Genomic DNA, 70,179 nt, shown 5'->3' on the forward strand with positions numbered 1-70,179 from the left:
AAACACAACAGTTGTTATATATACATAAGAGTTTTATTTTAACTTAGCAATTTAATAGAATTCGTGCATTGCACGGGCTAAAATCTAGTTACTAATATATACAACTCCATTCAAATCAAACACTCTAATAATTAAAAAATAAATCTAAAATAAAATTCAATCCAATATTAGAGCGTCACGTAGGAAATCTAATGGTTTTGGCTAATGAAAAATAAGATTTCAAAATTATTTATGAATTCAAAAAGTCGAGTGCCACGTAGGTAAATAATTATGTAACACGTAGATATTTTTATCAATTAATTACTAATATTACGTATATACAACTCCATCCAACTCAACTACTCTAATAATTAAAACAATAAATCTAAAATAAAATTCAATCCAAAATCAAACACTAATCTAATATAATATATATTTTTTTTCTTTTTGGTGCAATCTAATGTAATATATAAAATACATCAGTTAATACATATATGAAATTTATTTCATTGTAACAATTTAATAGAATTCGTGTATCGCACGGGTTAAAATCTATTAATCAAATATTCAAATATACTCAACTATCATCCTCATCGATAGTTATTATCAACCTATCACGCCTCATCAACCAGTCTTTCTTTCAAATTTCTAGGGTTTCGGTTCCTCAATCGATTTCTACAAAAAGCTCTAAATCCATTTTTTCTTTAAAAATGGCGACGCAAGGTGGAAGTATAGTTCAGGGAGGAATTGACCCAGCAGTATTAGACGACATTATTAGACGCCTTTTGGAGGTTCGCCTTGCTCGTCCGGGCAAACAGGTGCAATTATCGGAGACGGAGATCCGTCAGCTTTGCGTTGCTGCTCGTGAAATCTTCCTTCAGCAACCTAATCTTCTCGAACTTCAAGCACCCATCAAGATTTGCGGTATTCCCCCCCCCCCCCCCCCCTGATATTTTTGTATGGTATTTCAAGTTCTTTTAGTAATGTTAGGATTATTATGTTCCTTTTTGAGTATTTTAAATTATGATGTGAATTAGTGGATACATTTGATGTTTTTTGTGTGTGTTGTTTATGCTGAAATGATATTGTGCTGTTTATGTTCTTTGTATTTGACATTTGGGTGTATTGTTGGATTTCTTGATGGAAGAACTGCATTGGGTTTGTGGCATCCGTAAGATAAGAAGACGGGCAAGGTTCACTGAGAAAATGCGGGATGGAGGTTCATGGTGGAGGGGTTTGTTTGTGTGTTAAGATGATTAGAATTAGGAAAGGAAGTTGTTTGTTGGACAAATACGATATTTGCAGTATTTTTATGATTTTGGACGATTTCGTGTTCAAAGACTGCTCAAGTTCTTAGTCAAGGTGACTGTTCATGCTCATTGTAACACAGCGAAATGCCCAAATGTTAGATGGAAAAGTCTTTTTTTAGCTCTATTGCCTGTTTCTTATGTATCCTACGCAATGTATTTTCTCTTTCTTTAGAACATGAATATTGTAAAACAGAATTTGCGAGGCAAGTTGTAACTTTTTTTTCCGTGTTAGTTGCTTGGATTTTTTTCTCTGTACTGGAAACAATTCTGTTTGGAACTTAAAGTGATCTGGCACCTCGGATATCAGATTTCATTGGGGATGTTCCAAACTGCAATTGTTTAGGATTGCATAATGTAATGTTAGACTTTGCAAATTTGTTAAGGAATGTAATTGATGGGCAGGATTCAACTGTGTAGTGGCATTGTGGTAAGACGTAAGAGTGATTGATTAAATTATGAAATTATTAACAAATAGAGCAATGAAGTTGGACATACCAAAATCGAAGGGAGGATGTTCATTTTTAGATAGTGGGAATGTGATGAGACTTGAAAGGTTTTGTGCAGTTCATGTAAAAGAGAAGCATGTGGCAGTGTTTGGCATTGTATGCTCTATATAATGTATGATTGCTTTGAACTTCTTAACTCTATATGTGTCATTTTTCAATGTATACTTACCTTTCTCGGCCACAGACTTGGTGTGGAAGGATAACATTAGCATGTTTTAAGTGGGAAAAGGATCCTATGTAAAATGAGTTGGAGCTGTAGAAGGTTTACAAAATATTGTAGATGTAACCTTATCAGTCTAAGATTGGTTTTCCTTGATCGTTAGTGTTGGACAATACTAGAATTGGTTCCATGTTAGTGTTCTTCGAACTAGACTTGGTTAGGATGGATAAGATTCAAGCGTATGATTTGGCTTATTGTTTTGTGTTTTTGAGGTGATTGGTTGCTGGTATATCTGAAGGTGTTGTCAAGAGCATATCTGATAATATATTCTTTTACCAAATTCTATTATTTTCATGCTCCACTTATAACTTTTAGGCACACTGGTACTTCTATGTTTGGTTCTTTTCTTCGAAATACAGTTTGCGTAAATTATAAGTTGTAAATTGAAGTTGATATTTTCATAGTTCAATAGTTGATTGAACCTTGGAGTTTGTGGGTATTGTCATTGTGTCTCATGCTTGATTATCAGACGTGTTTCCACTTCAACTCCACTTTTACCTTGTGATTGGGTGAATACTTCTTTGGTTGTATTGGAATTACATTTTCGTAGGAGTTACCCATAACCTTTCCAATTTGGAGACAATAATGAGTGGTAGTGTAGTATATCTTTAAGGAGAAGCATCTGGACTCCCTTTTGGGAGTGTCATTCATGATGTCCTTTTCCGCTAAACGAGAAGCTAAAAGCTGTATTACATTCCTTTGTTTGAGATGAAACCTGGCAATGGGCTTTTAATGCTCTCACTCATTTAAGTTATTTAGGAGTAGGGAGTTATTCAAGAAATACGTGGCAAAAAAGTTTCTACTTTTATTTTTGCATTGCCTTCGTTTTGACACAGTAGAGGTGGGTGGATGGCAAGAGAGGATTTTCATTTTTTTTTATTTTTTTTTTACTGATGGTAGATCACATAGTATTCTGGAAAGGTTTTATACTTAAGTAGGCCAGCTGGTGTATTTGAGCTTATGTGCTTTAGATGCTTCTTTGCTGTCAGCTGTTAGTAATTACTTAAAAAAATAATTGATAGAGCCTGAAGTAGTATCTTGTGAACTTTTTTTTTGGTGGAGGATTGGGGGGGGGGGGGGGGTGGAGTAGGATATTAGGTAAGATTGCAGAAAAAAAATAGAATCAAAATAGTGCAACGTTATATGATCTCTGATTAATGTGGAATTAGGCTCTTGTTCTTTTGAGTTAACTTTACTGCATTTTAGATTTTCAGACTAAACTGCCATATTCTTCTGTTACAAATTAGGATATTTTGCCTTTGTTATGGCAATTTATGTGGAAGAGCGCTTCTTGTCTGGTGTACTTGAATTCATCTGGTTTTCTTTAAAAACTAGTTTCTTCGCAAAGGCCTAATTTTTGGTTTTTCAGGTGATATTCATGGGCAGTACAGCGATTTGTTAAGGCTTTTTGAGTATGGTGGTTTCCCCCCTCAAGCAAATTATCTATTTCTGGGGGACTATGTTGATCGTGGCAGACAAAGTGTTGAGACAATATGTCTTCTTCTTGCCTACAAGATAAAGTATCCCGAGAACTTTTTCCTTCTTAGAGGAAATCATGAGTGTGCTTCCATTAATCGGATATATGGATTTTATGATGAATGCAAGAGACGGTTTAATGTTAGACTTTGGAAGACCTTTACAGATTGCTTCAATTGTCTTCCTGTTTCTGCTTTAATAGATGATAAAATATTGTGTATGCATGGTGGACTTTCTCCAGACCTTCAGAACATGGACCAAATTAGAAGCTTACCTCGCCCTACCGCTGTACCTGATACCGGCCTGCTTTGTGATCTGCTCTGGGCAGATCCTGGTCATGATGATAAGGGATGGGCGATGAATGATAGAGGGGTATCTTACACTTTTGGTGACGATAAGGTGTCAGAATTCTTGACGAAGCATGATTTGGACCTGGTCTGCCGTGCACATCAGGTTATCTGCCTTTTTTTGGTACTTAGACTTTCTTTTTGGAGTTAAGATGCTCTGTTTTTCTGAAAACTTTTACTTGTTTTAGGTGGTAGAGGATGGTTATGAATTTTTTGCGGATAGGCAGCTGGTTACTATATTCTCTGCCCCTAACTACTGTGGTGAATTTGATAATGCTGGAGCAATGATGAGTGTCGATGAGAACCTGATGTGCTCGTTTCAGATTCTCAAGCCAGCAGAGAAGAAAAATAAATTTTTGATGTCGACAAAAATGTGATTTCTGCATAATTATGGAACCTTTGGTCTGAGAAGATAGGTAGGTGATTTTAAACCTCATTTTCATACTGCCTTGTTATTTTTTACTTATACTGTATATTCACTGATTATACCTGAGATTTACAAATTTATATTAGTGGATTTCCTTTATTTCTCTTTTGCCTTGCTACTATTCCAAAATTTTGGGTGCTAATCTGTTGGCCATACCGTAGCTTATTGTCTATGTGTTGATTTCCTTTGTGCTTGTTGCCAAAATACCAAGTGCTAAGTGCTTGGTGAAATTGATTGATTGATCACGAAGAAAAGTACCAAGTGCATATTAAACGGATTTAAAGTTCTGATGGTTGAGAGTTCAGACTATAGTTAAAACTGAGATCTTAATATCTTGGTGGAAAGTAATTAGGAATCATAATCTTTAAATAGGTACAAAGAAGACGTTAGTGGTGAGAATCATGAATTCAGGATTATGTGCTAGAGGAAAAAGAGATTTTAAGCTAGTTCCATGTTAGTGTTGGTGTTTCTTTATTCTCATAGGTGTGGGTGCATAGCCTAGTACCACGGTTGTTTCTGCATAATAGTATTCTAATATCTATTTTTCTTAGCCTTTTCTTAGGAGCTGAGATTTAATGCTTGAGAAGTGAACACTTTGTTCCTAACATATAGCCAATTCTCCCTCTCTTTATGATAAAGCTGTTTTATAAAGGGTTTTCCTCTGCTTGATCTTTGAATCTAGTAGCAAGTATAACTTGTCACATTTATCGTACAGTTGAGAAAACTAATTATTATTGAAGTTCTTTGTCCTGTCCTTGTATGTTCTTCCAATTTTATAGTTGGAGAAGAGAAGAATAAATCTGGCTTGTTATTATCATCGGTATAATTTTATAGTCATGGTAATAAATTATTGATCTTTATTTTCATGATTGAATTTGGCTTGTTATTATCATCGGTATAATTTTTTAATCGGGTGCAACAGGCAAGTGAGGCAACAGCTACTGAGCTAGTATATTTATGTTTCCAAATTCTATCACTTTGCTAATTGTCTTCCTCTGCCTTTTAGTTGATGGGAGAAATTACATGAAGACTGAAGTAATAGACTTGGTGGTTATCAAGTAGAAGCAAGCTGCAAATTGGCAGTTTGATATCGCTGTGCAACGAGTTTAGTTAGAGAAGTATGCAGTGGATTTTATTCTTGTTTGCAATGTCATAGTGGTTAGGTCTTGTTCTGAAATTTCAAAATATATCAGTATTGGTTGTTTGAGACTGACTTAAACAGCCGCTATGATTTTGTATACACTAATGGAATTGTAGAAAAATCTATGTATAAGCTTCCTTTGCAATTGAGCATCTGCCACATCTACTTGGATACAATCTGGAGTACTTTATACATTCCAACTCCATTAATTTGGACCGAAGACAACATTCAGACTCCCAGAAATACAGTACCAAAAAAAATGTGTGAGATTGTGTACGAGTTGCACTTTGTATCTTTAATAGATTTCAATGAAACATCAAAATTACACCAACGGAAATAATAGAACATAAACAAGAGCATAACAAAACAAATGGAAAACCAGCTAAGTGCGAACCCTTAATGCTAACCTAAAACCCCCAGAAATGGTTTGGTTGGATGTACTCAGTTTCAAACAAAATGACTTTGCATCAAGCAATTTGTGGGAAAACTGGGCATCAAATGGAAGTCTTCTCTTGCTACCTCTATCTTTACCCGTCTACAATAATCAAGTGTGACAATTTATGAAGATTGGCCAAGGACTATAAAGTATATGAGCTCGCTCCGCAGTATCTTTGATGGCTTTTTCATAAAACACCTGACTCCAGTCGATACAAATGCAAGGAAAGTCAAGTCATCAGGTGTTTTATTTCCTTATCAATCTCAAAACGTCCCCAATCAAATGCAGGGAACCCGTTACAAGGACCTGAAATAATTTAACAAACTCATAGTAGTTAAAAGTTGTGATCGAGCAAGTAATTTAGAAGACTGCTACAAAAGAAGAAAAAGTTGCTTGCTTTACCTGAACACGGACTGACTGATTTTGCCGGGCGTTGTCTCTGAGCCATTTAATGGCCAAGGGAAGTGTTGGAAAGACTTTACTATTTGTGCTACTGATAATACCCTTCTCTGTTTCATCCTGTGCTTCATCAGGACTGAGGCCTGAGTCCTTCGTGTACCCACCTAAAGTTGAAAAGATTCACATACATAAACACTCATCAAACTTTTTTTGGTTTGCATGATTTCTGATTTGAGGGGTGAATGAGTGAGTGATCATACCTTTATCCGCATTAACAAGACTTTCCCATACTCTCTGGAGTGTTAACTGCCACGATAAATCAACTCGTGTTGACGGTTGTGGCACGTTACTAATGACCTTGTTGTACACTGATACATTTGGGACGAACAGCGCCTGTTTAAATTGCACTCCTGCTCATCATAACAAAATTTCATGGTTCAACCACAGGAAATATCTTTCAACACCAAAAGTTGCTTGGCAAACATTCTAAACGTAAATAACGCGATAATTAAAAGGCATTCAGCTAATTAGTACAACATCTTGAATTCACAATAAAATATCACAATACTTCCTAACAAATCACTGGAGAAAACATTTAACATATTTAGGGAGGTCACCTTCATCAACTCAGAACGATGTAAAGAGCGTAAATGATAATTCCAGTACTTTCCCCTGTTTCTTCTAGGATTATCCAATCAGGTAGTATAGCACGCAAAATTAACTCTCAGCAGTCAGCATGTTAGAACATGGATCGTGCAGTTTCGCATACCACACAAGCTAGGTAATATACATAAGCAACTAAATTGATAAAAGACTTGCTCAAACTATTACCATGACTTGCGCAAGCTTTCACTAAACGCGGTAGAAGCAACTGGGGATCCCTTACAGACATACAATTAAAGAGCAGTATCTGCATGTTCATCAATAGCAAATTAGTTTTTCAATATTTCACTTGGCATGCATAAAATATCAAAAGTATCAATTACTTTGTATGTTTTTGAATTTCATGTTTACTTCTTTTCTTTGATTTGACTTCTTCGTTTTTTTAGATTAAGATGAATACTACCTCCGTTCCACAATACATGCAACATTTCTTTTTGCACGTATTCCAACACGTTTCTATGGACATTAATATCTCTAAATTCGTATAAGTAAAAATTATAAAAAAGTTGATATTTGAAATCCTCGCATTGATACAAATTTAACAAAACTCATTTGACTATGTTTTTTCATATATAATGGCGAAAGAAAGTGTATCAAAGTTGATTGATGAATAGTGTCCAAATGGGAAATGATACATGTATTGCGAAACGGAGGTAGTACATAATACTAGATTTGTGTATATTGTGGCCTTGTTGGGGGTGGGTGGGGGGGTCATAGAATTAGCAACCTGAACTACATCATCTCTTGCAGGTTCAGCAATAACTTCTGGATGGCTTTAATCATAGCAAAACAAGTTTATGTCCAACTTCCATTTTTCATTTTCATCTAAACTGCACAACTAAAGAATGTGAACATACACCCATTACCTGAGTTGAGCTTTTCCTTGTAGTTGAATTGTGAAAGCCACGTGCCATTTCAAAAGACATGCTTGAATTATCAGAAGGTTGATGCTCCGCATAGCTCACTAGCTTCTCATCCTCTTTGATAACATGGGAAAACCATCTACCACAAACTTCCATGCTCTCCGGACTATGGGCTCCATCCATATAGAATACCAAATCTTCAGGACCTTCAGAGCTGATATATTGATCAGGGACAATTTGGGCTCTTCCCTGTAGACTAGCGGTTGTCAGCCCTTTGATGAACTGCTCGGGCAAGGAGCTCTGATCCACAAACACACACACAATTTTAAGAATGACCAAGTTTTAAAGGAGGAAACAACCAGTAGTATATCCATGATTAAAAAAGACATACAGTGTTTATATGGTAGGGAACATCAACGTGTCCAGTCCTTTGAAGCCAAGTAGAGCACAAGGCCACAGCAAGACCAGCATTTACAAATTGATGCTCACCATCTAGACCAAGGTGCGCGCCATTTAGCATGTTAGGGTCTAATGGTGATGCTACTTGAAGATTTACCTGCAATAAGTTTTTGCTGATCAATCACCCACATTTTCTAAACAACCAAAACATCTCCTGCCTTATAATTGACACTTGACAAGCACAAGATGCAGTAACTTGCTTCAAAGATAAATGGTATAATGAACTCATTAAGAAATTACAAAAGATTCCAGTAAATATGCAGTTTATATGAACCTCCACTGATATGTAGTAATTGTTTTCATCACCAAGAGATAAAATAAAAAGTTGATTGTTCTGTAGTGACACCAACTTCTTAAAATGACTTCACCAAGTTTAATAACACCAAATGGTGATTCACAAACGCATAGTCTTCCCTATCCCTAAACGGAAGAAACAAAAAGAATAGGATTTGCAGACTGCTTTCCACAAAGGTAGTAGTAAAGTACCAATTTCTCAGAAGGTGTTTCAAATTGCATTTTGTGCATTCTGACAACATGTCAAGCCTTATGGGATACTCAAAATTGACCAAAAACAAACAAAAGAATGAAATTTCCACCAACATTAAGTCAAAGTCTAACTCACATTCAATTTCGAAGCATTCTCTTCAAGTACAGGCATTGCTTCCTCAGGCTGTGGCACAGTAAAAGCAGGAATACCTTGCTGCAACAAAGCTCAAAGTTACAAAAGAAAAGCCTTGGTTTTCCTCCTCCCGCCAGATAAATAAAGAGACTTAGAAAATATCGTCTCAAATCAAATAGCCTAAAACTGAAACAAACATGTCTAGTTTCAGATAGAGAAGAAACATATGGTTCATATAGAACACCTTGAAAATGCCAGCCTTTTCTCCAGCAATCAGCCCTAGAGTGTTTCCTACAACAAAGATACAAGAAAGACTTTATATGAAAAGGAAAAAATTTAAAATGACGAACAATGATAACAAGGATGATAACTAGTGACCATGGTTGATAAATTCTCGATCCGGGTCTTAGATATGATCTTAATGTTTGTAGGATCTTACGATCCTACCTGGATAAAACTTTGTAGTGGTAGGATCTTAATACGATCTAACGATCCAATCCAACATACAATGGTATTTTAAGATTAGAAAATTATTTTTTACAATTTCTATTACTAAATAATTTACATTCACATATCATTATAAGTATTAGCTTTATGTGAGCAAGAAAACCTTTAAGTATTAATATTATGTGAAATACATAATTTTATACTGCATTGTATCAACATAAATACTATTTCCATTATTTAGTACGATCTTGCTATTCTACGATCCAATCCTACCCCATCATTGATCCAAGGTAGGATTGAGATCCTGAAAACCTTGCTAGACAGCTATACCATGCAAATTCATTAAAACAACAGCAGGTAAATGCTGATCCCCACGACAGCAAGGTGTTGGTAGATTGTGATGCACGAGTTCTTAATTTCCCAGCACTTTCATTTCCTACCTCGAACCACCACCACCACTTCTTCTGTAACCATATCATCTCTGTAATGCTATGACTCTCCAAGAAACCCAGGTTTTCCCACAAAATTCAACCAATTCTCCCATTTCTTGAACAAACTTCAACTACCTTCAAATTTCTATACAAATAACCAGAATTCGTCTTCAAGAAGACCAAAATTTCGCCTCGGCTTCGCAATCATCATTTCCTCCTCCTTTACCATCCCATTACTACCTCTAACTCTTCTCATCGTTTAATCCCATGAATTTCGTTGATCTATCCTAAAATACGGTGTTATGATTGAGTCATGTTAACTCCCAAGGATGTCAGGATCTCAATCATACCTAGGATCGGTGATGGGGTAGAATCGGATAGTAGAATCGTAAGATCCTACTAAATAGTGGAAATAGTATTTATGTCGATCCAATTCAATAGAAAATAACATAGTATTTATGTCGATCCAATGCAATAGAAAATAATATATTTTACGTACTGGAAGGTTTTTCTTGCTTACATAAAGCTTATAATGATATGTGAATATGAATTATTTAGTAATAGAAACCGTAAAAAGCTCACATAAAGCTAATACTTACAATGATATGTGAATATGAATTATTTAGTAATAGAAATTGTAAAAATTATTTTTTTAATCTTAAAATACCACTGTATGTTGGATTAGATCGATGGATCGTATTAAGATCCTACCACTACAAAATTTTATCCAGGTAGGATTGTAAGATCTTACCTAAGATCCGGACAGGTGACACATTCACGCACTTTTAGATAGTTGAATCACAGGATTGTAAGCTCCAGATCGGGAGTTTAACAACAGTGTTAACCCCTCTAATTTTCCCAATAATTGATTTGTTGCTTTGGGAGGATTTTTTTTTTTTTTTTGCAAATTGCTTTGGGAGGAAAGTGAAGAAGGGGGTAGAGAAGGATTCAGTGGCAGAAAAAGAGAAACAAATATTAGGAGAAAGAAAATTGGGAGGAAACAGAGATCCTGAATGAAAGTGAAAGGACAGAGAAGGAGAGGAGGATGAAGCAGGGAAAAGGAATAAGATTATGAAAAAGAATAGTGGACCAATAACCTAATAAATGGGGGAAATATGCCACATCAGATAGGCTAACCTATATTGCTGGTCACTGGTCGTAATGGACTGTTTAAAGAAGATATCCCTAAAAGGTTGTATTATTCCTAGTTAACTTGGGACTGTTTTCAGCAGACCGTCCAAAGGTTGTACTAACTCAAAGTGGGACTATTTTCAGCAGACCGTCCAAAGGTTGTATTATTAGAATCAATTTTTCCTTAAGAAAATTCCCCATTCAAAAAAATCCAAATTCACCTAAGATCTACAGCATAATTTATCCCAGTTGAACCAGAAAGACTCAAATTTCACTAATAACAGATCATGTAGCTAAGGTACGAATGGCCAACAGTGGTACAGTTTTATTTTCTCATTTATAGAGAACTATTACCAGCAGAAGATAGATTGTTAAGTTAAGCAAATTATCTGCCTTTAAATTAAACAAAGTATTGACAAGTGTAGTCAACAAGGGGAACACTCAAAAGCATTCTGGCTAGATGCCTCAAGTGATTAACCAGTAAGAATCACGCCCAAGAAGAGAAATATTGAGAATAGATCACACTAGAGGAGGAGGGGGGGGGAAGAAACACTAACAGCTGCTATAAAATTTTACCCTTCAGCATGAGCAGTTTGGGACAATTTTAATACAGTAAGTTTCATCTAGAGTATTAATTGTTTTAAAAAAGGGAAATTTTAACACTGACCTAGAATTTCCATGTGATCATACCCGAGTGAAGATATACCGCAAACAATTGGTGCCTGTACCTGAAAAATTAGAGCACATGTGATCAAAATCGGTGGTAGTCTGCCACACCAACATACTACATGCGATAAATGGAACATAAAACGCACCACATTTGTTGCATCAAACTTTCCTCCCAATCCTACCTCCATGATAGCTACATCGACCTGCAAAATTCAGCTTGTAATTTAAGCAATGTTCAGTTTATCATCTACCAAAAAATCAAAATCAAGATAGCATTGCCAGAAGAAGCAATTAAAAGAGATAAAGATTAGATGTCATGACCAACCTGCTCTGCAGAAAATATCTTGAATGCAAGTAGCGCTAAGAAACGAAAATATGTAGGCATTGGTATGTCATCGGTGGTTTTTTCCTGTAAAAAGAAACTGCATCAAGAGTGAAGAGATAACACACCATCATGACTCCAACGCATCCAAAAACACTCCCGTCCTCAGAGAGACCAGGAGAGTCTGACCTAAATGGCCTTACCTCCAAATGAACCATGATCCTATATGCAATGACTATATGTTTTTTCACAATAAATATTATGCAAGTAAGAAGTTCAATGAGGTATTTTAATTTTGCTATTATTATCCAATAGTCAAAGAGTTGTGTATATGTGCCTATAATGGCCATTACCACACAAGAATGGAAGATCATGTTCATAAGAACATTGTAAGGCAGTCAAAAAATCAAGATCTTACCCTTTGCACACAACCAAGCATTTTGTACAAGGAACTATGCAACATATGTAATGATGAATATCAGGAGGACTGGAGGACTAAGAAAACTACCGACAGCAACCCCCATCCCCCGGGAAAAAAAATTCTTTATACATTTTCACTAGAGTAACTATACATAAACAGTGAAGTCCTGATATTCTAAAGGAGCGACTTAGAAACAGGAATTTCTCAGATAAGTTGTTCTTTAGCATATGATGATATTTAGTTCTAGCACACAGTGAAAATAAATTTGTTAACCTCGGGGAACGATAGTTCTACAAATATCTCTCCAAAAGCATTGATTGTTGTAGAACAATTTGTAAAAGGAAGCATATTTCACTCATGACATCTGTCCATAGGCTAAATATGAGCTCCTCATATCAACATCGTTATGACTTGTGGTTTCTCAGAGAAAATACTTTTGCATTTTCAATATTAGGTTGCACATCAACCTGAATTTTGATCACCCTGAACTTCCTATCTACAAATCATTACCTCATCTCCATTTCAGACATCTTCCATGGGTATTTTTATGTGAAAATCAAAACATTTACATGTCCTAAAGCTGATGTCTGGTTCCCCAAAATAAGAAACATACAAGGCAAAGACAGAAGCCTAAAATTACGAAAGCAAAAAGAGGCACATGAGAAGATAAGGTGATACAAGTTGAGTTACACACAAATAAAATTATATATTCTCACCTAATTATAAATGGGATTGCGGCAAGTTTGCCTAATTACCATTAGTAACAGAGCTTATGCCTACGTGTGACACGTTAATAAGTACTAAGAAATTTAAACAAGCAGAGGTTACTAATTTAAAGTAATAAAAGAAGAAGATAAATGAATACGAAACTAATGACCATTTTACATACAGAAAAAGGAGGAACCATGTAAGAGGAGGCACGATGAATTCCATAGAAGAATAGAAAGATACCTTTAGCCTATCATAACACCACCAGAAGTACGCCAAAAACTTTTCTTGACATATATCGGCACTGCAAAAGAGATAAATGCCTCATTAGTGAATTAAGTACTGCTTAAATTACAAGTAAAAATAACACCCCAGGGCCCAGGTCCCCAGTACCCAGCCCCACCCCCCTAAAACCCTCCTTTTAATGAGTAAGATGATAGAACTGTTCTTTCACAAGAAAATTAAGAGGAAAATATGAGTAGAAAAGGAGATGGTGTCAATTTTAACAAAGAATCATGCATTTCACAATCCATATTATGACAGTGGTCGTTCCCTAGATTTCCAGTAACACGTGCCTAAAAAGAAGCCAATAGACCACCCGTGCCAGTAACCACACTATACACAATTCTGGTTGTGAAATAGCTGAGATGATATACTAATTCTCTCAGAGAAAATACACCAAATATTGGCTGAAAGAGCATAGCACCACATTTTTCCTAATCCAAGTATCCAACCCAGACCAACATATTATCCATCAAATGACTGATCACTGAAACAAGGATAACCAAAAGTTAACCTTCTACCTCATTGTTACCTATTCCATTTTTGTAGCCAAAAGGCCAAGAATAAACAAATGTGAACTTGTCTCATTACTTCGCTTCAAATTCAGGCACATAAGACATGGGCCCCAAGGAAAGAGTCTTCTGGTCCATTACCTCCAACAAATGTGGAGCCTTATCGAGGTGATACTCAGTATTAAGAATTTCAACCTCAAGGGAGCCTTAGACTTCTAAGGAAGTCATATCGGGACAGGGGCATAGAATCGGTGTAAGAAGATTTACAGGAATAATCTGGCCTCCACTTGTACATTTATTTTACGTCAACCACCAAAGTCAGCATGATAGGGATTCCCTTGCCTCAAACTTACATCCATAGCTAGCCCCACAAAATGATCACCACAACCTTCTCTCCAAACTAAGTTATTAATGACATGCCAAGCCTATAAATTAAATCCTGTTCACCTTCATAGTTAAAACCTTTTCCACTACCTCTGTAACTACTAAGGTCGTATCAAATAGAAGTTAACCCACCATAGACACAAGCTAAGAAAAGAACAACCAAGACTTGTCAGAACCCACGTGAGTTCTTAAACACTATAAAAAGACTGAAATGAACAACAAAAATCTCTCACCTTCTTCATACTTATACAGTGTCATTTAGGCAATTAATCAACTTAGAAGTTAATCTCTCAATATCTCACTTTCCAGGCCCTCAAAATCCCTAAAAGCCTCGTATACAGTTGCACTCCACACTCATGAACCCTCATGAAAAATAAGGATGATAATTAACAGCTGACACAAACTAAGGCATGTTTAACTGACCAGTGACTGAATGAGAATATCACTAACTCAAAAAAAAATATACACATGGAATTAAAAAATAATTATTATAATAAGCCACGACAGATATAATAAAACTCGAAACATAAAAGTTTTTGCATGCAAAATAAAAGCTGGATTTTGTAATAGAAGGCAACGGTTGTCCTCATGCTTTTCATGTCGGTATGTCACAGGGTAACATTAAAATGTACAGGATGACTCAATTATAAACATTGTTACAAACTTAAAATTAATGTGATTACAATAAAGAACCTTCATGTTATAACTCACCCATCTAATAGAAATCTTTCCCGGACGTCCATTAAGTGTGGAGATGTAAATAGCCCCGTGTGGAAGCCACAATTGCGTAATATGGACTCTGTAAAAACACATGTCGAACCCTGTGCAAACAGACAGTCAAAAGAAACATCATATAATATCCATAACACCGCTAATTCATAGTTTCTCCTCTAATGGTAGTTCATAAGAGTGCCGAATTCGTATGTGTGGCTTCACCATCACTTGACACTGGACAATGCACTAATAGAATATATTGCCCTTTCTGAACATTGTCTATTCGTTAAGAAGGTGACCTGTAACACAATTTCAATGTGTGCATGGGTATTGAGTGTACACAGTAAGATCACTAATCCTACAGCTGACTAAAATGCAGACCGCATCAAGACAATTGTTATACCATTCAATAGCCTCAACGAATCACAAATGCAATATTACTAAAGAAATACTCCCTCCGTTTCAAATTAGTTACAATGTTTTCGTATGGCACGGACATAATAATTCAACACTGAAGGAAATATTATACCTTTCCTTTTGTGCCAGCCACATGAATAACCTTCAACTTAGAAATTGGTTCTTCCAACTCCAATATCTGCAAAAATCCACCCAAAACCAATACACCTAATTATCTAATAGTCCAAACAATCAATTAATTTGAGACAGAATGAAACAGAAAATAATGCATAATAACATAAGTATAACCTTGACGTAGTCGAAAAGCAAATCAAAGCGATCTCCACTATTGCTCTTCTCGGCACGAGTTCTGGTGGTTATCAATGAAGACAGCGCACTCATTGCCTCCTCATACGGCGACGGCTTAGGATTCGCCAATCCATCACCACCCTCTACAAATTAAATTAAAATTCATTGAATTTGTACAAATTGAATCAAATATTGCATTTCGGAAGAAACCCAGATGGTTTATTGTATCCCTATACTCCAATGCATTATTAAATAAAATAATACGGAAATACATCCTAAGACTGCATTTGGAAGAAACCCGGATGAAATTTACTCAATTCTATACTCCAATGTACATTTTCTGCAGAAATATTATCACCCGGAATTTACAAGAATTGATATGAAAAGTACATCATTTTATTAAAAAAATTGTTACCTGCTGACATGATGAATGAATGAAGCTTAGGCAAGAGGGGGGAGGGAAGTGAGACGGGAAAGAGTGAATGGAGGTTGGTGAAGAGAGAGAAAGGAAGATAGTCCGTAGATAAAGAAGTGAGCACCAGGAGTGGCTGCCGCAAGCCTACCCAAGTTTCGTTCTTTCTCTCTTTCACCGCAGATTTGTTTTCATTAAACGACAAAACTTTTGGTGCTTTGAATTGTTGAAAAGTGTCCCTTTATTCCATTGAAGGTGGGCGCAATATTATCTGACATCTTCAATTTTGCTCCAACGAGATCTTAATCTGGAGTTTGTAGCTCCATTTTAGGGTAATTCACTAATTTTATGTTGGGTCTATTAATCATAGGTAGAGATGGTCAATATGGCGGGTTGGGTGGGATTGGATAGGGGATAAAATTGACACACGATCCGCCTTAGTTAAACTAGGGTGGGTCGAATCGTGGGTTGTGTGGGGAAAAATGGACACAATACATGATGGGTCGAGGTGGTTGTGTGGGTCCGATGGGTTTAGTGGGTTACGATAGATGTGATTCCGATGGGGTCAAATGGGTTTGGTGGGATTAGGAACTGATGTGGGTCACGTGGGTTTAAACGATTACTTAAGTGTTAAAAAATTACAAATTTTGTATGAACTTAAATTAAGTAATTTTTATGTTAATCACATACTCACATAAATGTGATTAATGTATATTTACACAATAAAATTAGAATTACCAATCACATACTCACATAAATGTGATTAATGTATATTTACACAATAAAATTAGAATTACCAATCACATACTCACATAAATATGATTAATGTATATTTACACAATAAAATTAGAATTACCAATTGCTTGTTGGTTCAGTGGTGATTGAGGTTGAACTTAGTAGGGAGAACCCCGTGTTTGATCCCCGCAACAACAATTGGTAGGGGAATGGAACCTATCCACTCAGAACTCGCCCCAAATCCGGATTAGCCCTAAAGGCGAATCGGGTGTTACACAAAAAAAAATAGAATTTATTAACATTTCAAACATATAAAATTGTTTAAATTATGATGGCTTTGGTGGGTTGGGCTTGTGTGTCGGGTTGGGTGGGTCCGTGTGTTGGGTTGGGTGTGTCGGGTGTGCCGTGGTAGGTTGTGTCGGGTCTGATGGGGAGGGTCGAAATGGGTTGTGTTGAAAAAATTCGACCCACAACACATCAAAAAATATACTGGTTGGGCTGGTAGTGTCATGGGTCATAAATGAGTCCGACCCACGTGACCCACTATGGGTTGTCAGGATGGGCTGGGTCAAATCCGTACCACTGGCCATCTCTAATCATAGGGTACGGCAAACGTTTTGGAGGTGATAGGGGGAATAATAAGGGAATCTCTCACCTGTAAAAAGCTCTTAGCTAGTGAAGTTTGTTTTGTTAGATAATGCCTTGAATCGGTCAAGCCCCTTACTGCAACGCCCCAGCACGGGTGTAATACCTCGTATTTTTATAATATTTATAAATATATTTTATTATATTTATAAAGCATTTTACGATTTTTGAAAATTAATTCGCATTTAAATAATATTTAAATGTATTTTAATTAATTAGAATATTTATTATTTTAATTAATTACGAAACGAATTTAATTCTTGAGTCGGAAAATTAAATGGGTTGCAAGTGATTTCAAAGGTTTCGGGTTTTAAATGAAAAGTACAATTCGTTTTATTAAACGAGCCCAATCAAAAGAATTTAATTCAAGTCATATGCCAGCTCAATCATTTAATTCCCTAAGCCCAGTTCTATTTTTCCTAAGCCTAGCCCATTGAGAATAGGGAGCCTATAAATAGGACTCCTCATCATTAAATGAACCCCTAAAATTTCATAAAGCCTCTTTTGCTTTGCTTGCCCCTCACTCCAACTCCTCTCTCTCTCTTTGCTCAGCGCCCGCACGCCCTCAAGGCTTCGTGCTGCACCCGCACACCGCACGGCCTCGTGCCCTCGTGCCCGCCTCTCGCCCACACTCTCTCTCGCCTCTCCTCTCTTGCCCGCAGCCGCAGCGCGCACTCGTTCCCTACGTTGCTGTTGTGCCCTGTTGTTGCTCGTGTGCTCGCGCACACCCTTGCTCGTCCCCTTGCTCGTGTGCTCAGCGCACACCCCTGCTCGCCCCTCTCACTCGCACGCTGCGCCAGCCCCGCACGCGCTGCCATGTCGCTGCCCCTTTGTTCGTCGCCCTTGCTGTGCGCGCACACACACGGACGTGTGTGTGTGTGTTGTTCGTGTTCGTTATTCAATTCTTTTTCGCTCAATCACTCTAATTCGTGGTTGTTCCGTGCTATAGGCCGGATTGGTATAATTCTCTTCTTCCTTATCTATTCTATTTCAATTCCGCATTTTAAATTATAATATTAATATTGTTTTGGATGATTAAAATGCTGGGAATCGGTTATGAACACCGTGCTTTGAGGATTTGCGTGTTGTGATTCATTAGGCTTGTTTTAATTATTAAATTATGAATTTTCAGATTCGTTTATTTAATAAAGAATTGATTTTTATGATGATAAATTGGTTTTAATGGGATTTTCAAGTTAGGGTTTTAATCTAGACCTAATGAGTCAATTGATTAGCATAATTAGGTGATGATTTTAATTATGATAATCAATTATATTTCCAGATTTGAATAAAGGCTTAAAGTGTTGATTTTATTGATTTTAAAGGCGGAAAAAGTATGTTTTCGTACTAGGGATTGGTTTTGCAAATTGAGACGTTTATATTATTGAAAAACGATTGAATTCTAAAGTTTAAGTAAGGTTTTAGATTTTATAAAGTTTCTGGAAATTTAATGAACATGGAAATAATTTAAGTTTCATTATTTTGATGATAGGAGGTGATTTCTATGTGAGTGCTCGTTATTGCAAAGTGGCCCCTACACTTAGGTATTCAAGGTACGTACAAGTCTAGGGAGACCACACTTTTGTCAATGACATTACATGATTGTTGATGATGTGAATTATATTATGTGGATTCATATATGCTTTGGTGAACGATCATGTGGATTAATATTATTGGAGTTATTGAATTGTTGAACAAGCATGTTGAGATTATTATGAGTATGGATTTCATTGTCAATCATGTTGTTCAATATTTATGCACGTATGGTTTGTTTCACATGCAAGGGATGGATCATTTATTTGTATGCTATTGTACGGGATGTCTAGCATACTTTGAGCCAATTATTCGTACTTCGTTGTACTATTTATTTTACCACATGTGAAGGGTTAGCTCACGTAAGCCACCGCACATGTAGGGTTCAGTTGGGAATATTTTGTATGAAATGAAATAGGATTTGTCGTGCAAGGGCACAACCCTCATGTTAATGAGCATGATGTGGAATCTCACTTTGGTGAGGAGGAACATGGTAGTAATTTCACAAGAGTCGTGTTTGGTTGATTACAAGTCCTAAAGCATTAAAATAAGATTGTTTTGGTTGTCGTTTATTAATTGTATATGTGTACATTGTTGAGTCTTGAGTTCACCTTTAATAAAATATTAATAAACGTAAAGTGCAACCAGAACAAGCTTCAAAACTCTTGGAACGTATATACCTTGAGTATGAACAATAGGGGAGTCTTGCCGGAAAGCTCGTACTGTAATACCTCGTATTTTTCTGTATTTATAAATATATTTTATTATATTTATAAAGCATTTTATAATTTTTAGAATTTATTTCGCATTTAAATATTATTTAAATGCATTTTTAATTAATTAGAATATTTATTATTTTAATTAATTACAAAACGAATTTATTATTTTGGGAAATTAATTGGATTTCAAAAGTAAAAAGATTTTAAATAAATCTAGCCCAATTCAAGTTCAAGTCCAAACAAATTAAAGCAAGCTCAGCTTATGTTTTATGAAGCTCGTAAGGGAATCCTAAAGCCTAACCCATCTTTGAGTTTCCTAAGCCTATAAATATAGGTGTTCACCCTCAAAATCGCTCCCTATTATTCATTAAACCTAAAAGTAAAACCCTAACCTAAATTCCTCTTTCTTTCGTCGAACTTATGTTTGGCCGTTTTTCACCTATTTCCGTTCGTTTTCAGAAAATGGTTTCTTTTATGAGCATTCTAAATTACTGCTGCAGTATTTCACTTTTCTCTTTCTCTCCTTGCACGTCGCCCCTCACCCGAGCACTCAGCATGAGCGATGTTGCTCGTTGCTGCACCCCGTTCCTTCGAGCACCATCCCTAGCACTCCCTTGCTGCGTTGCTCGTGCTTTGTCCCTCACACTCCCTCTCTCGCCATCGTCGTTGCAACCTACCCGCACAGCCACACCTTGCGTGTTGTGGTTGATGTTGTTGCCGTGTGTTGTTGCTGTGTTGTGGTGCCCTCGCACACTCGCCTCTCTCCTTCCTCTCGTGCCTGCTGCGCCGAGCCCTCACCACCCACGTTGCTTGCTTGTTCGTTGTCCGCACACGCAACACACCCTTCGTGTGTGTTGTGTGTTTGTTTGTGTTCCGTTAATTCTTTTTTTGCCCAATCACATTCAATTCGTGATTGTACCGTGCTATAGGCCGGATTGGTATAATTCTCTTCTTCCTTACCTATTCTATTTCAATTCCGTATTTTAAATTATATTAATATTATTGGTTTTGTTTAATTAAAATGCTGGGATCGGTTATGAACACCGAATTTTGAGGATTTGTATGTTTGAATTATTGAAGAATGTTTTGGATTGAAATATTATAATTTTCAGATTTGAAATATATATTAAAGCTTCAATTTTTATTAGTTTTAATGGTTTAATTACAAACTATGATTAGAGTTTTAATCTAAGCCTTATGGGTGATTGATTAGCATAATTAGATGATGAATTTAATTATGATAATCAATTATATTTTTCAGAATATTATAGAGACTTAAAACGTCGATTTTTAATGGTTTTATGCATGAAAATAAATTAATTTCATGCTAGGGTTTTAAACGATTGATTGAGACTATTATTTTATTTATGAACGTTTAAGTTCTAATTAATTCAAGTGTTTTAAAACTAAACAAAGTTGCTGGAAATTTAGTAAGCATGGATAATAATTAAGTTTCTCCATTGTGTTTATAGGAGTTGATTTCTAGTAAGTGGTGATTCGCACAGTGGTCCCCGTACTTAGGTATTCCAGGTAGGGATGGCAATGGGTAGGGTCTGGGTAGGGTCTAGTAATACCCGGACCCGGACCCTAACTTTTTGACATATACCCATACCCTACCCTTACCCTATAGGGTCTAAAATTATAAGACCCTTACCCGGACCCTATGGGTCCGACAGGGTATGGGTAGGGTCTAGGGTCTTATGCGGGTCCGCGTAAAACTATAACTTTTATTTCCTTTTTTGTATTCAATTATATGTAATATGCAAAAATAATACAAGAACAACGATTAATAAGGCATTTAAAAACAAATAAATAGCTAGTCTTCAAAAATTATCCTTGTCTTTCCTTAAACACAATACATTTTAAAGTACGAAGCTCATAAATTACAAAATCCCACATTCTTAACTACACAACATTAATTTTAATAAATAGGTATCCATTCAGTACTTTAGTAGTATTTATCGTCAATATCATCATATACTTCATCATCAAGATCTAACAAAAAAAGTGAAGTACATAAAAATAACAAAATTTAAGCGGGTCTAAATATAGGGTATGGGTAGGGTATGGGTCTTAAGGGTCCGCGGGTAGGGTATGGGTAGGGTACGGGTCTGAAAAATTAAGACCCTTACCCTACCCTAAAAAAAACAGCATATGCCCATACCCTACCCTTACCCTATAGGGTCTAAAAAATAAAGATCCATACCCTAATTTTAGGGTAGGGTCTGACAGGGTCCGGGTAGGGTCCTGGACCCGCTGCCTTCCCTAATTCCAGGTACGTACAAGTCTAGGGCGACCACATTATTTGTCAAGGGACATTACATGATTGTTATTGATGTGAATTATATTATGTGAACTTGGTGAATTCATATTTGGTTTTGTGAACGATCATGTGGATATTTATTATTGGAATTATTGATTCGTTGGTTGAACAAGCATGTTGGGACTATTGTGAGTATGGATTTCATTGTCAATCATGTTGTTCAATATTTATGCATGTATGGTTTGTTTCACATGCAAGGGATGGATTATTTATTTGTATGCTATTGTACGGGATGTCTAGCATACTTTTGAGCCAATTATTCGTGCCTCGTTGCACTATTTATTTTACCACATGTGAAGGGTTCGCTCACGTAAGCCACCGCACATGTAGGGTTCGGTTGGGAATATTTTGTATGAAATGAATTAGGATTTGTCGTGCAAGGGCACAACCCTCATGTTAATAGGCATGATGTGGAATCTCACCTTTTTGTGAGAAGGAACTTGGTAGTAATTTCACTACGTCTGAATTTATTGATCACAAGTCCTAAAGGATTAAAATGAGACTGTTTTGGTTGTTGTTTATTAAATGTATGTTTGTTTGAGTCTCGAGTTCGCCTTAATAAAATATTAATAAACGTAAAGTGCAACCAGAACAAGCTTCAAAACTCTTGGAACGTATATACCTTGAGTATGAACAATGGGGGGAGACTTGCCGGAAAGCTTGATCTCCTACTAATGATACAAGACGTTGTTATGGCCCGACACTCGGTATGGTCCGATATTATTATTTATTATTTGGTGTTTGGTGGGCTCCCAACACCCTTCCTTTATGGAATATTCTTTTGGCCCGTTCGAAGCTTATTCTAATTAAATTGTGAGTCAAGAGTCGAGTCAAGAGTCGAGTCTTGTATTCATGATTCGTTTGTTATTTATTAAATGGCTTTTGCATGTTGATTAGTACTTTAGCGAGTGATGCATGTCTATAGTTTTATTTCACTCTAAGTACTCAGCTTTTGATGACTACGTGCTTTGTGTCTTTTGGTCATGGCCTTCGCCTTAATGACCCTATGATGATCCACTTGCACTTGCATTGTTGGGGAGTAGATTAATTTAGCAGGTTGGTAGATCAAAGTACGATCGAAATCATGTAGCTTGGGATGGTTGAAAGAGTTGCATTCTTTTGTGCTTTGAAACTATTTCAAATTATACTTTAATTATGTTTTGGAGTTTATGGATTTTTAATACTTTGGTTTTGGGCCGTTATGGTTCCAACTTGTAGGAGGCCTCAATAAATATTATTTATAATGGTTTGAAAGTTAGTTAACATTAAATTCCGCTGCGTAATTCTGGTAATAGCCTTAACCGTTATCACGGTGGCGGTAATACTTTAGTAATTCCTTTATTTTAAGTTGCAAAATGGTTTTATAAAAGCAAGGAATTATTAGGGTGTTACACGTACTCCTACTAATGATACAAGACGTTGTTTCATTTATATTATGCGCAGGAATTCCGTCGGTATGGCCCTACACTCGGTATGGCCCGACACTCGGTATGGCCCGGATTTATTATTTATAATTTGGTGTATGGTTGGCTCCCATCACCTTTTCCTTTATGGAACTTTCTTTTGGCCCGTTCGAAGCTTATTCTAATTACATTGTGAGTCAAGAGTCGAGTCAAGAGTCGAGTCTTGTATTCATGATTGGTTGTTATTTATTACATGGCTTTTGCATGATGGTTAGTACTTAGTGAGTGATGCATGTTTTGATTTCATTCACTCTATTCTTGTAAGTACTCAGCTTTTGCTGACTACGTGCTTTGTGTGTTTTGGTCATGACCTTTGCCTTAATGACCCTATGATGATCTATCATTTGCACTTGCATTGATGGGGAGTAGAATAATATAGCAGGTTGGTTGATCGGAATCATGTGGCTTGGGATGATCGAGAGAGTTGCATACTTGCATGTTTTCGTATTTTGAACTATTTAATTATACTTTAATTATGTTTGAAATGTTTGAACTATTTATACTTTGATTTTTGGGCCGTTGTGGTTCCAAATTATAGGAGGCCTCAATATTTCATTAATTATGTTTTTAAAAGTTAGTTGACATTAATTTCCGCTGCGTAATTCTGGTAATAGCCTTAACCGTTATCACGGTGGCGGTAATGCTTTAGTAATTCCTTTATTTTAAGTTGGAAAATGATTTTATAAAAGCAAGGAATTATTAGGGTGTTACAACGGGGATCTCGGTATCTGTTATTCTGGACTAGGGTTATCTGTTTTGGGCCTATTTTCTGGGCTTTTCCGCATCTGTCTAGAGAGTACTATATAAACTCTCCAGGTCATAACCTAGTTATATTCTGTAATCTGTAATCCTCAAGATCAATAAAACTTTCCCCCCCTCTGCTTGTGGACGTAGCTAACCCATTGTTAGTGAACCACGTTAAAGTCTCTGCCTTTTTTGTTACGTTATTTATTCTTTCTTTACATCTGTTATAACATGTTTTATGACCAATTTGAGGTTATGAGGCCAAATCTTTATTATTAGTCAAATCTTGTTTGGTTTTTATTTAGAGATGAATTGATATTCATTTATTAAAGATATACGGAGTATTGCGTACTATATTACTTGCAAGCGCACAAGAAGTTTTTTTGGGGGGAAAAAAAATTGTTTTGAGGTGCGTGATTTTCAAATAGGAAAGGAGAGAGTTGGTAATTGGAGTTGTATTTGAGAGAGAGCATTAAGGCAATAATGTAGTATCGTTTGGCGTTTTGTTTCATAATAACAAATTATGACATATAAACTTACATTATCGCATTCGTTGTTGTGTGGTTTATTGGGTGGTTAAGCATATATATGATGACGACGATGATGATGATTGATGAGAGATTGTGGAAGCATATCGTTTTAATTTAGATTGATTTAGGCCTATGCTTTCTTATCAATAGTTTAACTTGCCTTGATTTTGTTGTTTGAAAGATGATGGTGTTGTTGTGAAGACTAATCAACTTATTTTTAGGCACAGAGAGAGACAAGAGAGTTACAAAACGCAAAGTATGTAGATGAGATTTGATTACAGGTTTTGAATATCACATTCGTAACCTTTAATCCACTAAACTGGTATTAGCTAACATCCACAATATTGAGAAGAATATGTGACGGTTTAGATATGTTATTACTAGTCTTATATGCACGTGATGCGTGCGAATATAAGAAATATATTTGTGTTATTACATTTAAACCTGAATTAACATGTAAAAAAATATAATATAAATGTGATGCATGCGAATATAAGAAACATATAAGTTAGATAGACACTACAAAATTATGGATTATTAGAGGCGGAATTTGAGACGGAAACTATAAGCATCTCAAACTTGAGACGGATTACTAAAATTTCGTCTCTAAATTAAAATAGAGATGGGATTGTATATAGAGTTTCAAAATTTTCGTCTCAAATTTGTAATGGACTTGCCAAAATTCCCTCTCAAATTTTTTTGAGACGCCCTCTATAGAGACGCCCCATTTCGGTCTCAAATCCGTCACCAATCATCATTTTGAGACGGATTTGGTCTATATAGAGACGAAATCCCTCGTCTCTATGAAATGATTTTTTTGTAGTGAGAGCCGAACACATATAATCAGATTGATTAAAATGGTAAGAATTTATTTAAGGGACTAGATTGATTAAAATGATTCTTTGGGCTTTTGAGCTTTTCCTATTGGGTAGGTTGCCATTATATTCTCTATTTTATAAGTGTGAATGATATTTTAGTAATCCAAGTAGAACACCAAAAGTGAATTTACTAAAATAACATCACCTCTTCACTTATATAATAGAGATATTGGTAGGTACTTCCTTCGTCCATTTTTGTTTGCCCCATTTAACTTTTTCACGTCTTCGAGACGCGACTTAAAATGTTATTATGTTCAATTCTACGCGAATAAAAATTCAAAAAAGTTGATGTTCTAGAAATATACATTTAACCAAATATAACAAGACTCGCATTACTATATTATTTCTTATAAGTTATTGAGAATTTATGGTCAAACTTTTTATGCAATGGGACAAACATTAAAGGACAGAGAAAATAACGGGTAAGACACTATAATTTTTGCCTTCGAAGTAATTAAGCTTCAAGTGCCCCCATCCAATGATGACTTTCATAGTTTCATGTATTTCGCTTTAAAATTTTAGGCAAATTTATCAAAATACGCCTCTAAAAACTAGGGAGTTACATAATTGATATTTTTATTTTAAACTTGATCATGCTGATAATCATTCCATTTACCAATTTGGGCAGTTGCTATAAAATACAAATTCAGCCAAATAACACAACTTAAACAAATGCAACTACAATTACCAATTGCACCAATACATCACCACATACCAGATTCTTCCCTCCATTATTTTTCTACTGAATATTCCAACCACGACAAATCAAAGATTATTCCACCAAATTAATCAATTAAAAATTCATTTAAAAAAAGATTATTTGGTAAATTTTACTAATAATCATCATGATTACATCATGCGGCTGCTGTTAACTCACATTATATCTCCCACTTTGAATATCTAATGGCATGTCTTCTAGCCCACAATTGATACATCACCATATTAAACGCATCGTACGGCTGTGGCGATGACTCATTCCATGCAAAATGGTGTGCCGCCGCTACACCCAATCTTTTCATCCTATCATACCCGCCATCCTCGCACGTGCGGATCAACGCCCGCTTTAACTTATTTGGCCCCATATTTGACCCTACAAACACGGCGATTTCAGACCATTTGATCACGTCCATTAACGGTAGATCTTGTATCGGACGGTCTGTAATCACTACGGGAACACAACCGTGTGACAATGCCACACTCAATCCCCCCACCCCTTCAACATCATAAACAAACAAACAAAACTTGCTACTTTGTACTCTTTCTAAAAACACTCCCTCATCGTACGGCTCAGATTCGATTAAAAACTCACCATCATTCCTTAGCCCATTGATCAACTCTACACCTGATCCTACTTCGGCAAACCTCCAATACCCGAGGAAGCGCGTGGATAAACCCTCACTTTGTGGATGAGCGCGTGACAGGACTGAGGAGGGAGGGAGGGTGATGTCCTTGTGTGGGATAAACTCACGCGCGGGTACGGGAAAACATGCGATCTGAACAGCATTTTTCTTCAACTCGGCAACGTTACGACTAGAAGTTGGACCGACACCTTGGCTAGAGAAGTAGAAATGGTCAGCCCCAAGGGAACGATTCCAGTACGGATAGGTAGTTCGGACGAGTTTGACGTGACGGTCAAGGGAGCGCGTGGACATTGGTGGGAAAGGAAGGAAGAAGAGAGTGGCTTGGTTTGGGTTGTGAGTGAGGAAGTTAGAGGTGAGAAGAGAGTTATGGAGGAGAGTGAAAGGAGTGGAGTTGTATTGTTGGTGCAATTGGTTAGGTAGTGGATAAATGAAGATTTTAAGGTTAGTGATCATTTTTTCGTAATCCGAAAAAATGGTGGTTTTGGAGAAGTAGACGGCGGAGTTGGCGGTGGTGAACGGTGGTCGAAGGAGGACAAGGAGGAGGAGGAGAGGGGAGAGTAGTAGTGATGGAATGGCCATTGTTTTTGGATGATCAAGATGGAGTGGAAGAAAATGAGAGAGGTAGTTGGAGGATTATATAAGTAGGAAAGTGATGTATTGTTGAGTGTACAACGAAAATGATCATTCATGGCATGGTGTTTGACTTATATAGTCATGTACTACGTAAATTTAAGATGAAATGCATGTTGCATGTTTGTGTAACACGCGCGTCCAGTAGGTCAAGCTTATGACTCAATCATGGAAAGTATTATTTTCTTTCATTCATTAATATCTCATCCGTATTTTTCTAGGAGTCACATTTATCATTTTCGGCCGTATTATATAATGAGTCATACTTCAATCTTTAGTAATTTTTCTACCTCACCTTCTACTTATTTAATATATCTAATTTTCTCCAGGGACAAGCACTACAAAACTCTCTTTGTCACAATAGATTAAAATGCTTTTTCCATCATTATTCTTGTTCTATTTGTTTATTATTCCCTCCCAACTTGTTTTATTATTTTTATTAGATTTAATTTTCCGTCCTTAATATGTGTGTCGGTTAACATATGACTCTTAATAATTACCGAGGGAGTAGCGTGATCGACTTCAATAGGTCATGTGCGCATTTGATGTATAAATAAATTTATTGTATAAAATGATAATTTTTACTCTGTTTTTGGCAACTTTTAAAATTTAATTAATTCTTTATATAATTAAGTAATTTTTGACGGAACCAATTGCATGTTGGTTCAGTGTTGATTGGGGTTGAACTTGGTAGAGAGAACTCATGTTCGATCCCCCCCAACAACAATTGGGGTGGGACTGGAACCTATCCACCCAGAACTCGCCCCGAATCCGGATTAGCCCTAATGGTGAATTGGGTGCTAACACCAAAAACAAAAGTAATTTTTGATGGAGAAACTTTTTAAAGGGTTATATTGTTACCTTTATACTCCCTCTATCCCATAATACTCGTCTCATTTCTATAAATGACATACTTTTATTAATATTATATTATTTCTCTCACGTAATCATGCATGTACTCACATATATTCTTACCTCCTAAAAAGAATACTAAAAAATTCAACACTCCCCCACCCCACCCCTTTATTTGACACATTTTTCACTAACTATATTAAAAAAAACACTTCGCTGTCAACTACTACGTACCACCTAATAAATTATTAGGTCAATAAATTGTCTAACTTAAAGCTATGTGTCGGTCAAATTGGGGCGTGTACTCCCTCCGTCCCTTAATACTCGCATCGTTTTGACTGGACACGCATGCAGATGCACAACTTTGACCACCAATATCTTTAACTACATATTATAAAAACTTATAAAATTTTAATATTTTGAAAATATATATTAAGATGAAGCCAATAATATATTATATACTAATATTAGTTTTCATATACTAGAAATAAAATAGGGTCAAAGTGAATTATGTGAATAGTGCAAAAAGTCAAAACGGTGCGAGTATTAAGGAACAGAGGGAGTATTAAGGAATGAAGGGAGTATATCATTAATGATTTTAAAGGGATACGTAGTAATTTTTATTAAAGAGAAATTTTTTATCACTAATACAAAAAGATAATTTAAATATTTTGAGTTAACTTTATATCCGCCTTTCATATTTATTGTACATTATCTTTAAATAAGAGATTCTAGATCCACTTATGTTTGTACGAACTCATCTTGGCCTATTGGCCTGAATGAATTCCATTTTGGGGAAGAGATTGATTCCCTTAACCTGTTGATTTAGGTTGGGTTAATTATATTAGAGAAGTTTTGGTCTGGTCGGATTATACTTTAAATTCACATCTTCACTATATAAACATCGTTTATATAAGGGAGAAAAAATAGAATAATTTAACTCGAATAATTAGAGATTTTTCACACGCATTTGACAAATCAGGAGCTACCTACCGTCTTCATTCTTCTAACTGTGTTATTATGGACTAGATTTTAGCCCGTGCGATGCACGGATTCTATTAAATTGTTATGTGTAAATAAAAATTCTATGTATATACCAATTTTATATATTAGATTAGATTAGTTTTTTATTTTGCATTGAATTTCATTTTAGATTTTTTTTTATAACTATGAGAATGTTTGTTTTTGGATGAAATTGTATATGCGTAATATTAAAAATTAATTAATAAAAATATTAACGTGGCACTTAATTATTTATCTACGTGGCACTCTACTTTTTTTCAATTCAAAATTAATTTTGATATCTTATTTTTGGATTAATGTTTGATTTTAAATTGAATCTTATTTATTTTATTTTAGATTAGTGTTTGATTTTGGATGAATTTTATTTTAGATTTATTTTTTAATTATTAGAGTGTTTGATTTTAGATGGAGTTCTATATATTAGTAATTAAGTAATTAAAATATCTATGTGGCACCTAATTAATTATCTACGTGTCAATTGATTTTTTTAATTCAAAAATGAATTAGAAATCTTATTTTACATTGGCCGAAAACATTAGTAATCCTACGTGGCGCTCTAATAATTCAGCAAATATGCCTCCTATATATATAATATTATATTAGATTAGCTTTTAATTTTGCATTGAATTTCATTTTAGATTTTTTTAATTATGACAGTGTTTGTTTTTGGATGAAATTGTATATGCGTAATATAAATAATTAGTTAATAAAAATATCTACGTGGCACTTAATTATTTATCTACATGGCACTCGACTTTTTTAATTCAAAATTAAGTTTGAACTCTTATTTTTCATTGGCCGAAACCATTAGATTTCCCATGTGACGCTCTAATATTGGACTAATGTTTGATTTTAAATTGAATTTTATTTATTTTATTTTAGATTAGTATTTGATTTTGGATGAATTTTATTTTAGATTTATTTTTTAATTATATTATTAGAGTGTTTGATTTTAGATGGAGTTGTATATATTAGTAATTAATTAATTAAAATATCTACGTGGCACCTACTTATTATCTACGTGGCAATCGATTTTTTAAATTCAAAAATAAATTAGAAATCTTATTTTTCATTGGCAGAAACCATTAGTAATCCTAGGTGGCGCTCTAATATTTCAGCAAATATGCCTCCTTTATATATATAATATATATATATTAGATTTGTGGTCCTCTTGCTAACATCCATTTTCCATCGTTTTAGTTTATGTAGAACCTGTGACATTGTGCCACGTGTGATGTGTCTTTCCTTAAAATATATTGCAATGACAATCAAGAATAATTAGTTTAATAAGTTTATAGTTTAACTATAAAATAAAATAGGAAATAACAAGAAGTCTGGGTGGTGTAGTTGGTTATCACGTTAGTCTCACACACTAAAGGTCCCCGGTTCGAACCCGGGCTCAGACATTTTTTGTAATCCAAACGTATTGTTTTTTTTGCTTTTAATTATTTTTATATGAGTATAGAGTATTGCTTTCGTTCATTGAAGTTTCTGTTCAAAGCACACAAGTTCAGAGTTCTTGAAGGCAACCACTTTTTAGATTATTGTTCAATATGAAATGTTTTGTTCTTTGAGGCAAACACTTTTTAGATTTGTTCAATATGAAATATCTTGTTCTTGGAGGCAACCACTTTTTAGATTTTTTTTTTTTTTAGAGGGGACTTTTTAGATTATATTGTTCAATACGAAATGTCTTGAGGTAATGCGCGCTAGCTGTGTAAGAACTAATTGCCCAACTAATAAGTAACAACTAGTCATGCAAGAACTACTTACTCGATGAACTAACAACTAGCAACTAGCAAATAGCAATGCAACAACTAATTAAGCAACTAATAACTACTCCCTCCGTTCCATAATGTTCCTCACTTTTCCATTATGCGCGGTCTCCAATGCACTACTTTGACCGTTAATAATTTTAATTACGTAATAGTACAAATTATAAAAAAATTGATATTTAGAAAATTTATATTGAAACAAATCCAATGATATCCCACAAGTTAACATTTATACTCTTAATCATACTATTAAATACGGTCAAAGTTTTTAAACTTTGACCATATAAATAGTAAACATGAGGAACATTATGGAACAGAGGGAGTACCTCGGTATTATTTATTACAAAGTATTGAGTAATTTCTTGTATTAGAGTATTCGAGTTTATTTTTGAGTTGCTTGATCTGATTTATTAATATACATGGCCTATTTGTTTTAAAATAATTACAACAGTTTGACTAACACATTGTATATGCATAATTAGTTTTACCGTTATTATATGTAATTACGTAGTGTAATTATAAAAGCTGGATAATATTAAACATTCAAACAATATACTAGTATAAGACTAATTGACTATACGTACTTTACATTATCATATTTACTTTTAGGAATAACTACTTTTAACAATCCAACCTTTAAGCGATTTTTCAAAATTAATCCAACATTTTGATTATTATTATTTATTAATCTAACCTTTATACCCCTTTAACTTTTATTGCTCCTTACAAGTTACCAAACAGGTTCAGCCGGTCATAATTGATGACGTGGCATGTAGCTGTTGCAATTTTGCGTGTGGGTCCCATTTCTCATGTGATTCTTTAAAAACCCCTCCCTTATTCCTATTCTTTTCTTTCTCCGCACTTCCTTTCACCCATCACCCCCCTTCGTCATCTTCCTTTACCATTCGCCATTGGAGACTTGCCTTCATAGGTTTTCTGAAACAATGGTCGTGACATTAGGCTGCAACTGATATGGTGGGGCAGACATCACCAAGAAAATGGCGTTGCTGATTTATTGGATGATTCATATGAGTTTCAGGAGGGGTATTGTTATCTGAAGTGCCAACATATATGGGTTTCTTCGTCATATGCTCAATACTATTTGAAGTTCAAACAATCATAATGGGGTTCTTCCTTAGGTTCTTTATTGCTGACCCGTAATGTTCATCAACAACCATAGGATTCAACTGAAAGACATATAAATAAAAAAATTGGTGAGGAGAAACCCTATCTTATTGATGTCATCCACTAGAGGATTGGAAGGGGATGTTCTCTCCTCAGTCCCATGCGTTCTCCCTCCGACATCTCATTCGAGATGGGATGACTTATCAGTGAATCTATAAATCCCTCCCCCAACAATTGATGGCATATTAGCGAATTTTGAGAGTCAAAATAGGAGAATTTCTAACTTTTTTGCTTCATATTTTTAAGAATTTGAAAGGGTTTTGAGAGGTTTTTTTTTTATTATTGCTGAACTTGAACTCCAATTGCATGTAGGTTGAGTGTGAAAATGGATGTCGCATTCAATTAGCTATATATATAAACCACATTGAGGAGAGAGAAAATAATTGCTACAGTACGTGTTAATTTCTTTATTATAAAAAAAATTGTCTTCCTTTTTATTTGTTTTTCTTGTTCTTTTCATCCCTTTTTTTTGTTCTTTTGATTGATAAGTAAAAAGAAAATGATGTTCGGTTGAATAACATTATTGTTCTTTTTCATGTTTGTGTATGTTCTTTCTTATTTAATTTATAAAAACGTTGTTGTTATTAATTTTAATTTTAATTTTTAATATTGTTGTTTACTTTAATTGTATTTTTAATTAATATTATAATCGGTACTTTCTTTTTTATTTTGATTTTTTAACTAACTGCCACGTTCTTTTTTTTAATAAAATAACTTATGTATTTTCTTTTAAAGATATTGAGGAGAGAGAAATTAACTGCCACGTTCATTTCTTTATGTTGAAAACTTCTGTTTTTGCGGTTTTTTACCTTTTATTATGTTTTTGTTGTTCTTTTCTTCGCTTTTATTTTGTTTTTGATCTATAAGGAAAAAGAAACTGATGTTCTTTTCAAGTAATATAGAATTTTTGTTTTTGTTCTTTTTTAATTATTTTTGCTCTACTTACCTTTTCTATTATTTTTATTCATTTATATTATAGCTAGATACTTTATTTATTTTGTTGTTTTACTGTTGCATTGATCATGTTCTTTTAAAGAACTTGTTGTTTAAATGTTCTTTTCTTCTTTGTACCTTTTCTTAGGTTTTTAATATTAGTGTTCTTTTTAGGTTTTGTTTAACGTTCTTTTCGTTTTTTTCATTATGTTATTTTGCTATAGCTTTTGAGGTTCTTTTTCGTTTTTTCATTTATTTTCCTTTTTTTCGTTTTGTGTTAAATTGTTTGCGTTTTGGTGCAAGTGCACCTTCCTCTAGGTGCACGCGCCTGCACCATCCACGCGCGCGTTGATTGTTGTCTAGTTGATCATAAATAAAATAAAAAAACAGAAAAAAGTACAATCGAAAAATAAATAAAATATCTATTTCTTTTTGTTTGAGGGATATAGTTTGTCAAATACACATTCCTTTCTTCGACAACTACAACGAAAGAAAGCAGAAAAAGGGGTCTTTGTCAGCCATAATTGTTCCAAAGCTCGAATCTCGATCAAAATTCCGCGAATAATTTTTTGATCGAAAATTCTGTCACTAATCTTAGGGGTAGAAGTTCGAGCATGGATGAACAGTACACTCATCTTCCAACAAGCCAATTGCTTGGCTCAGTACCAGTACGTTATTTCCTCCCTCAATTATCCTTCCATTTTTTCCCCCTAATTCTCATTTTCATGTTAATTGTGTTGTTCGATTCAATTCGATTTTGATTTCACTGCATTTGATACAATGTAGCTCAATTAATCAAAATTTCTGGTGTAAATGTAACAATTGAAATTTGTGTCGAGTAATTGATGAATTATGTCGACTTCTCCGCCTTTTTTATGTGTATTTTCATCGAACAATTAAACATTAATGCGAGGTTTGATCATCAGTTTGGAAGATTTTGGTGTTCTTTGGGATGTTGACTAGCTCACGGGCTTAATTGATGAAATTCATGTATGTAGATTGATTTGGGTTAAGTTTTAACTGTTGCTTCTTTTAATAGGGTTTTATAACACATGTCTAGGGTTAATAATGATTAAATGTGTCGTTAAACTGAATTATGAATATCATGACAGGCTGTTGTAGCTGAAGAGAACAAGGGTAATGCGAATACTGGTATGGCAATTTAAGACCTGCTCTTGTTGATTTTATGACTTTGTTTGGGTATGTTAATACTATGCTAAATTGACTTAATATGTGTAGGTCCGCAAGCGAATTTGCAATTCTTTCCTCCACATCAAGGTGTAGACAAGGGACCGGGATATCAGAATCTCGCAAGTTCTAGTGGTATGCCATATTACTATATTAGTTACTTTTCTACTTTTGTAGGATAATGCAGAAGTGTTTGTTGGGATTGATGGAATGTGTTAGAAGCATGTAATCAGGTTCTTCAGTTCAAATTCAGTAATTAAAGAAATGATTTAAGTTTTGATTGTTGCGTTTAGCAATTACATGTCAAGGATTTGATAAGATTAAATCAATCTTGTCGAGTGTCGTCGATACTAATTTCGAGCAATATAAGTACTATTTTCCGTAGTACCCTTATATGAACTTCTGTAGGGAGTATTTGTTTCTTTCCTTTTACCTTGTATCTTTATTGGTTCTCCCAAAATGTTAGCAAGAGTTACATTTGCATAATTGCATAGTTTGCAACCTAGATAACACGCCAACGATGTAGCTGCTCTCTTCTTTGACATATGTGTGTCGTTGTGGATAAAGGCTCTGCTATTTAAAATTCAAATTCACAACTTTTCAGCAGGATGAGTAGTAAATATCTGCTTCCTAATCCTCCCAATCAAAGCATCCCCGCATACAGATTACAGAGTACAAATAAAGGAAATGTGAAATTGTAGGAAAGATAAACTGTAAGTATTTTAAGTACTGTGTAGGAGTGTAGGACACAGAAAGGTGAACATAGAAAATCTATATTAGGATAGAGGGACTAGGAATAAGCTAACTAGAAAATTGGTCAGACCTCATTATTGAGGATACCATGGATGGCGATACCAGAATCTTTACTGTTTTAATTGAATAATTGGTCTGCTACATAGATGACCTCTTTACTTGTGTTGGATATCATGTGCGCAATTCCTAAATGCGAAGAGTATTTTTTGGTTTATTGGAAGCATTTCTTTAGTGCTGTTCATTGGGGGGGGGGGGGGGGATGAGAAGTATTTAGTTATTTTATTTAGAGTTGTTGATTTCAAGGATCAAATGGAGTAAATCACCCTTATAGTGGGCGGCTATAACCAATTGGAGAAGGGATTATTTTTTAGGACTTTCCTCCACGAATATTTGGAGATCTATCCCACAAGTGACTTTGGGAAAAAAGAAAAGTGTGTGTGATGCTAAGACCTGTGTTGTATACTTGTGTCTTACTTCTATGAGTAACTGCACAAATACTATAGTTGTAATAATTGAGGATCACACTTTGCTCTTGTAAGGTGGAACGGAAGGTAATAGTCTTAATACAGTGTGTTGCTTTTATGTAGAGTATACCGCTTCCCAGAATCTGATCTCTTCCTTAGACAATCTCACTAGTGAATTGTTGTCTATGAATTGCGACATAATCAATTTGTAGTTGTGGAAGTGTATTGTAACATAGAAGGTTGATGTTATGCTCCAGGTTTTGGCATATTAATTATATTGCAGAGTATACCGCTTCGCAGTGTCTGATCTCTTCCTTAGACAACCTCACTTGTCAATAATGATGACTATGGATTACAATTTAATGATTTGGGGTTGTGGAAGTATACCGTAACATAGAAGTTTGATGTTATGCTATTAGTTTGGTTGTTTTCTTGAGTTCACAACATAACTAGTATTTTCCAGCTTCATGACAAAATTTTATGTTAGCATGTTCAACCAAATGAAATCTATGTTGCTGATGGTGCCTGATGCACTTAAGCTCTATTCTCCTCCGTTATTTCCTCTTATTTAGGAGAAAGAAGTCCAAATAAGTTAAGAGGAGTTACAAATAAGTTAGTTTCAGGGCCAATGAGTTCTAGAAAGTTAAGTTTGGGTCCACTAAGGGCAATTTACATCTATGCTATAATAGGTTCAGATAATTCAATTTAAGTTGAGATGAGTCTAGATAAGGGAGATTCAGGTGAAGAGAACGCGCCCTTAGTATCTAATACTTCGTAACTAATAAGTTCATCAAGAATATATCAACAGACACCTAACGACAAAGTCTGAATTAGTAAGTTATCATAAACAGCTATATAGCTGCAAAGTCCCATTCATCTTTTTGATACATTTGAATATCTAAAACAGTGAGTTTTAGTCTAATGACATGCACTGACCTCCCTTGCATGTTTTGCAGAAGGAGGTGGGCCACCACCGACAAATAACTGGCAGGGAGTGTTTAATGTCTACTCATACACACAATATTTCAATGTGGATACAGACATTGTTATCAATAGATTGCTGAGTTCATTAGATCCTCGAAGTGGTGATTTCTTCAGCAAGATTGATGCAAACCCTGATCTGTGAGTATGAACTTCAATTTATTTCCCGTCTTTATCCCCCTGCATACAGATTGAGCTACTTTGGTTACTGTGTTTTTCCCTCATTTGATCTGTAATTTTCTGCCTACTGTTGCTTTCCCTCTGGATCTTATTGGACAGCAATATTGTTTGAGCATTTTATTGCCTTGGAAATATAATTTTTAAAAAATCAGGTACATTTGGAAAATGGGAAGATCTTTTCTCTTTGGGTCATTATAGATTTATGAGCATGGTTTAAGTAAATTTTCTGAATGGTACATGAATTGAATGGTGTGAAAATTGCTGAACTAGATGGTGCTGGCGAATGAGAAGTCAATTATTACCATGCTGGGCAAATGTGGATACATCTCTTGGTTGATTACACGATGGAAGGACCATTAATTGAAAGACCAGTCAACTTGATTAGTAATGTGTCAAGTGTCACCACCGATGTATCTTACATGTGACTGGTGTGGTGCACTAAAACAACATAAAAGATAAGCAATTGTCCTATTAACATCTAGATGTGATGGATTGGAATGAAGTTCTGTTATACTTGCATCCAGAGTTTCACTGGCATTCTTATAATATGATGGTGTCAGCAAATGTATATAATGATGAAAATCTTAGGCCAGTTGGTGCATCGAGTAATCTGAGTGGGGTGTTCAATTTCCAATGTAGTGGAGTTCTTCGAGGATCCTGGGCAAGGGAGTGATTTTAGGAATCTAATCTTCTTAACCTGTTACATTTGAAAGATCTATTCTGCTTTGGGGTTTTTTGAGCCGTAAACACTTTTCAGTTAGAGTTATGTGTGTTTACATGAATTGAGTGATCTGGGATAGAGTTATCTGACTGCTGATCAGGTCATTGAGTATCGGTTTCCTAGCAAGCCTTGAGAGTTGGGAACTTGGGATCCAGATAAAAAATCTCACACATGGCTTCTCCAACACAATCTCGCTAAATTATTCATATTATAATTGATAAACCAGACTACCAAAAGAACAAGATAGGGCATCAACAAGGCAAGAACCTTCCACAAAGCATGAATATTGCACCAGATATAAGCAACTTTGCACTCTCAAATTTGTTCATAAAGGTAGAAGTCTAAGGCATGCGGTGATGGAGCTTTTGGCCCTTCGTAGTTCCGGATGGCCTCCTTGATTCTGGTGAAATTGCAACCCAGCTGTTAATAAAAGATGGCAGTTTCACAAACAATATGTTTAATCTTCAAGTAGGTGTCTTCCAGTCACAAAAGATGTAGCGAGCAGATGTATGGCAGCATCACTACAATATTAGGATCCTGAACTTGAATTACCATCAACCTTAAACCCAATATCTGAATCCAAACTTTACGTTATGTAACCTTGGTCCCTCAAAGTAAATCAGGTGCTGTCGTCAGGAAAATTGTACTCCTAATATATTAATAGATTAGGCTATTAGCTATTTGTAAATAATAAAATGTATTGCTTCTATAGGAATGATTGTGAATGTTTGGTAGTGCATATTTCATAGCCTTTACTGAACCCTTATAATTGATGGGTGTTCCACATAAAAATGATTTATCACATTTTCCTATGGCTTTCGGTATCGTCTTGGTTGACATGGACATTACTAATCTTTTTCCCACCTTTATTTTGAATTACCATCAGTGTGGGAGAGATCGGTAAATTCCATCCAGTTTTTCCTTTCAAGGTCTTATATTTATTTTTCTGACATCGCGGTTGCTCATGTTAATCTTCTCAGCTACGGGCTTATTTGGGTCTCCACCACTTTGGTCTTTGTAATTGCGGCTCTTGGAAATTTATCCACCTACTTGATAGGAAGTTCTTCCTGGAATTTCGATGTCAGCTTTATGAGTTTGGCTGCCAGTACAGTGTATGGCTATGCAATTGTGGTGCCATTGGGATTCTATTTCTTATTTCAGTATCTGGGATCACCTGCCAGCGTTGTACGCTTCTGGTGCATGTGGGGTTATTCACTCTTCATCTTCGTTCTAAGCTGTGTAAGTGCTCATATTAGTATATTACTGCCTTCATTGTTTAGATTTGTTTTGCTGTCCCTTTTAAAAAGCATAACATGGCGGTTCTGAGTGGCCCTCTTCTTCTACATCGTGAAATTTCCTTGCCTATATTGAATTCTATTCTTCTTAGACAGTTTATAGTTTTATACCGTATTATTGCTAGGCGTGTGAAGCCATTTTGCCCTTTTGTTTGCATTGATTTGCCTGTTGGTCAATATTCCTTCTGTCCAACAACAAATCTCTTCCTATCTAGCTAATTTTGTCCCATTTTGTGGGCCTCTTTAGTCTATAAATGCAAACCCACCGAAAATCGTTCTCTATTCCACTCTGCACACTCATAGTTGGTTAAATATCAGTTAGTAATTACAATCCCAAACATTTGTGTGAAGTTAGTTATACACTTCATCGAGGGACGGAGGGATTGGAGATTTGGAGTACTATCATAGAAGTCACCATCAATCTACAAAATGGAACACTTATCATCTCACTGTGCCGGATGCCTTCATTGTCGTTGTATTTGAACTTCAGAATTAATTGCATTGCAAACAGAATTTAATTGACTGCAAACGGGATCTTCATTCAGAATACAGGAACGTTTTAGGACACTTTTATACCCAATAGGCTTGAAGGCTGAACGATACTAAGTTATGATTTGTCACCTTAGCACATATGATCTAATTTAGTTATTTTTTTCCTGTAAGAAATACATGTAGCCTCACCTATGAAACCCTAGCTGCCTAGCACTAGCAGTGATATGAAATATTCGTACCATTGGATTTGATAACAATTCCAGATGAAACTGGGAGCTAAGTTGCTTATTGTATCTCAACAGTTAAGTTCGTGATGTTTTAACAATTTGTGTTGCAAATGTGCAGTTCTTGTTGGTAATACCTCTGGAGTTCCTCAGATGGGTGATCATACTCCTAGCGAGCAGTGTTTCAGCCTGCTTCGTTGCCTCAAACCTCAGGACTTATGTCGAAGGGAATGATCTCATGGTGGTTTTGGTAGCTGCATTTATGTTGCAATTTGCTTTGGGACTCTTCATCAAGGTCTGGTTTTTCACATAGAACTCCCTCTTGGTAATTCTACAACTAATCTTTCCAAGATTGAATTTTTGAAGATGGGTTTTGCTTGTGAACAAACAATTCTGACCACACGGTGACTATAGAGTTATAATTCTCCTCTATTATTAAAAAAATAAAATAATAAGAATCAACGATTTTGCTACTACTGTTGTTGTTGTTGTTGTTGTTGTTGTTGTTGTTGCTGCTGCTGCTGCTGCTGCTGCTGTTATATTAGTGTAAGTAATTGGTAGCAGATTAGGAATTGTTTTCATTGTGGGTGGTTCTTTAGTCTTTTCTCATGGATTCTACAAATTTAGTGTAAATAGAGAACGGCTCACGTCGGTATATCGCATTTTCACATGACTTGATGCTTTGTACAAAATTTTCCTTGCTGCTTCGATTATTTTCCTTTTTATCTGTCCTTTTTTTCCTCCTTTATAAGATTTTTATGTCATTGTATTATGATGTTGTCTAGCATTATTAAGCAGATTCAATGATTGCTCTTCACTCTGACTCGAGAACAAAATACGCAATTTTTTTAATATTAGGTAGATTAAACACAAGGAAAAAGTTAAAACCACTCTTCTTTTAATTATTACTCCACAGTCCACAAGTAAAAATTGTCCTGTATTCTTTTCAGAAAAAACCACCTAAACTTAACGAATGCATACGTGAATTAGATGTATAAAATTGCTCACTAATATCAAGGTTGTACGTTGCCTAACAGAAATTACCAATATCAAGGTTGTACGTTGCCTAACAGAAATTACCAATATCAAGGTTGTACGTCGCCTAACAGAAATGTGTATACGTAGACAGTCACAGTAGTACAAATGAACTCTATTCGAATTCTTTTTTACTCCAAATAAAAATGTCTAGAAAAGCTTAAACAAATGTTGTTGTTGTCTTTTCAAATCCAAATCGTACCCATACTTGTATGAGTTGTATCAGTTTGGTTTGCAGGCAGACTAGCCTAAACGGCTAAAACTCCTCCAACAATAAAAATATAAAAAAATAAAAAATCTCAACAATCATAACCTCCCCGAATCATGAAAGAAAAGAAATAGTAAATCGCCGGTATAACTGACCATCATGGGTACTATTATTATTAAAATAAATTCCTACTTTTGAAAGATTAGTAGCTTTAACAAATCAGCAGAATAAATTATACTCCTAATCAAGTCCTAATTGTACTTTTTAACCAAAATCCATCATTATTTTATACTTAGTGTCTGACTTCAGGAGAGGAAGTACTATTTGAGGACGCGAAACCCAAGACGTTTTCTTTTGATACGAATCAACCACCACATGAACTAATGAAAAGCAGATACTCAATCCGTTCTTAAATAATTGTCATTTTAATTTACTTCTACGAAGTATTTCTAAACAACTATCACTTTTAGAATATCAATAATAACTTCAACATTGATAATTCAAATAATTACACGATAATACTAATCCAAGAAATGCACATGAAAAAGAAAGTTAGATTGTTTCCAAGAGAAATTTAGGAAAACATTTACTAGAGAGAAACTTCAACATTTATGATGTATTGGTATCAAATGTCTTTCATATATGATTTTAGTTATCACACAAAGAAAATATCTCTACCAATGATGTCTTGACCTAGTGGTTAAGATTGAAAGTCTGTGTATGACAGGTCTCAGGTTCAAATCTTCGCCTCATTAGTAATATATATTGCCAATATGGCTCATTCGCAGCAACAACAACAACAACACAACAAATTATCATTTTCCTCTTCCTAAATTATTGTGCAAACGTCAAAGCGATAATTACTTAGTGACAAAAACGTAGTAATTAACATATTAAGCCTAGGTGGCTAATCTAACAGCTAATGGGTTAATTAAGTGTATAAACACTTTAAAAAAGGACAAGAGTCGTGCTATTTTCACTTACCTTAACATCATAGCCAACATTTAAGATTTGTATTAGAGAGAACACAAATTCTTATTTACAAGAGTTGTACAATAATTATTGCACACCGGAATAAAAGTTAACTCAAAATGCTTAAAAGTTATGCTTATATAGGTAAAACTTATTTATTTTTTAGTGATAAATTTTTTCATTTTAGTAAAACTTATTTTTTCAAAATCACTAATAATGTATAAAATTAATTATTTAATTATTTAAAATGTTTATCTATCAACTTTTTGTTACTAATATAAAAGTTAATCAAAACTAAGTTAAAGTTATAAAAAAAATGGGTTAAAGTTATCTTGGTGTACAATAAATTTATTGTACACCTTGTGCGCGCAAGACCTTTTGTAGAGAGAAACGAAAGAAAGCGATCTAAGGACAAGTCTAGGACTTTATCTAGTTTCTTGTACTATTTCATTAATGAATACTTGTATTTCTAATTTCTTTTCTCGGGAGTGACGTATTTCGTATAAGTGAAAAAGAATATAGTAGGAGTGCAAAAAAAAATTTGGTTATCAAAATAGCAAGGACACTTCGAGATAGAAGTTTGTATACGGTTTATTCCATTTAAAACCTTCATCCATGCATTATTTATGTGTACATAGTCATAAACAAGTGTCGTTCATTTACCTATTTTGATGTTGTATTCGCACTAATGTAGTTTTTCCTATTTTCACACAATTTTGACTTCTAAGTTGAAATTACAGCAAACCTATAGAATTATATCGTTATATGTAAGAGCAAAAGTTTAGTTTTGCCATCATTCTTTTTTCTTTTTCTTTTTTGGCTTAATTGGTATCATTTCTTTGTATTAGTTGTCTGCATGAGCAAAAGTTTAGTTTAGCCATCATTCTTTTTTTTTTTTTTTGGCTTAATTGGTATCATTTGTTTGTATTAGTTGTCTGCATTTTGTCCATAAAGACGATGAAATCTTTTAGTGGTTAACATAGTAAAACAATAAATTAAAAAATGATTTTTTTTTTAAAAAAAAATCATTTGTTTTGGCCAATACAGTTTATGGCTAATAAGGTGCTCTAACAAACAATATTCCTTTTGGTTTAATATCCACTCTTTCGACCACTTCAACACCTAATCATCAATGTATTTTATTTTATAGTATTATAAGAAAATCGACTAGGAGTACGGAAAGGTTAAAAGCCGATAGTATAAATTTGTACAATACCAAATTACCCCTCAGAAAGACACAATAAATGTAAAATTGTGATCAAAATTTAACACTTCAAGTAGAAATAAGATTATAAGGATTAATGGTGCGTTCTCTTCACCTTTTAAAAAAAAAAAATCAGATCCAATAAGTTTAGATAAGTTACAATCTAATCCTATTAGATCGATAAGTTCCAATTAAATCTTATAAGTTTTCATCACTTGCAATCAGATTTGAAAGGGTCCAATAAGATCAATTAATTTCAAATAGTTCCAATAAAATTAGTTAAATTAAATAAGTTCCAATTTTATATAGTAAATAAAATGCACCCTAATAATTTGGAGTTTATGTCCCATTCACCCTATAATTTATCCATCCATATGGATAGATGATCCATGAGTATGGGCAAGGGGCAAGAAAGAGTAAAAACTTATGATAAAATTCTAGGAATTGACAAGGTAGCTACTAGTGAGTTTGTCATATTATACTATAGTAGGTTAAGTATTAAGAATGAATCCCAACCATGGTTTTGGCATACAACCCCACCATGTTATGAACCAAGTAAAGCCTCAACACTTGCATGGTCATTGTGGCTTGTTAAAATAAACAAAGGACACCATACTTTAGATTTTTATGGAGGAGAAGATACACTTGCTTCATTTTTACTCGTATATGCTAGGACCCGTCCTTGCAACTCAAACCGAAACCGTCTCTCTTCTTATTTATTTATTTATTTATTTATTTATTTATTTATGTGCTCACTCTTTTTCCCAAGTCACGGGGTTGTAATATCTAATTACAAAATTACACGTCTACTCTTATGAAATTAAAATATATGAACAAACAAACAAAATAATAAATATGTTGTTCGTATATGAATACATAGCCGACTAGGAGCAAATAACTTTTCTAAAGAGGTGTGTTTTGTGTGATTTTGAGGTTTACTTGAAATAAGGTATTTGGAATCTCTATCCCTATCCGAAATAAAGTATTCTGATCCTCGTGGTTTGATTTATTCTGATTTTTTTGGTCTAATGTGATATGATTTCTTAATGCGATTAAACTTTGAATTATAATTTTTACAACGTATTGAGGGATATTAAGCAAACAAAAATAAGAAGATTTGATTTATCTGATTTGAATTGATATAATATTGATAACAATAAGTAATAAGTTTGTGAAATAAGGTGAGAGGAACAAGATTTACGTATGTTACAACCGATGTACGGAGTACCTATTCATCTATACTAATATATTAAAAGGCGTTGCGGAAAAAGTTTATATGCCACGTAGAACTCTCATGTTTACGCCACATCATCGACTCACCAAGTTTATTGATGTTATTAACAACCAAAAATCAATACAACGAGGTTTGAACACAAGTTCTCAAGTTTGGAGTATAACTCGATCTCATTACCATCTTAACCAACCACTAATTGTTGTTTATCCATGCACATTAATTTATAAATACATGTTAACATGAAGTCTAAAATAACTACATCTTTATGTTACCTTTTATTTCTTATGGATTATATTAGAATAATAAAAATAATTCTAACATTAGGAAAACCATGAATTAAACATGATATCATAAGTCTCATAAGCATCAACTATAAAAATACCATGCATGTATCTTATTAATTGAAGCACTTATTCCATTAGAAAAATAAATTCAAAGAATTGTAAGATGATCTAATTGAAAAATTACTTGGCATGATAAATTACGGAATGTACATGTGTAGTTGATGAACTTAATAAATATTTTCATTCACTATTATAGACTACATGTATTTTAGTCAAATATTGAGTTGAAAAAGAATTTCGAATTATAATTATTCAAAGTAGCAACCGGAGCATCGCCCGGGCCACACACTAGTTGTTGTATAAAAGACGTACTTGTAAATTGAAGATTGAAATTTAGTAACATGATATGCCGTTTCATATTGCTTTCATGTAGAGACTCTCTACATGGATATGCAAGTTTGACAAAGAAAGAAGGGGGCTTAACTTGACCTCTTACACTGCCATATTTTACTTTAGGCTACTAAATAAAAATGGGTAGTGACGTACTACATTAACTAACAACGTATTTTTTCTCTTTTACAATCTTATAAATTTGAGTGTATAGTTTATTTATTACCTTCCATTCCAACCATAAAATTAGAGATCCGAAACAAATACGTTATAGACACTTTTAAAGTGTCCTTCTCACAAAGAGTATTTAAATACTTTGTACATGCATGATATACCGTTTAAATTTCTTTCATGTTGAGACATAGCCATACACATTTAACAAAGAAACAACCTCTTATATTGCCAGATTTTACTCAAGACTACTAAATTCTTTTAGAAATCACTAGTCGATCTACACTAGCAAACAACGTGCATCTTCTATTTCTAGATCTCGTATACTCCGTACTATAATAAATCTTGCGGATATAAGATCGTTTGTAACTTTGAAACATTCCCCTACTTTTTTACCCAATTTACAAAGTATTAATTAAGTTCCAATAAGTTTTAACATTAATAATAATATTATTATATTATCCATTTTTATTTTTATTATTATTATTATTATTGTTATTATTATTATTATTATCATATTATTATTTATTATTTATTATTTATTATTTATTGTTTATTATTTAAAATGAGATTTATGTTCTTTTTATACATTGTGTTTGTTCTTTTAGTATAATTTATTATTTTAATTAAAAGTGTGTTATAATTTAAAAAATAAAACTTTAACGAGATTAATATTATTTTAAAACGTATATTTGTTATTTTTAAACTTAATTATGTTAATAATTCAGTTACACATAGATTTATTATTTTAAAACGTATATTTGTTATTTTTAAACTTAATTATGTTAATAATTCAGTTACACATAGATTTATTATTATTATTATTATTATTATTATTATTATTATTATTATTATTATTATTACTATTACTATTACTTGTATAAAAAAGAACTCTTTATATATTTAAAAGAACATCCTATGGAAAAGAAATTATATGGATTGAGACAGAAAAAATCAACTTATGAAAAAGAACATTACAATTTGAAAAGAACGGTATATGAAAGCACAAGGAAGTGTACCTTAAACACTCAATCAAAACTCATTAACAACATTAATATCTTAAAATCTTCAAAAACTGATCTCAATCAGAAAAAATGTTGAAAAGTATCATGCGCTCTTGCGATTCTCTTGATGTTGATCATATTTTTTTCGAAAATTACATAAATCAAAGTAGAATTTGGCTTAATTCACTCATTTTCAACTAAGGAGAAACAAGTCAAAAGGAATTTTAAAGAGAGAATAAGGAGAAAATGTTTTTTTTTACTCTTTCACTAACTGTCACACTCTTTCTCTCTCAAAAAACATCTCTTTTGTTGAGAGAATATAAATCTTCTCCATTTTCTCTCTCTAAAATGTGTTTCTAAAATTCTAAAATGACTAATGATCATGATTCATAAGTACAAATATTATATATATAGTTGTTGAAAAATGAAAAATGATAAAATATGAATTATAATGAAAGAAGAATTGAGAAGGAGAAATGAAAAATTCTTAAGCAGTGCATGATGAGAACTGTGCCCATGTTTTTATTTTGTTCTTTTAACAGAATATTGTAAAAAAGAACAAATGAAAAGACTAAACGAACAAATAAAGAGACTAAAAGAACAAGTCTTACCTTGTTCCACAACAACATATGATTCTGAATCATCATTAGCATCATTTTGTTATGAATTATCAAGCACATTATTCATAATATCTGAAAAAATATACAGAAGATAAAAATCCAGAAGAATATATACTCGCAAGAACAACAACGTATCAAATAAAAACACGAAAAACATAGCTGAAAAGAACAAAGCCTTTAATGTTCTTTTTTCAAGGGAATTGTTCTTTTTCGGGATTTAATGAAACACGTGCATTTTGTGTATTTTTATGTCGTTTTAATCCCGGTGCACCTAGATCTATGTACACACGCCTGCACCATCAAATTTGCCCTCAACTTCCATCGAAAATAGTTATATGACATACAAACATACAGTATTAGAATACGCACACTCATGCACATAGTATACATTATTCAAGGACCACATTATTATCTTCTACTACGTAATAAATATAAGCTTGTGGTATGATAGTCTTTAAAGTAATAAAAAAAGCTTCTAGATTTTTCGTTCCATAAATATTTTAGTATTTCTTTCACGGTCATTTCATAAATATTAATGTATCAATTTCTTTTTATTTTCTTTCATAATGCTGTTTACTTGTCCAATGCAAATTGAACCTTTTGTAATTGATTAAACCTTATTGATGTATATACACACACAAGAAAAAAAAAACAATTAGAACTACTCCGTATGTGTTTTGGTAATATGTTAAATGAAAATTAAAGAACACACTTGTAGAGTATTTCATTTCTACAAATAAACCTACAAAAATCAATATAATCGACTATATGAGCTAATGAACATATTATAATTGTACGGGGTGTCCTACCGGCACCATTTGTTACCGGCAGAACTCCCCGTAGGTAAACTTCAACCTGCAGGTAATCTGGTCATCTTAGGTAAACAGCACCTACCGACAATATTTGCAAAACCCCTACCGGCGGCCTCATGAGGACAACCAACCAAGGGTCACTATCAACAGGTCGCTATCTAACTACAAGGGACCCACCTGATCGTACCTTTGGATTGGTCTATATAAGGAGCACCTCATTTATTGCTAAGAGGTAGACAAACACTAAAACACACTTCTTTCTTACTCTCTGATTAGCTCTTAATCACTTCTTAATCCCTCAGTAATCTTACTTAAGCATCGGAGGGGGGATCCTCGAACCACCCCCGAGGCTAGTTAATCCATTCTGTTGTGCAGATATCAGCCGACACTCTCAACAGGAATCAAGTATCGATCCCACAGTCAGATGTTCTCATTCCACACCCGGAACAATTGGCGCTAGAAGGAGGGGACCTCATCCCTTGTAACGGTAGAACAGTCAGTATGGATCTCTCACAGAAAGACGGTAAAAAATCAAAGAAAAGTCAAGAAAAAGCATCAACTCCACAACCGGCGGGAACCTCCAAATTCCAACCCTCACTTGTAAACCCAGCCCATCCATTACAAGCACAATCAAATTTAAACCCAGCAACAAAAAACACCCCGTACAACTAGCCCCCTTTACCAGTTACAGGCTCTTTACCAGGGCGGCGGCCACTAGTGCTAGCTGGTTGTTTCAGTGCCATCCTATCAGCCTGACCAAAAGAAACACCGAAGTTGCCAGTATTAGTTCCATACTGCCCGTGGCCACTACCGGCAGAATCCAAAAATTCCCGATAAGAGCGAATGTAATATCGCACTGAAATGGGGAAAACATCTAAAACAGACTCAATAACCGGAAGAGGGGGCTCATGAGTCCGCATTTCCCTTATCATTCGAGCCCGCAGTTGATGTAGGGCAAAGCAGCGCTCCCTCTCAGCCTGACTTAAACCCTCGTCGTATATCTCACGAACGGCGGTCCGTCTTAAACCAGATTGAGAGGACGGCCTTTCTTGGGCCCAACTACAATTACTCTCACGAGGAACACTCCAACCAGAATACCCAGACGGCTGAGATGAAGGATTGCCCCCACCCAAAGTTTTGGTCATTTTTAAAAAAAAGAAAATATAGAAGAAGAAAAACTAAAAGGGGGGCGGCGGATAGTATATAGTCGAACACAGCAAAAGGGCAAAAAACTAAGCAAACATAGAGGAACAGAATGGAAGAGGGGGTACCTATGAATTTTCCGAAGTTTGAAACACAATGAGTCACGTGAAAGAGAAAAACAAGAAAAAATCTGCAAAAGACACAAAAAACGAAAAAAATCAACCACAGAAACAACAAAAGGGAAAGAATACCCGATTCTCAGTAACAAAAAGAAAGGAGGCTAAGAACCTGGCAAAAGAACAAACCACCACAAATAGCAAAGAGGGTTGACAAGGCAGCGACGAAGTCTCACACAAAAACCTCAAGTGAAGGGAGAGAAAATGGAATACAAAAAGAGCAGAAATAGCGAAGTGGTGAGGAAATTCTGGGTTTTTAAAGCTATGGTGGGATATGCGAAGGGTCATGCCCCTTAAGTCAAGCAGTTGAGTAGACAGTTGCAGTCGAAATCAACGGCCAAGAGTAAGCGCAAGAAATAAGACCCGGGATGAATGCCACGTGGAAGAACGTGGCTATCAATCTCCCGCCACCTGTAAAGAGGAAATTCAAAAAAGGGGGCTAGTCGTCCAATTATTTTATCAAGGGGGCTAGTCATCCAAATCTTTCTCAAAGGGGGCTAGTCGTCCAATTATTTTATCAAGGGGGTTAGTCATCCAAATCTTTCTCAAAGGGGGCTAGTCGTCCAATTATTTTATCAAGGGGGCTAGTCATCCAAATCTTTCTCAAAGGGGGCTAGTCGTCCAATTATTTTATCAAGGGGGCTAATCGTCCAAATATGTTTCAAAGGGGGCTAGTCGTCCAAATCTTTGTCAAGGGGGGCTAGCCGTCCAAATATTTCTCAAGGGGGCTAGTCGTCCAAATTCTTTCTTCAGAGCGAAGGCAGTCGGCAAACTGTTCGCGGTCTTTCCTCAAAAACACTCGCAACACAATCAACGCCCGCACTTCACTCTGAGGGGGCTAGTTGTACCACCAGACATCAAAATAGTACTTATTTTTTCCAATTTATTCAGAGCAAGCGCAACAATTGTCATATATACGCTTACTCTGAGGGGGCTAGTTGTACGGGGTGTCCTACCGGCACCACTTGGTACCGGCAGAACTCCCCGTAGGTAAACTTCAACCTGCAGGTAATCTGGTCATCTTAGGTAAACAGCACCTACCGACAATATTTGCAAAACCCCTACCGGCGGCCTCATGAGGACAACCAACCAAGGGTCACTATCAACAGGTCGCTATCTAACTACAAGGGACCCACCTGATCGTACCTTTGGATTGGTCTATATAAGGAGCACCTCATTTATTGCTAAGAGGTAGACAAACACTAAAACACACTTCTTTTTTACTCTCTGATTAGCTCTTAATCACTTCTTAATCCCTCAGTAATCTTACTTAAGCATCGGAGGGGGATCCTCGAACCACCCCCGAGGCTAGTTAATCCATTCTGTTGTGCAGATATCAATCGGCACTCTCAACAGGAATCAAGTATCCCACAGTCAGCTGTTCTCATTCCACACCCGGAACAATAATTAGTAATTATTTAAGAGAAATGAGGGATTAGATTGAAATTAGTAATTATTTGTACAAAGTGCATTAGTCCCTTTTGACCTTTTTTTCATCATTTTCAACTTTATATTTAAACTTAAATATCTCCAAATACATAGGTTAAAATAATATAAAAATTTAATGTTGTTAAATTACACATTGATATGATCAAAACAAGCTAGATCTCACATGAATGTATTTCGAAATACGTATTGGAAAAAATTAGAAGATTTTCTCCCATTGTAAATAGTGTCAAGATTCCAAAATGGACTAATAATCAAGAAGGGAGGGAGTATGTGTTTTGTACGTGCAATGTACAACATACACCATGTTTAATTAATAATTGACCAATTTAAACTAATTATGTTTTATACACATTTAAAATTTACTATGTCGCTATTTTTGAGTTGTATCTCATATTTTGTCAACCACACATAACAAATACAAATAAATTTTATTTTAATAAAAACATTTCAATTAAAAATTATTGTTTGCGAGTAATTAATAATACTCCATAAAAATTTAGTAATATCCGTATATTACACGAATCCGAATCTAATATGTACCTTAAATAATACTCCCTCCGTCCCTTAATACTCGACCTGTTTTGACTTTTTGCACTATTCACATAATTTACTCTGACCCTATTTTATTTCTAGTATATGAAAACAAATGTTAGTATATAATATATTGTTGGCTTCATCTTAATATATATTTTTAAAATATAATATTTTTATAAGTTTTTATAATATGTAGTTAAAAGAATTGGTGGTCAAAGTTATGCATTGATAAATGTGTCCGGTTAAAACAGGTCGAATATTAAGGGAACGGAGGGAGTATCTAAGGAGGTTGCTCAAACATTTTCCATATAACAAAAAATAACTAGCCACCAAAATCTATACCTGTAACAGTGTAACCTGATTCTAAAAAGGGACCCACTCATGTGTCCGTGAAAATAATACCCGTATTACACGGATCCTACCCCAAACTTTGTCATTTCCCTAATAACTCTACTCACATACTTTCACCCCCACACTTCCTACCTTACACCATCCTCTTAGATCATGCCACATCACCATTTACAACCAATAATATCAACAAAATATGATATCACCAATTACATTTTACCACTTACCATTTGATTAGTTCCACACTTTTCAAGGAGAGAGAAAAATACCTGACCCTTTATTTATTTATTTTTATTTAACTTTATAAAATAAAAAATGAGAGTTTTTTTTTTTTCGATTTGTATAAATTACGGGTTTAAAGTGCCCTACAACTTCGAAGTTCTATCAACACATTTCTCTCTCTCCACTCTATAAGCTGAGTTTGTTTTACCGAGTCGCCGAGTAACCTCGCTCTGCTGCTGACTCGTCCGAGTTCGACCCCGACTCGCTTTCTCTCTCTCCCCCCTACCTCTCGACATGGACGCTTCCAGAGTATTTGTCAAGGATGTTAAGCGCGTCGTCGTCAAGGTATATATATTTTCCACTCAATTTCATTTCATTTGCGTCGGGATATTTTTTTTGTATTCAATTGATTCAATTTCATGCTGATATCAGTGTTGATTGAAGATTCTGATTTATTTGTGAGAATTGAATTTGTCGATGTTTGTCACACTGTGTTGATTCAGTGAGATGTTTTTGGAAAATTATCGATTTTAATATGAATTGTACATAGATTTATTACATTGTTGTAGGCAGGAGAATGCTATTTTGGGCTAATTTAACGAATTGTGTACCTCGAAAAACGTTCTTTGTCCTCAAATTTTGGGAAATTTTAGAAAATGGAGTTTTCTGTTATTTGAGGTTTGCCGAGTAATATCTCCTTATCAAGATTTTGCGACTGTAAATTCAACAACTACACGATATGAATTTAACATTTAACAATATCGAAATGGCCAATTTGATATACGCCTACAATCCTACATGCATGTATAAAATCAAGTAAATTAACTTGGATTTTTCAGTACTTTTGTTACTCTTGAATATTCGAAGGCGAGAGAAATTAAGTATGGTATTGTTTTCCTAGTTTTAGTGGTGTAACCTGACAAAGGGCAGTAATTGTGATACGATGTGATGTGAGCTTGATGGAACTGAGTTTTTTTTTTTTTTTTTTTTTTTTTTTGACTTTGAAAAGTGCATTTATTTTTGTTAAGTGATGTGTGGTGGAAATAAAGGTAGCAACTTTCTGCGATCTCTCGTTTACGAGTCTCGGAAACCTTGTGCAGGGTATCACTGTTGGGCCCCACATGCATTTTCCTGCATTTTTTTTTCTTTTTCACATGTTCATAGGCAATGGTAAAAGTAATAATGGAGGGAGGGAGGAAAATAAAGGGGGGAGGAAGGAAATAGAATTGCTTGAAGTTAACACAGTGTTGAAAGCCATAGTACTTCATACTTCGTGATCAATTCGTTCCATTTTAATAGGCCATATTTGGTTATAGTTATAGAGATCACGAATTCTCTCGAAAAATTATCCTTGATAATTAGAGTATGCAATTAATGAATATGATAATACGGATCAAATCTTTAACTTATTAGATATGAAAAGTTGCCTAACAGTAATATGGTGTATAAAATTGGGAATGAGAGAGTAAGTTTTGAGAGTTTTTTTGTCAGTTGTATTGTTGTTAGGTGACTCTAATTTGTTTAGTGAACATCAATTTATTTGTTCGATAAACAATGGAAAAGAGAGAAGTGGCAGCTAACCTGAAGTACCCTAAGAAAGTAACATGAAGATCATAGAGCTGAAATCCCAGAATTAGCTACTAGTCTAACTACGGAGTACTTCTTATTTAACTAGGTGGATTGGCGTGCTTCAAGGATCAGTAAATATGATGGTGCTTAGATTCATAACTCGCAAGTATTGATGGTCTTTTTCTGCCATACTTGTTGTAGAAGGATTTGAATTTAGCCACACAATCAGAAGGGGGAGAGATATTCTTGCTTAGATTCTATTGTACTTCTTCTGTTAAGTGATGTGACATGTTCTGCGCCCTTCCCTTCTGATATAAAATATTTGAAGTTTGAAAGCCATGCCCTTCTAAAATTCATTTTTCTCCTAAATTTTAAATCTTTGGTTTTGTTCTTTGATACCAATAGGTTGGAACTGCCGTTGTCACGAGAAGTGATGGGAGAATGGCACTTGGAAGACTAGGTGCACTTTGTGAACAGGTGAAGTAGCTGTCATCTCTTTCCAAGTTTTACCTTGGTTGAGCATATATGGGTTCTTTACCTGTATTGTATCTGGTGAAACTTAACCTTTGTCCCAACACTTTTTATTCATGCAGATCAAGGAGTTAAACATTGATGGATTTGAAGTTATTTTGGTGAGTTCAGGTGCTGTTAGTGCTGGTCGTCAGAGGCTTAGATTCAGGAAATTGGTTAACAGCAGGTTTGAGATTTTCTTTCTCTGTAAAGCTTGTCATTGCCTAAAAAGTTAAGCTGTGTCGGATGTAAACTGTAAAGTATTATACTATTTGTTATGCTACAGAAGAAATAATAAATGCATAAAAGAGAAAAAAAAGGGGAAGTTTTCATTCCAGGACCTTCAATCAGTATTAAACGCTAGTTAGCTTCGCGAGTCATTCCTGGAAACTTTTGGCCTTTTCACGGGCTATTCTTGATCTTAGTACTTGGGAGATCTGCTAAAAGAATCTTGGTCCATCAAGAATTCTGGCGAGAGTTGTGATTGTAGATAGATACGCTTAGAGAAGCTACTGTTGTGGGCAAATACTCTTGCATTATTTACGTTGTTTGATGTTAGCTTTGTATTACACAAACTAGCAATTTATTTTTAAACTTTCGGTTGCTTTTTTCTCATGTTAAAAGCTATGTAAAAGGAACTATCACTTGGTAATCTTAAGGTATATTTCAATATTACAGTTTTGCTGATCTCCAAAAACCGCAAGCTGAACTTGATGGGAAAGCATGTGCTGCTGTTGGGCAGAATGGTCTCATGGCTCTCTATGACACATTATTTAGTCAGGTCAATATTTACGCAACTAAATGTCTACTCATGATAAGAAGCTGCCTCTCTTTGGTTGAGGCTTGTTAGCATATGTTGATTACGTAGTGAATGTTTTTTCAGTTGGATCTGACTGCTGCCCAACTTCTAGTTACGGACAACGATTTTAGGGATCCAAATTTTAGATCACAACTTTCTGAAACTGTGAATCAGTTACTGGATTCAAAAGTGGTACCTGTACTAAATGAAAATGATGCAGTAAGTACCAGGAATGCTCCTTATGAGGTATGTGCTGTTTATAAACTTAATTTTCATTGATGGTTTTCTTTTCCCCTTTTGTAACCAGGGTTCTACATTAAACAAGGTAAAAGCCGTGACCAGGATAGCTCAAAACAAGTAATATCATTTGAATACTCACTTTGAAGCTGTTTTTATCATTTTCAAACATTGCTGAAGGGGAAAAGCCAAAAAAAAAAGGGATCTACTTTGAGAAATTTGTTTTTCCATATTTCTGGGTCATTGATGAAACTCTCAAGGCATACCACATATCTGATAGTTGATTATCTATATACTCTAAGCTTTCACTGAGGATGCAGTGTAGTTTAATAACATATCTTAATAATAGATGTGGAAGTAAATTTTCTTGTTTACGACTAATGGTTTCGTTTGCAGTTTTTCATTATTCTAATTGTAAGCACTTTGAGCAGGATTCATCTGGTATATTCTGGGATAACGATAGTTTAGCGGCTTTACTCGCGTTGGAACTAAAGGCAGATCTTCTTGTTTTGTTGAGTGATGTGGACGGTCTTTATAGTGGCCCACCAAGTGATCCACAATCAAAGCTTATCCATACATATGTTAAAGAGAAGCATCAGTCAGAAGTTACTTTTGGAGACAAGTCTAGATTGGGAAGAGGAGGTATGACGGCCAAAGTAAAAGCAGCTGTTCATGCTGCACAGGCTGGTATTCCTGTAATCATAGCTAGGTAAGGCTCTATATGTTTTGTTTGTTTTATAGCTTCTTTTAATTAACGGTCCTTTTCCCCTTAACTAAAGATTATATCTGAATGATAGCATTAATATTTTCCAATAAACTACAAGTGCTATCCCCCTGGTTCTGCTTATAATCGGTAGGGGCATCAGTCACCCTAGTAATCATCTGTATGACCTTATCCTGAAATACACTGTCTAAACCTGCTATTTCACAGGGGAGGAAGGGGGGGGGGGGGGGGGGGAGCAGAGCAACTGAATTGTTTGATTTAGCAATCCGAAAGTTTAATATTTTATCATACTAAGTATGCTGAAAATAAACAGTAAATCTGTTTTAATTAGCAAGTAGAGATGATAAATTGTATGCTGTCAATGCCACCAAATTTGTATGTAGTATCTGTTTTCCACGGAGGCAGATAACAGGAAGAAATGATATTATAGCATATTTATTCTCCCTATAAGAGCATGATTTGTATGTAATTGAGGGTTCCAGATCAACCACAAAAGATATTGTTAAGTTTCTTGGTAAACCTATTTTCTTGATTATCTTACACAATTCCCTTTTCCTGATTGTTATTTGTAACTTTGAAAGTGGCAAGGCAACAGACAATATTATCAAAGTTATCAAAGGCCAGCGTGTTGGCACTCTATTTCACCAGGATGCACATTTATGGTCTTCAGTTAAAGAAACTGGTTCACGTGAGATGGCTGTTGCTGCCAGAGAGTGTTCAAGGAGGCTTCAGGTATTCCTTATTATTGTACTTCGTATATTGTTGTGATTTTCATGTACTTCGTATTATTTTATGCAAATGAAGGCTTCTGTTAGGATTCAAGCTTTTTTACAAGAAAACCAACTTTGAAAAGTGTGTTTTTGCTACTTAAGTTAATTTAATATTTTATATCAACAGGCACTGTCAGCTCAAGAAAGAAAAAAGATCTTGCTAGACATAGCTGACGCCTTGGAAGACAATGAACAACTGATTAAGATTGAAAATGATGCTGATGTTGCTGTTGCTCAAATGGCTGGATATGACAAATCCTTGGTGGCCCGGTTAGCCTTGAAGACTGGCAAGGCAAGACATTGCTTTATATTTTGAATCTTGTTGGCCAAGTTTGGTTTTATAATGTCTGTTTATTCACTGACTTCCCTTAATCACGTGTGACTTTTTTCACTTTTGTTTTCTGGTGGTTTTTTCTTAATGTGCGTTTTTCTTATGCAGATTTCTAGTCTTGCCAAATCGATTCGTGTCCTTGCTGATATGGAGGAACCTATCGGTCGGATTTTAAAGAAAACTGAGGTATGCGGTTTTGTTTTACTTCGAATGCGTCTTTGTTTTATGCTGTAATGTCTATTTTCTTTAAAGAGGACAAAGAAAAAGACTATATTGTACAAAGTATTATTTAGTTTAGTGTTTAGAGGAACCACTATCTGATATTTAGTTGTCTAGTGTGTTTTATTATTATTTCTCCGATCCAAAAAATTTCATTTTAGTATTTTTTTTTTGTTTTGATCCAGAAAGTATTGTTTTACGTTTTGCAAAAAATTGACTGCCTTCCTGCTTTACCCTCAGGGAAAATATTTGTTTGTGGGGTTGAGGTTGAAGACATGTCTTAATACTATTGCTATAAGAAGTCTTAAGCAACCTGGACTTTATGCTGTCATGTTGTGCTTTCAATTTTAAAATGCAGCAAAATTAGCTGATGTCTTAATTTTCCCATGACTTTTGTCCTTTCAGATTGCAGATGGACTCGTCTTGGAGAAGACTTCATGCCCTTTGGGTGTTCTTCTGATTGTTTTCGAGTCTCGTCCTGATGCTTTAGTTCAGGTTTGTATTTTCGATTGGTGTTATTAGCATACAGCCTTGTGTTATCTGCTTAAATTAGTATTGCACTGACTTTGTAGCTTTGTATCCTTTTTCTGTATAGTCTTTAAGAGCGTATAGCCTTTTGGTTTTAGTCCTTATCTTGTTTAGCTTGGGGCTTATCATACGACAATGAGATAGAGATAATAATAGTGGTAGTCGCTTGGAGATGCCATTTTGCAGTGTGGAATCAAACAAAGGCCAATAAATTATGGAATGCACCACGGCAGAAGTTACACTATATTAGCCATATGTGATAGACCATTATGTAACATACTTTTCAAAAGTTACACTTGCAAAATCATAAATAGACCAATGCCTTTCTATATTAGCCATTATAATCCATTGCCAAAGCCATAACACCTCACACATGACCCATATTTTAATCTCTAACAATTATGTAGTAGTGTAGAGGACTAGAGCCTCAAGATTCTTTGTGAAATAACAAGATAAGGTGATTTTTTTACCATGCTCCTGAAAACCTGTTTTATAATCTCTTGAACTATAACTTCCAGTTTTTTTTTGAGGGAAAACTATAACCTCCAGTTGAATTATTTGGTTTGTAAATTTGCACAATGATGGCCGTGGCTCTCAACATTTGCTAGCAAGATCTTGTCCCACAACTACGTGACAATCAATTTGATTGTGACCTTTTCAATGGGTTGCAGTCATTGAATCTGGTGTACGGAAATTCGGGCTTTCTTGAAGCTCTAAAAGATATGGACAATGCCTGGCAATCTTTTTCTCTGATGCATCTGTATAGACATCTGATGAAACATTTCCTTGTAACTGATTTATGACTGGTTTAGCCAATTGGATGTTAGTCTTGCTTGAGAACTCTCATGTTTTCAGCAGGTTGTGTAATAAGCGTTACTCAAGCTTAGTCGGGCATGGGTAGGCAGTGGAGTACAAGTATCCGACTTGACCATGTTAGAAAGTTGCATATTTTGGTCCAAACTTCAAATTGAAGTGTCAGCCTATGATAGAGTGTCGAATGTACGAATAATGTGATATAGCTGAATGAGAGAGTTGAAGTGTTCAAGTAACATAGAATTCCTGCTGTATGATTTGCTTTATATGCCATGAGAAAGAAAATGTCAGAATTAGAGGGCGATTATTATATTTTATAATTCTTATATGAGTTAAAATTTTCCAACACTACTACAAAGATATTTATTTGAATTTCCAGGGTCATTAAAAGTTGTATTCTGGTATAGATTGAGGCTTAGTTAATAGAATTGCTTGTTTGCGTAAATCATTGAAAATGAATGATTTGGGTACCCCGTTCACTTAGTTGGTGCAGAACAATGGTGGAATATTGAGGCTTCCATTGTGTTCGTCAAGAATATCTCCATTATTTAATTGACCATTACTTAAGACTTTCGGTGGTAACTGGTAAGTTGGTATTTGTACTCGTAGCTTTAACATGTAATCCTGAAATCAAATTCAGAATGTGTATAGAAGCTACTGAAGAAGTGTACCATTAAAAAAACAAGGTTTTAAAAGGATTGCTTGATGTTCTTGTTGTATTAAGAGTGTGTCTTGATATTTCTGAGAATTATTGATGACTGCACCAGATACATTACAATGGGTTGAAATTTTTGACTCGTGAGCTTCATTCAGTAGTATTGTAGCAAGGACATGTGGTGCTAGAGTAATATGTTACTAATTTGTTGGTTTCCTCTCTCGACCTTTTTTTGTTTATTCCATAGAGTTATACTCCTATACTTGCTTTTGAGAATGGACTTAGGATCCTCATGGCAGCTTCCTCGTAACTTGAGTACAATGCATTGCTAGATTGGTCAAACAACAGGTATATGATTTTAGGCCAGGAAAAGTTGTACTTGGGGTTGTTGTTTCCTTAAGTTTGTCAATTCTTAGGCAGATAATGGTGGAAAACGTTCCTCAAAGGCAGAGTTTCTACAACAGAAACTTTTTACCCTATTGTTTAGATGAAATTATTTGGATTAGGTTTATGGGTTTAGATTTAATTTCTAATTACACTTATTGTAATGACTTTAGATGGCACTCAGTGTAATGTTAGAATGTAATGTTTTGAGTGTTGAAATATGAATCAGTGCTAATTAATGGCTACAACTCCTGATTGGTGAGGGCCTTTAAGGGTAAGGTTATATATGTGGCCTTTCCAAGACATTGTCCCTGCAAATAAATCCACGTGCTTAATGGTAGTTTTTAGATGTTGTGAATGCTGATGTAATGACATGATAAGAAACATGCAACTATAAGATCTCTCTCCCTATCATCCTCTGATTTGAAAGTCATATGCGACATTTTTCTCAATGCGATATTTTGGCATACTGTATCCTTTCTCTCCTTTTCAAAGAGTGCAAAATTAAACTTGGGTTCACGTCAGATCGAAGCCTAAGGGACCAATATGAATTTTATTGAAATGTAATAGTATTTGCTTAGATCTCAGATGGCTCTTATTCACTAACTCCCTCCGCCGATTGCAGATAGCATCATTGGCCGTTCGGAGTGGAAATGGACTTCTTTTAAAGGGTGGAAAGGAAGCAAAGAGATCAAATGCTATCTTACACAAGGTTCTCTACTCTTCCTTCTTGCGTACATTTTAAGATTGTTTTTGTAAATGCTGAAATTTTACAAGAAAAAAAAAAGAAACATATGATTTTTTGCACAACTGCCATACCAGTGTATCCCACTGTAGGTTATTTTTTTTCTTCTTATTGAACATTTTTTCTTATTCTAGGTCATTACTTCTGCTCTACCAGCCACTGTTGGTGAGAAACTAATTGGTCTGGTCACCACGAGAGAGGAGATTCCTGATTTGCTCAAGGTTATATTTTTAATTATTTTCCCTCAACTTATGATACTGGTAGTCTGTGATAAACTGTACTAAAGCTTTTACTGATGCTGCAGCTTGATGATGTCATTGATCTTGTCATACCAAGAGGCAGCAATAAACTTGTTTCTCAGATTAAAGAGTCAACAAAAATTCCTGTCCTTGGACATGCAGGTATGGTTTAACCTTGACCGGGGTACATGTTCATTGCTTACCTCTTAGGAGGATGACACCATATTGTGTATTGATCAAGCTTCATGGTTTCTTTCTTAGATGGAATTTGTCATGTGTATGTTGACAAATCTGCTAATATGGATATGGCGAAGCAGATTGTTTTGGATGCAAAGATGGACTACCCAGCTGCATGCAATGCTATGGTAAATCACCAGTTCTATTAGTTTCCCTTCATCTTGTACTGACTTATGTTCCTCAAATTAAATGCCGTGATTCTGTTTTGCTTGTTGTGATGTATTTATGTGTATTATCTTCTAGGAAACGCTGCTTGTACATAAAGATCTGCTACAGAATGGAGGCTTGGATGCGCTTGTTACTGAACTTAGATCTGAAGGTATGCGTTATCACTTCACACTTGTCAGTCATTCTTTTTGCTTTTTACAAGAGTCAGAACTTACGCACTTGTGCTGCAGGTGTTGACTTGTTTGGTGGACCAAGAGCCAGTGCCTTGCAAGAGCTTAATATTCCAGCAACTAAAACATTCCATAAGGAGTACAACACACCTGCTTGTACAGTGGAAGTAGTGGATAATGTCCATGCTGCCGTTGAACATATTAATCAACATGGAAGGTAATTTTTCAATTGTGATTATCATCTCTTTCTTGTACATGTATGACAATTCAGTCTTTAGAATTTTGGGCGTGATTTTCTCTTTTGCATTCTGGGATTGCAGTGCACATACTGATTGCATCGTAGCAGAAGACGAGAAAGTTGCTGAAGTATTCTTGAAGCAAGTAGATAGGTGAGGATATTATATTGTGCATGGCGGAGTAATTTATTAGTATGTCTAAGCATCTTTGTCTAATCATCAGAACAACCCTAAATTTGATTTTAAGTAAACTCGGAGCATTGGATATGCTACCTATCTACTTGTCTTTTGCTTTCTGGCCCACTCGGCCACTCAGGCTTGAACATTGATTGTCAAGATGTTTTTATGATGATGTTTTATGTTAATATGCAGTGCTGCTGTACTTCACAATGCAAGTACGAGATTTTGTGACGGGTTTCGTTTTGGGCTGGGTGCTGAGGTATATTTTTGGAAAATTCATTGAATTGATACAACTTCTTTGGTATTATTTGAAACCTAACTCATCCCACAATTTTGTGAACACTAACAGGTCGGGATAAGTACAAGTAGGATTCATGCCCGAGGTCCAGTTGGAGTGGAGGGGCTATTAACTACGAGATGGTATGTTCATGCTAATATTAAAGTACTATATTCTCAGTTACAGATAGTTGTTCATGAAGTTAACTTGGTTTTGGTGATATGGATGTGATACAGCATGCCATCTAGCTTGATTAGGTTGCCATATCTAATTTGCTTTGTCATTTTTGCCCTGCTGCCATTCCCATCTGTATTCGTTAAGAAACAGTGATGATTGTTGTAGGGCGTCAAAATCTTCTGTCCTACATTTTTCGAGGGTATTAATAGTGTATTCTGTGAAAGGAGCAATAGCATATTAGCAATTTAGCATGCAAGAACCTTCATTTCTGGTCTTGTTCCTTAAATGGTTACCTAATTTGAAATGTTACTGCTGTTCATCGCAGGATTCTCAAGGGAAATGGGCAAATCGTTGACGGTGACAAAGCCGTGGTATATACGCACAAAGACCTTCCAATTGCGTCATTAACTCTTTAAATTTTAGTTTAACACCTATTATTGTTACCATCGATCTCTTCCTTGGACCCCCAATAGTAGTGCAGTTTGTGTGGGGGAAAAGGATCTGCATTTTTCTTGTCCTCTCTCCCGCTGCCTTTTGGGAAGTCTTATGTATGTCCGTAGTTTTTACTTCTGACCCTTCCCCGTCTATTGTAGAGGCTATTTATTAGAATAAACGATTACCTAATTTCAACAAGGTTTTCAGTTATATACACATTATTGTAGTTTCAGTTAAGCAAGTTGGTAATTTTCTACATCCAAAACTGAACAAGTTCAAATTCATGTAGCATATCAAATTCAGAAACTCAGGTCTTTGGGATCATGATCTGGGAATGAAAGCAGTAAAAGAAAACAAATTTTATCGTTTATTCTCAGAGAAACTTTAAGGTACTTTCACTTATTCTTGGATATAAACACCACAAACTTCATTGGTCATGAAAACCGAAAAGAATAGCAGCAGAAGAAAACAAAGGCTACAGGAAGTTAGGGAGCAAAGCTATTAAGAGGGCAGCGTTCCTACTAATATTGCTTGAACTTCTGAGAAATGAAGCAAATTGTCCAAAAAATATACGTTTAATAACTCTGCTTCTTATATTATGCATATCAAAACTACAAGCAGCAAAACAATCTTATAAATGTCACTAAGATCTTGTTTATGGAACAGAATTCCTGCCATTAAAAGGCCAGTAGCCTATGCCTCGACAAATTTCTTGACGTCCTTGAGCCACCTTACGTACTCCTTGTTATCCTTCTCAATCATGTACTCGTGCAAGAAGTTAGTTGTGCTTGGCTTGACACCTCGAATCTCCAGATACTTGTGGAAGGCCTTTTGTAGATTTTCATCCAAATCACTATAAAATAGTAAGGAAAGTTTAACAGAGTAAATGCACTAGTCAGAAAAATAGAACATGAATGAATGCTCAATGTTTTCAAAATCACTGAATATAGAACAATGAATAAAGATACTTACAGGAAATCAGGACCCTCATACGCAAGTTCGTCTTCAGCTTCCGAATTTTTAAGCGAGAGACTGTTGATTGAGATTTCATCTGGATAAGCAGTGCAATCAAATTCCAACGACAGACCGTCTTTCTTGGAAACAACTACAAGAAGTGGTACACTTGATTGGGAACTTGTCTCCCCCTCTTTACCATCCTCGTCTGCATCGTCGTCCTCATTGTCTTCCTCATCTTCCTCACCAGTTATAAGGCTGGGCATGGATACTTCCACTACAATGTTTTCACCCTCGTATTCTCTTGTCAAGGTCACAGTTTGTTCTCCAACATTGTCCTTAATTTCAAAAGGGAAGCCTTTGGGAACCTCTACAGTCTGCAAATACAGGAAATGTTCAAACAACAGCCACATAAAATCCAGCTATCCACGAAAATTGCAAGAGACACATTATATATGAGTACCTTCATCAATTTGAAAATTTTATTAAAAGCCAGTCAACAATTTCAAGCATTTTCCAATAATCAATTTCCAATAAAACAGCATATCATGCAAAAGCAAAGAGATGAAAGTTCAACATACACCAAAAGCCAATGCGGCTTTAGGGGCGGATGAAATGATGGAGTACTTCCTTTCAAGTGCAAAACCAGCATACAAGATTTATCACACAAGGTAACACCTAGAGAACAGTATCATCATGATTAAATTAAAACCAGGAAGCAAATAAAGCAACACATATGTTACATGTTTGAGGTTCCTGAAAAATCAATAAAAATCATAAGTGCAAAACATTTTCAGCAACTTGTTTTAGAAATTTCCTATTTCCTTTTCCCCTTCATCCGAGATCAGCCATGGTATAAATGTGTCATCCATCTATATTCACAATTTATCAACTCTAGATTTTAGGTATAAATGTGGCATCCATCTACATTCACAATTTATCAGCTCTAGATTTTAGGGTGAACAATATGTTATAAGAAAAACTTTCACATCAGCATTTCAATAATTTCTGACTACAATTTCCTGCTGACATTTCAATCTACAGCATTTGTTAATTTATTGAAGACCAACAACATAGAATAATAGCATAAACGAAGCACAAAATCACACAAATTGAAACAATAACAACAAAACATAGCAAAACAACTCCTTACACCCAAAAATTAAGTAAATCTTCTGGACAATTTACCCAATTTTTAATGTAACAAGCAGAAGCAAAAAAAAGATAAATTGAAGCAATTAAACCAAATCAAAAGAAACCCTAATAAAAAAACTTAACGAAATCCTCAGTTTAACAAACTCAAAAGAAACCCTGTTAATTAGATCAGGAGAAATAGGAGAAAGAGGACCTGATCGTTATCCTCAGACTCCTCGACGACATCGATTTCGCTTTGAAGGACTTCAAGAAGCTTGGTGCTGGACGACGGAGATTTGGTGGCAACTTCGGAGGAGAAGTTGCGGGTGGAAGAGCATGCGGCAGAGCGGACAAACTGGGGAGAGAGAGACGCGCGTTTGATGACGGAGGCTATGGCGGCGGAAGATTGGAAGTTTCTCTGCAATCCGATGAGACGAGAAGCGAGTGGGGCCGCCTTTCGTGCGGATCTTTGGAAAATTGCAGAGAACGCCATTGATGAATTCGGAGAGAGATGGAGGAATCTGGTTTTAGGGTTTAAGGAAAATGATGAGTGATTGTATTTTGCTGAAATGAAGAGGTTTAGGGTTTAAGAAGCTCGGTGGATAAAGGGTAATATAGTCATTTCAGTATTTCAGAGGCGGTCATTCAGTCATTCAGGGGGCTAGATTAAAATGAAATGCTCTATATGTTCAACTAGATTAGGTCCCGTGCATATTTGAAAATTTTAATTGAATTATTTATCCAATCTATTGCGTAATTAATAATCTCGAATGTACTCATTTTATCATATTTTAACTTACTACGTATTATATATTTTATATGTTTAATATAATGATCTAACTAAAATATTTGATATATTTAATATGCTAATTTGGCCAAAACATTGAGTAAGAATATTTTCTATTACTGATATGACAGTTTGACTAAAATATTACCAAAATTTTAATAATGGCATAATCCATAATCCTATATTTTGTTTTCATATATAAACAATTATACAAAAGGAGAGAAAAAAAAAAAAAAAAGTAAATATGTCTTCTTAAGAAGAAGTTTTTGGCGGGAAAATTTTTCACCAGGAAGTGACATGTATCATTCCTGGTGTCTCTTTTAGTATATAGTAATAGATACAAATTCATTTTATCAACTCATATGCATATTTTACACTCAACTCTTAATAAAGTAAATTTTAGCTCTGGACAATAAAAAAAAAGTACGACGAGAGTATTACACTTAACATTTAACACTTAACACTAAAGGGTTTGTATCCCTCAAAAAAAAAAAAAACTGAGGGTCTGTTTGGCAATTGTATCTTTGTATTTTTTTTTTTTAAAATTATTATTATTGAATTTTGGCTTTTTAATGTGGTCAAACAACCAGAAAATTTGTTTGGTAATTGATTATTTGGTTGGCTGAAAATTCAGTTTATCCGTCAAAAATGAAAAGCTAATGTTACTAGCATTTAAGGGTTGACATGCACAATACTGCCAGGTTACGATTTCAATTTTGGTCACAGAGAATGAAAGAGGCCTGGATATGTACGGGAGACTGCCCTTCCAAGCTTCTTTTTTCAAGAGTCAGGAAACGACAAGTTTCTAATTCTATTCTCAAGTTACGAAATAATTTAGGGCAGATGAAAGAAGGCCAAGATGAAGTGGAAGATATTCTTGTTTCAAATTTAAGATCAGTTTATTTGGCTAATATCCCTCTCCTTGTGGATTCAGAGATCGAAAATGTTCTTCGAGAAATGGCTCTTCCTCATCTATCAGAGTTGGAAATTGAATATCTCCTTAGGCCTTTCTCGGATTTTGAAATCAAGACAGCCATGTTTGCAATAAAAGGTTCTACTTTTCCTGGTTCTGATGGAATTTATGTGAATTTCTATAAACAACATTAGAAAGTTGTAGGGAATTCGGTAATAGATGGTATCCAACAATTTTTATCCATTGGTTTCTTACTGAAACAATGGAATCAAACCTTATGGTTATGTTTCCTAAGGTTTTTTCTCCAGAAGAAGCTTCCCATCAGCGTCCGATGAGTTTGCGCAACACTATTTACAAGTGTGCTTCTATATAAGTGTTTAGTAATCGTCTCAAAGTGGTGTTTCCTTCATTGATTGATGAATCATATCTCAACCTGCGTTTATTCTTGGAAGGTATATGTCGGACAATGTCCTTCTTAGTCATGAGTTATTAACTTTCATAAATTGTAACACCCCGACAATTCTCTCTTTTCTAAAATAATCTTTTAATATAAAACGTAGAGAATTATCAAGGCATTATCGCCCGTGTGAAAACGTAACGGCTTATTCAGAATTTTGCAGCGGAAAACATAAAACTAACTTTTAGGTTCATAAATAATCGATTACATATTAAGTCCAAAACCAATTAACGGAAATAAGGAAATACGAATAGTACGACAAATTTCAAATCCAAATTAACAAACCAAATCATTTAACAAAACAAATCTAACTACAAGCTCTCTAATCCCGATCCCAATGATGCATCATCTTCAAACCTGTAGATGGGCAACGCTTATTGATCCTTAGAGACTGCTCACCAAAGATGGTTCATCACAGGATCAATAAAGCATAGCCATGATCAACACACACCAACAAAGCACGTAATCAGCAAAGCTGAGTACTACATACTAAAACAATAATAATCCTAACATGATACTATTAAACGAACAACCCTAACATGATACTAATGAACATAAATAAGGGCAGACAAAACATGATAATTTGACGACCATACTTGACTAGACTAGGCTAGACTTATAACAATAATATTATTTTAGTTGAAATAGACAATGGACCGAGTTGTCCGTCCAACAGTCTTCACTAAGGAAGACGAGGTACGGGCGCGACTCCGTAACCTCACTGACCTGCGATATCGAGGAACGTTTGAATAAAAATAGAACACGGTGATCAATCCGGTCCCAGAAAAGGCCATGGGCTACCACCATGAACCCCAACTCCTGTTTGTTCGTCACTTTAGACGTGCACAGTCTAAAGCTATTGCTACCCAGTTTCACTTTACATGATTTACAAATTGAGACTCTGTTATGACTCAACAATCACATAAGGCATACAATCCACATTTGTTCACAACTGTTTTTATCTTGGAATTAAGTAAGTGGTCATAAAAGCATCAATCAAGACTCATTCCAATTTATCCAACCTTTCCTTTAACCATGATCAACCCCTGTATATGGGTGTAAAGTTTCAACTTACTAAACAAGGTCCACCGCCCTCATAAAGTAGTGAAAGCTAAAAAGGAACAACGATCGATCAATCCAAACCAACATATATAGAATAGTCTAGTGTTCCCAACCAACATGTTTGTATCAATCATCCATACTAACATGTTATAATTCTCATAATGCAATATAAGTTCAATTTGTCCGTCCAACAGTATTAAACATGCAATTTCAACATAACCAAGTTCGTCAATAATATCAACATCACCAAGTTCAACAATAATATCAACATAACCAAGTTCATCAACAATTTCAACATGGTTTCAACAAATAGCACGCATTCCAAGCACACAGGTATGTACGTACCTTGTGTAAACAAAATGCGAGACCACTTTAATAATTCAAAAGTCGCCTACGGAGAATTCTCCACCTAACAACAACCAATATAGACTCATATCAATTCACATTGAATTTTCAGCAACATTGGGGAGCTTCAAATCCCTCCTAAACATAATTAGAACATTTCCCAATATCGAAACTTGAACATTTGGTTTCCTAGCATCATAATTATTATATTAATTATTGAAATTCGTTGAAAACTCTTCAAAGCATCATACTTTAAATTTCCAGCAATATAACTAATTCCAAACTACTCCAAAACATCATTAACATGTTTGAAATCATAAAAACAATAACTTTCATAATTTATAATCATCCTATTATGATTTTAAAACTATTAAAACCTTAAAAATTCATGCTTTAATAATTAAAATTCTTATTTCAATCCAATTATATAATCTGAAAATTAAATCAGTTTATAATATCAACATATAATTTGAATTCTAAATATAAATTCTCAAAACTAATAATTTAAATCAAGAAAACGCTAATTAAATTATTAAAACATAAATATTACATTAATTACATAAAAGGGTAAAGGATTAACCAAAAAAAGAGAGGAGAGGGGAGCTGCTGGCCGGCAGGCAGGGCGGCGCGGCAACAGAACTGGGCGGCGACGCTGGTCGGAGGAGTGCGGCGGAAGGTGTCGGCGTCCGCGCGGTGGTTGTTGGTGGTGCTGTGCAAGAAAACGATTAAGGAGGGCAACGAAAGGGGAGAATGAAGCAAGAGGTGAGAGGAAGGAGGTGCTTTACCGGCGGCGAAAAATTGTTATGGGCGCGGCTGGTGGCGCGATGGTGGTTGCTGCGAACGAAACTGCGAGTGAGGAGGAGGGATGAAACAACAGAGAAAGAAATAAGGGAGAAGGAGAAGAGAAGGAGGAAGGAGGTCGAAACCTTACCAGTGGCGACGGGTGATGGTGGTCCGACGGCGAGGGAGGCTGCAGCAACGAAAGTGAAGGCGGGAGAGAGGAACGACAGTGAGGAGGGTGTTTGATGATGTACGTGATTTTGAAGGAGGATGGAAGGGTTTTGGTTTGCCTTGTTTCCACGTGAATTTGAAAAGAGAAAGGGAGTATTGGTTTGGGTTTTGTTTTTATTTTTGGTTTGGGCTTTTCCCACTTGGGCTAGGAGTAGGATTTAAGTTGTTAGAATCCAAATTTCTAATTTCAATCGAACGTGTTTTTGTAAAACGAATTCGTTTCAATGTAAAGTTCTAAAATTATTTTGATTTCCTAAATCGTTAAAGAATTTAAAATGTAATTAACTAAAATAAATATACGTTAATTATATATTTATTATTAAAATTCGTAAATTCTATTAAAATATAAATAACTATACGTTAAAATATATTAATAAAATCTATAAATTTATGGGGATTACAATCTACCCCTCTTAAAAGAAGTTTAGGCCCGAAACTTGACACGAAAATTCACCCATTTCTCAAAGGTTTTCAACTTATTCTTACTGGAGAAGTACTCTGTGCCACTCTTGTGCACTCTTTTGCCAACTAAAAGTTACTTGTAATATTCAAGAACACGTTTTCTTATGCGGAGAATCTATTTGTTTTGCATCAACTTGTAAAATTTGCTAAAATAAGCAATAAAATGCATAAAAATTCCATAAAATAGGTAAAAAGCGCGAATTTCTATCGCATTCTACCCCCCTTAAAGAAAACGAGTTACGCCCTCGTAACTCACCTCAGGGAATAGCTGACCAAAATTCTCTTTCGACGAATTCTATCCTCAAAATTCCAATTTCACGAAAACTACTCACTTTAGACTTTTCACAACAGATGACGAAACAAAAGAACAAGTCACCACGAATTAATTATTGCTTAACTTGCGCGGAGTTAATAGAAAAGTACCAGAATCTATATCGGAAGATCGTTCATCCTCATTCTGATTCATCATGTATAACTTTCCTGGAGCCTTATCCGGGTTGTTGTTATCATTTGCAGGCTTATTATAGTTCTCTTGATTGTTTTGTGCCCCTCCAGGCTTTGAATTTTGACCTCCAGACTGGTTAAACCTCACTTGGTTTCCACCTCCATTACTATTTTGTTCCTTTCTGTGCTTAGTGAAGCACTCATACTCCCTATGTCCCCTTTTCTGACAATAGTTGCAGGTCACTAATTCTCCTTTGCAGTTCTTACCAGGGTGATTGTTACTGCACATCTTGCAATGATGCACTCTCTCAGATTGGTTCGAGTTGTTGTGGTGCCGCTGATTGCTTCTTCCTTGAAAATTTTGTTAGGTAATTATGATACATATGATATTACATAAATCATGCGGAAACAACCATTAACCCAGGAATACATATTATTTACACATAATCATATAGCATAATTTAGATGCATACTCTTTGTTGCGTGCCTTCCCTAGCTGCGCCCGAACCGAACAAGAACAAGTCTTTAGGACTCCAAGTGTCGTCCCTCCGTAGATAGTCCACAGCACGTCCGGATCCGCCTTAAGATTGACCAACTAGAATCACCCTTAAGGTACTAGAATTTTCGGCACTATTGAGCAAGGAATGTGGCTGAATTTTTCTCTCAAAACTCACTTTGAATACTTGAATTAATCTCTGAAAATATGTGACCCTAGGCACGTATTTATAGAGTTATGGAAAAGGGAATTGTAATCCTAGTAGGACACGAATTAATTAAACTTAGAATCCTAC

General features: G+C 35.1%; 6 protein-coding genes and 1 non-coding gene across 9 annotated transcripts; 4 read left to right on the top strand and 3 right to left on the bottom strand.

Moving 5' to 3' along the window:
- Positions 1-566: 566 nt before the first annotated feature.
- LOC110785485 (serine/threonine-protein phosphatase PP1 isozyme 4) lies at positions 567-5,582 on the top strand. Its single transcript, XM_021989930.2, has 4 exons — positions 567-903; positions 3,385-3,944; positions 4,027-4,254; positions 5,272-5,582. Exons 1-3 carry the CDS (start codon positions 690-692, stop codon positions 4,213-4,215), a joined length of 963 nt encoding a protein of 320 aa, XP_021845622.1. The 5' UTR covers positions 567-689; the 3' UTR covers positions 4,216-4,254; positions 5,272-5,582.
- A 93-nt stretch (positions 5,583-5,675) lies between these two features.
- On the bottom strand, positions 5,676-16,296 carry LOC110785484 (folylpolyglutamate synthase). 2 transcript variants are annotated; one of them, XM_021989929.2, is made up of 16 exons: positions 15,987-16,296; positions 15,572-15,714; positions 15,396-15,461; positions 14,864-14,973; positions 13,218-13,278; positions 11,849-11,932; positions 11,670-11,726; positions 11,522-11,582; positions 9,090-9,136; positions 8,849-8,926; positions 8,159-8,323; positions 7,771-8,067; positions 7,073-7,151; positions 6,502-6,651; positions 6,245-6,405; positions 5,676-6,148 (listed from the first exon to the last, which is right to left on the bottom strand). In XM_021989929.2, exons 1-16 carry the CDS (start codon positions 15,994-15,996, stop codon positions 6,089-6,091), a joined length of 1,629 nt encoding a protein of 542 aa, XP_021845621.1. In that variant the 5' UTR covers positions 15,997-16,296; the 3' UTR covers positions 5,676-6,088. The 2 variants fall into 2 exon arrangements, with proteins under 2 accessions (XP_021845621.1, XP_056696152.1); XM_056840174.1 differs by lacking the exons at positions 5,676-6,148; positions 6,245-6,405 and adding an exon at positions 6,859-6,922 and having other exon boundaries at positions 6,523-6,651; positions 15,987-16,249.
- A 9,921-nt stretch (positions 16,297-26,217) lies between these two features.
- On the bottom strand, positions 26,218-27,593 carry LOC110785483 (probable glycosyltransferase At5g11130). The gene has a single exon (XM_021989928.2). It carries the CDS (start codon positions 27,491-27,493, stop codon positions 26,432-26,434), a length of 1,062 nt encoding a protein of 353 aa, XP_021845620.1. The 5' UTR covers positions 27,494-27,593; the 3' UTR covers positions 26,218-26,431.
- A 3,158-nt stretch (positions 27,594-30,751) lies between these two features.
- On the top strand, positions 30,752-30,825 carry TRNAV-CAC (transfer RNA valine (anticodon CAC)). Its single transcript has one exon. It is a non-coding gene; the product is annotated as a tRNA-Val (tRNA).
- A 2,934-nt stretch (positions 30,826-33,759) lies between these two features.
- Positions 33,760-40,341, top strand: LOC110785482 (uncharacterized). Its single transcript, XM_021989927.2, has 6 exons — positions 33,760-33,980; positions 34,425-34,464; positions 34,552-34,635; positions 36,674-36,839; positions 38,580-38,838; positions 39,732-40,341. The coding sequence occupies exons 1-6, from the start codon at positions 33,927-33,929 to the stop codon at positions 39,921-39,923; spliced, it is 795 nt and encodes a 264-aa protein (XP_021845619.1). The 5' UTR covers positions 33,760-33,926; the 3' UTR covers positions 39,924-40,341.
- An 11,076-nt stretch (positions 40,342-51,417) lies between these two features.
- Positions 51,418-62,056, top strand: LOC110785480 (delta-1-pyrroline-5-carboxylate synthase). Of its 2 annotated transcripts, XM_021989925.2 has the most exons (21): positions 51,558-51,761; positions 53,391-53,462; positions 53,579-53,682; positions 54,174-54,276; positions 54,379-54,513; positions 54,602-54,619; positions 54,963-55,240; positions 55,837-55,987; positions 56,153-56,317; positions 56,465-56,542; positions 56,981-57,070; positions 59,581-59,667; positions 59,835-59,921; positions 60,005-60,101; positions 60,201-60,304; positions 60,420-60,495; positions 60,575-60,731; positions 60,835-60,903; positions 61,123-61,189; positions 61,280-61,350; positions 61,710-62,056. In XM_021989925.2, exons 1-21 carry the CDS (start codon positions 51,711-51,713, stop codon positions 61,798-61,800), a joined length of 2,151 nt encoding a protein of 716 aa, XP_021845617.2. In that variant the 5' UTR covers positions 51,558-51,710; the 3' UTR covers positions 61,801-62,056. The 2 variants fall into 2 exon arrangements, with proteins under 2 accessions (XP_021845616.2, XP_021845617.2); XM_021989924.2 differs by lacking the exon at positions 54,602-54,619 and having other exon boundaries at positions 51,418-51,761; positions 54,379-54,540.
- Positions 62,057-62,334: 278 nt separating this feature from the next.
- LOC110785481 (uncharacterized protein At2g39795, mitochondrial) lies at positions 62,335-64,478 on the bottom strand. Its single transcript, XM_021989926.2, has 3 exons — positions 64,122-64,478; positions 62,792-63,150; positions 62,335-62,672 (listed from the first exon to the last, which is right to left on the bottom strand). The coding sequence occupies exons 1-3, from the start codon at positions 64,398-64,400 to the stop codon at positions 62,513-62,515; spliced, it is 798 nt and encodes a 265-aa protein (XP_021845618.1). The 5' UTR covers positions 64,401-64,478; the 3' UTR covers positions 62,335-62,512.
- Positions 64,479-70,179: the final 5,701 nt, after the last annotated feature.

The sequence above is a fragment of the Spinacia oleracea genome, chromosome 1, assembly GCF_020520425.1.
Source record: "Spinacia oleracea cultivar Varoflay chromosome 1, BTI_SOV_V1, whole genome shotgun sequence".
Classification (NCBI taxonomy): Eukaryota; Viridiplantae; Streptophyta; class Magnoliopsida; order Caryophyllales; family Amaranthaceae; genus Spinacia; species Spinacia oleracea.

What these genes read in the sequence shown, in the direction of transcription:
- LOC110785485 (XM_021989930.2), top strand. Translation starts at nt 690, where the DNA reads ATGGCGACGCAAGGTGGAAGTATAGTTCAGGGAGGAATTGACCCAGCA. An exon ending in AGCACCCATCAAGATTTGCG is followed by an intron (nt 904 to 3,384) that starts GTATTCCCCCCC and finishes TTGGTTTTTCAG; the next exon opens with GTGATATTCATGGGCAGTAC. An exon ending in TGGTCTGCCGTGCACATCAG is followed by an intron (nt 3,945 to 4,026) that starts GTTATCTGCCTT and finishes TACTTGTTTTAG; the next exon opens with GTGGTAGAGGATGGTTATGA.
- LOC110785484 (XM_021989929.2), bottom strand. An exon ending in GGTGTTATGATAGGCTAAAG is followed by an intron (nt 11,933 to 13,217) that starts GTATCTTTCTAT and finishes TTCTTTTTACAG; the next exon opens with GAAAAAACCACCGATGACAT. An exon ending in AGATATTTTCTGCAGAGCAG is followed by an intron (nt 11,727 to 11,848) that starts GTTGGTCATGAC and finishes TGAATTTTGCAG; the next exon opens with GTCGATGTAGCTATCATGGA.
- LOC110785483 (XM_021989928.2), bottom strand. Translation starts at nt 27,493, where the DNA reads ATGGCCATTCCATCACTACTACTCTCCCCTCTCCTCCTCCTCCTTGTC.
- LOC110785482 (XM_021989927.2), top strand. Translation starts at nt 33,927, where the DNA reads ATGGATGAACAGTACACTCATCTTCCAACAAGCCAATTGCTTGGCTCA. An exon ending in CAAGGGTAATGCGAATACTG is followed by an intron (nt 34,465 to 34,551) that starts GTATGGCAATTT and finishes TAATATGTGTAG; the next exon opens with GTCCGCAAGCGAATTTGCAA. An exon ending in GAATCTCGCAAGTTCTAGTG is followed by an intron (nt 34,636 to 36,673) that starts GTATGCCATATT and finishes CATGTTTTGCAG; the next exon opens with AAGGAGGTGGGCCACCACCG.
- LOC110785480 (XM_021989924.2), top strand. Translation starts at nt 51,711, where the DNA reads ATGGACGCTTCCAGAGTATTTGTCAAGGATGTTAAGCGCGTCGTCGTC. An exon ending in TTAAGCGCGTCGTCGTCAAG is followed by an intron (nt 51,762 to 53,390) that starts GTATATATATTT and finishes TGATACCAATAG; the next exon opens with GTTGGAACTGCCGTTGTCAC. An exon ending in TTCTTGAAGCAAGTAGATAG is followed by an intron (nt 60,904 to 61,122) that starts GTGAGGATATTA and finishes GTTAATATGCAG; the next exon opens with TGCTGCTGTACTTCACAATG.
- LOC110785481 (XM_021989926.2), bottom strand. Translation starts at nt 64,400, where the DNA reads ATGGCGTTCTCTGCAATTTTCCAAAGATCCGCACGAAAGGCGGCCCCA. An exon ending in AGTCTGAGGATAACGATCAG is followed by an intron (nt 63,151 to 64,121) that starts GTCCTCTTTCTC and finishes CTGTATTTGCAG; the next exon opens with ACTGTAGAGGTTCCCAAAGG. An exon ending in TATGAGGGTCCTGATTTCCT is followed by an intron (nt 62,673 to 62,791) that starts GTAAGTATCTTT and finishes ACTATTTTATAG; the next exon opens with TGATTTGGATGAAAATCTAC.